The 61,545-nt window shown below is 46.5% G+C and overlaps 2 protein-coding genes across 4 annotated transcripts in view; one reads left to right on the top strand and one right to left on the bottom strand.

Moving 5' to 3' along the window:
- The window catches only part of LOC119383203 (DNA damage-binding protein 1), a gene marked incomplete at its 5' end in the record, with an annotated part of 46,556 nt that extends 34,230 nt beyond the window's left edge, over nt 1-12,326 (top strand). Inside the window, 3 exon segments of the mRNA XM_037651240.1 lie at nt 2,564-2,666; nt 4,192-4,315; nt 9,506-12,326. Of these exon segments, the coding sequence (XP_037507168.1) occupies nt 2,564-2,666; nt 4,192-4,315; nt 9,506-9,589 (311 nt within the window).
- Nucleotides 12,327-20,031: 7,705 nt separating this feature from the next.
- LOC119383201 (phosphatidylinositol 4-phosphate 3-kinase C2 domain-containing subunit alpha) lies at nt 20,032-56,060 on the bottom strand. 3 transcript variants are annotated; one of them, XR_007415093.1, is made up of 4 exons: nt 36,484-36,606; nt 25,972-26,144; nt 21,543-25,041; nt 20,032-21,372 (listed from the first exon to the last, which is right to left on the bottom strand). XR_007415093.1 is itself a non-coding variant. In XM_037651239.2 (3 exons), the coding sequence occupies exons 2-3, from the start codon at nt 26,101-26,103 to the stop codon at nt 21,652-21,654; spliced, it is 3,522 nt and encodes a 1,173-aa protein (XP_037507167.1). In that variant the 5' UTR covers nt 26,104-26,144; nt 55,674-56,060; the 3' UTR covers nt 21,395-21,651. The 3 variants fall into 3 exon arrangements, 2 of the variants coding, with proteins under 2 accessions (XP_037507167.1, XP_037507166.1); XM_037651239.2 differs by lacking the exons at nt 20,032-21,372; nt 36,484-36,606 and adding an exon at nt 55,674-56,060 and having other exon boundaries at nt 21,395-25,041; XM_037651238.2 differs by lacking the exon at nt 20,032-21,372 and having other exon boundaries at nt 21,395-25,041.
- Nucleotides 56,061-61,545: the final 5,485 nt, after the last annotated feature.

Genomic DNA, 61,545 nt, shown 5'->3' with positions numbered 1-61,545 from the left:
ATTTCGAATAATTTTCGAATATTTCTCAAAAATTTTTCGAAGAATCGAGTGAAGTGAAATTACAGAAAAGTTGCAGAGAATCCTAAGTATGTTCTTGTGAGATCGCAACATGAAAGTGTTTCTTTTCGCTAGGTTGATGAAGCGCTGGTGGGGTCAATTTCATAGTTGTCTTTCTTATCAAGAGGGGAGGCAATGTAGAGGCCGAATTGTATTTAGGTACATGATTTGGTGCAACCAAAGTGTTGCCGACAACACTTTACACGTGATAGGCAGAGATGCCATTTCCTCAGCCTCTCCTCCTCTTTCAACTGCTGTGGCGGACAAGGGTGTGCTCCCTTCAAGTCCGGAGTTCCAAATCTGCCTCGTAGACGTCGATATATAAGAACATCTAAAATTGGATGCTAAAAAGCTTCGGCGTCCGATTTTTCAGACTTCCTGCCCAAATTTCAGGACCAAAACAGCATTAATTGAGCCCCAACTCTGCCACATCTTTCATCCCATATTGGAACCAGCGTTTTCTTGAGTTAATACATTTGCGACCGTAGCGGAGCTTGAAAGGCAGCTTTGCCGCAATATTGGGTTGTGATGAGGTGAAGCATATTGAAAATCTAGAGACCCCTTCCAAACGGACGTTGACTGTCTCTCGACTAAGTTCGACCGTAACGGAGCTTGAAAGGCAGCTTTGCCGCAATACGAAAGTGTAATGAGGTGAAGCAAATTGAAAATCTGAAGGGGTCACTTTCAACGGACGTTGACTGTATTTGTCTTTGGGAAGTTCGAATAGTTCGAATAGTAAAACTTCAGTGCGAATCGAATCGAATAGCAAACACTATTCGAAAAATATTCGAAATTTCGAATATTCGCACACCCCTATTGAAAACCTTTCTTCGTGGCTGTTTGATGTACGTGTATCTTATCTGCTCAACTTCACTGCGCTTGTTGACAGTGCGGCCACGACCGATGAAGAGCGGCAGCACCTGCAGAAGTGGGGCAGTTCCACCTGGGGGAGTTTGTCAACGTCTTCCGGCACGGCTCACTCGTGATGCGCATCTGGCGAGACGTCCTCACCACGCAGGGCTCCGTGCTTTTTGGCACCATCCACGGTGCTATCGGTGAGTTGCTTTCCGTTCTTTGCCTGCCTTTTTACGTGTGTTTTATGCTGTGCCGTACTACTGTAAGAACTGGAAGCCTATAGGGACACGAACCTTTAAAGAACGGACAAGATTGGGAAGCTAATTGAAGATGCAAAGACAGATTGTTATCTGCAAATTACAATAGTGTTTTCGAATACAAAGCTACCGTATTTACTCGAATCTAACGCGCACCTTTTTCCTGTAAAACAAGTCCAAAATCGCATGCGCGTTAGAATCGAGTACCGAAAAACAGAAAACTGTTCATCATATTGCCATCGGCATTTCAAAATGCCGCCTCCTACGCGCCTGGCCATTTCTCCGTGTGCTGAGGAGATTGTCATCACCCGTTCTAGGGCTTTCGCATCGAAGCCATGGAAGTGCCGACTCTAAATACTCGACGAGTGCACCACGATGCCTATTAAAAGACTAGTTATTACATGTGCAGAGACGGACGGAATCGGGCTGCATCGCGGTCGTTCGGAGGTTCACGAAACGTGCAGTGCGAGACTGGCGCAAACAGACGCAGAAGATTTTTTTACGTAGCAAAGCTTCACGAAAAGGTTTCAGTGGCACCAAAGCAGGGCCGTTTTCCCGAAATCGAAGAGTGTTGACAGCGACAAGGAGCTGTCCGACAGCGAGAGGACTGATCCATTACGCGACTGAGACTCGTATCGCCGCCGTAGTGGTGACAGCTTTAGCGGCAAGGCCCGCTTTTTGACTTTGTGTTTTACTTTTTTGAAACTTTAGTTCTTTAAAACCCAAATACTTGTTCTTCTGAATGTGCGAAGTTTGACTCCTACGGACTTTTTTTTGTTCTTTTCTCTCACGCAAAATGGGTGCGCGTTACAATCGATGTATTACTTTCTTTTTTTTTTTGTCGCGGAAAACGGGTGCGCGTTATAATCGAGGGCGCGGTAGAATCGAGTAAATACGGTAATTCTGTGTCCTGGCAAGCAACAGCTAAAAGAACTCCTAGTTTTTAAGAATAGGAGTTCATTCCTTATTTGTTAAGTTGATTGACTGTTTTTCATTGCTGATGCCCACACGCCAAGCATTACACGGGACTGCGGACTAGCCAAGCCGCCTGCTGACTGCTTTTTTTCCCATTATCCTCCACCTGTGAATTTATACATGGTGGAAATAAAGATTTAATTTCATTTGACTTATAGCCAAAGGTGGCTTTGAGATATAAAACACCATAAGTCAGTCAACTTACTGTTGGTGCTTAGTGAGTGAGTGTCCTTTGTTTTTTGGACGTGTTCAGATTGGTTAGACTTTTCAGATATTTTTACTCTCTGAAGCAGGCTTGGGTTGTTTTATTATTGTAAAATACAGGATGTCAACTTGCAGCTCACATATACAAGCTTACGCTTCAGGTTGCCATTTGGTGCCTGCCTTCTGAAATGTGACTGCTTCCTTTTTGACTGCAGGTCTTGTGTCTCAGCTGCCTGCAGACTTCTACACTTTCCTTCTTGAGGTTCAAGAAAAGCTTACAAAAGTGATCAAGAGTGTGGGAAAAATCGATCATGCATTATATCCTTTTACATCTTTAAATTTAGTCTCCGGTGTTAGCTGGGAACAAGTTATTCTAATTGCAGCTGTGCTGCATTCAAGGTGATAACTAAGATATACAGTGAAACCTCGGTGATACGAATCTCACGGGACCACCAAAAATATTCGTATCATCCGAAATTCGTATCACCGAAAGCGTGGAAAATTAGCATGCGAAAAAAGAAAGCTGGCGTACATTTTCATTTATTGTTTTTCAGGGCCACAGCAACGTCAGGAAGAACCTTGAATGATTGTCAGTTAAGTTTTTAGGGGTCGGCAATCATACCAGCACCCGTAAATATACGGCGCATACGCGCGTATTTTTTTTAATGAACCAGGTGCGTTGTGACCCGCGACAGCTGTAGCCCCTTCGAAATTTTAGTATGCTTTCTTGCACGACACCGGAGTACTGCACCAAAAGTAACAAAAGAAACGCTTTGCGCGATGTATCAAGGCCACAGAATTACAGAACCACGGTCCTGTGTTATGATTTTGTTATTGTGGAGGTGTTCGGGATGTTTTTTTGGAGATTTACGGCCGTGCCCGCACAAGTGCGACCTCAACGGTCGCGCATGCTGACGTTGTGAGGCCTGACTCCTTCGCCAAGACCGTCCTCGTCTTCTTTCTGTCCTCGCCCACCCTTAGGAAAGTGTTTTTCTTACACCATGATTCTGACGATTTGGTGGTGCGGAGCGCATGCCCACGCTTGTGTTCCCGCGCTCGCACGTGCTTGGCGCGTCTTCCGAGACAGCGCGGAGAGCCCCCCTTCGTACCTCGGCGGTAGCGTACGTTCGTATCAAACGTCGCTGGGTGAAAATCGGTTCGCAACAACCGTACTCCATTACATTGCAGGCCAATGGGCCTTAGCCGGGACCAACGAAAAATTCGTATCACCCCGAAATTCGTATGAGCTGTGATCGTATCACCGAGGTTTCACTGTATTTGGTTTTTTTTTTGGCTGTGCAAAGGCTGAGGAATATGCTTGCAATCTTCTACTATAATTTCACTTGCCGCATTCAGCTGCTTCACGTGCCTTTGACATTTTTTTTTGTATAAAAAGAACGAAAACCCACATTCAGACTTTCCAGTGCTGTGCAGATACCGTGACAGGAACAAGTCCCAGATATGACTGTATATACAAATAATGTGCTTTGTTGCAATGAAACACTGCATAGCATCCCTTGGCAGATGCTGTTATTTCTTGGCTCCTACCACAACTCATTCTTTAGATCACTATGGTGACTAAAGGTATTTACCACAGTATTGCTATTCACTAATCCAGCAATGCAAGTTTTTCAAACAGATTTAGAATGTTATCAACTTGCATTAAAATAATGGTCCTGTCTCTCAGTTCTGTTGCTGCTTCAGATTGATTGACATTTAGATAGCAGGACTCCTGTTGAAGAGCTGTAATGCCTGCAAGGGAGTTCCTTGTGTCAGGGTTGATGGGGGATTTTCGTTTTCGTGCCATTGATGGGGGAAGCTTCCTTGACAGTTTTCTGTGCACCTGGCGCTCGTTTTCGACGGAGAGGAAGACTGAGCAGGCAGTAGGTTTCATAGATGGCGACCTCATCGAGAGCTTTCTCGACCTCAGTAGAGACAAGATGCAGGAGGTTGTTCAGGGGATCCAGGTGAGTATTTGTTGCAATGAGGAAAGTTCTGCCAGTGTTTTGTCACGTGTTCCCTTGTGCATACAGTAGAATCTCGTTAATTCAGCCCCAATTAATTCGGAATTTCGGATAATTTGTCATTCCCACACCCTCCCTTCAAAAATGTTCATAGCCCTATGGCAACAAACATTCGCTAATTCGACGCAAAATTGCACGCGCACTGGTTAATTCTGACTGGAGGCAAGCCAAAGATGGCAAAACTGAAACCGAAACTGTTGTCTCGGAGGTCATAATATTTATCGCATTGCATTTTCTTTGCCACACATGTGCAAACTTATGGTCTCCGAAATGGGCTCCGGCAGCAACAGCATAGCAATGGTGTGCTGTCGATGCCGATCGCGGAAGCCAAGGAAAATCACATTTGTTTTCGAAAACTTATGAAAGGGATGCAAGGTGGCGTTCTGGAGCACGCATCATCATCATCATCCTGTCTTCGACGGAGAACAGATAACAAATGGGATCTTCGGCTGGCGGCACTCGTGGCGTATTTTGCGCACTCGTGCAGTGCAGTACGTTCGTCTGGTCACCATGCGTGTGGTGCTGCACGTTCGGCTGGGCCGGCCACGACACGAGTGCACGCCACTGCACCACCGTGGAGATCGACAGTGGAGCGTGGTGCAATCCCGTCGTTCAGCGTGCGCTGACAGACGACGAAGCATCAGTGCAGGCGCAATTTACAGCTGGCGCTGCAGCAGAACACGGCCGGACTGCAGGTAAAACATGCGTGGGCTGTAAATCATCCGGCCATGCTCACACAAGGCAACTTTTGCTGTCGGGATTTCACCGGAGAGCGAAGACGATGCAGAAACTGCTAACCTTCATCGAGTTTGTGCAAAACTCACGCACCAAAAGCGTGTGGAGAACAGACAAGCACACGCTGGATGCACAGCGTCTCACAAGTGTCTCCAATCGTCTGGTTTTCCGTCATTTGCGCTCTTAATCCCAGTACAAATCCGCCATTGCAAAGTGTCGTCTGCTGAATTTCGACTGCTGTGCTCGTCTCGGTGACGGCGCTGCTGTCGCAGATTCGAGTTTAGTGGCTCACACGTTCGTCTGGCCCGTAGCGGGGCCTGAAACTCTGGCGGTGCTTGACATAACTTCCCTTCCAGCGCCACATGCCAGTGCGGCTCAGCCGAAGATGCCAAAAGAAACAAGGCCTCAGACGGATAGCATGCAGACCTGCAGGTGTCGGTTGTGTTTTTTTCCCCCTCTTCGGTGCATTGTGACATATCGCAGTGATGCTACCGCTGCGCCAATTGCGCCAGACTGCGCCAAAGTGCCCTGGCTGCTACAACCTGCTACATTTCCTCAAAATTTGGCGATTCTGCGCCAAGCCTGCGCCAAAGGGGTGTACTCTGAATTTCAGAAATGAAACTAACTACATGAGGTTCCCCCATTGAGAGCGACATCGCGCTGTACGCGGACGTTCTCCATGAGAGTGATGAAAATGGAGACAAAATACAGTATAACCTCGTTACAACGGATCTGTTTACAACAGACATTCGGATATTACATACCAATTTGCGGCGTTATGCCGACCTCCGTATTAGTTCCATTGATTGAGCTTCGTTTACAACGGATTCTGGTACAACGGACATTCGGATATAATTGACTAAAATTTCAGGCCAGCAAGGTGGTCAGGACTCCTTTAGAGCGGACTCTTCTACCACGGTCATTAACTTCCGACTTCAAACATCGCTTAGCATACTTTCGGGACGGGAGCAGCACACCGCGGATATCGACGTACCGATTTAAGAACGAAGGCCGCCGATCCCCGGTCTGTCAATGATCAGCTATGCCTAGCTGTAGCGGCAAAAAAAAAAAAATGGCGCGCAGCGTGCTTGGTGTTGCGTTTGGGACGCTGACATGCGAAATTGCGAGCCGCTGCCACCGCTTCTCCGCGCGGTCGCTGCGCGGCGAGCTTGGCCGGGGGGTCCGCTGCCGATGGGCAAAATGCCCATCCGCGGTTCTGAGGAGCCAGCGGGCAACGCAATTCGTTGCTTGAGACGAAGGACATTACGGCTTCTTCGCTTTCGCATGTCCGCTAGCGCGATGTTCTTGCCCGCAAAGTTCGGATTTGGCTCGTACATCGGCACCGTGAACGGAGTTAGGCCTAACCACGACATCTAGTAGAAAGCTCGGTTGCGATGTGCGTGGCCGCGGTGCCCGATGTTTCAAAGTACGTCATGCTCGATTGCGAGTACAAGGAGTTGTCCAGCGGTGGTCTTCGTCATGTGCTTCGAAGTGCTGATAAGAAGAACCTCGAACAGCGGGTCCAACGAGTCAACGCTATTAGTCGCACGTCTGCGATGTTCGCGACGAGTGCGGCGCGCTATCGTAATCTGATGATTGAGCTTCCGCTTGCAGCTGCCCAACTAAAGCGTTCCAAATTATCGTCGACCCGCAAACACAGAACGAGTGTGAACGCGTCACTAAGTAGCGCAATTTTCGACAGCCGCGACCTCGCGACGCACAAGCAGCAGACGACGATCCCGAAGCGAGCATTAATACGTTTTGGCTGCTTCTGCGGTAATACCGCCGAAGCAGCCAAAACGTGTTTTTCGTACGCTTGTGACTGAATGGAGGAGCCAGCTGAAACGGAGAACTTGAACGCGGAGAAATGCTCTTTACGACGAGCCCAAAATGGTGGCGCCCAGTTGCGCCGTTGCCGAGCTATAATTTTGAAAAACGCTTTTTTTATATTTCCGCAATTTTCGCCAAGTCGGCAGACGCAAAACAAATTTTTTATAGCACTTCTACGTAGTTTTCATTGAAGATATTTTGGGATCAGATAGAAATGGACTACAGAAACTGAAAATGCGATTTTCCAAAAATCGCATTTTTTTTTTGGTCCCCCGTTAAAAATAAGACCATGTTTGTGACTCGTAATTCTCTCCGGTTATAACAGACCCATTCAGTGTTTACATGAAAGTCTGTTGTAACAGTACTTGGATTTTACACACTCCCTTTACAACAGACCAAAATCCTCTTCACTATGAAGATCTGTTGTAATGAGGTTATACTGTATCAATATGGTGTTGTCAAGCGGACGAAGGAACTGCGTTATGTGTTTTTTTTTTTTTTTTTGTAATCAAAGCATCAACTGTAGGCAACATGGCGTAGCAGCAGTCAAGCGACATGCAGCCTGAAACGGCACATTGATGCTACCAGTCGTCATTGAGACGCTTCAGGTGGGCTGCAGCGGCCGAAAACGATCCAGCCGACTTTGGAATTCGGCATTCCATGGAACGTTTTGCAGTGTGACCACGTGACAAACGCAGAAACTCTGTTTGTGCTTGGCATGACTCTCAAGGGCATCCCATATTCGTGGGCCGACACAGCAAGTGCCTTGTTTCCCAAGTTATTTGGAGATTCCGAAACAGCGAAGCAGTTTAGTTGTAAGAGGTTCAAGGCATCCTACATAGTTAGTGATGGCCTCGGGCCGTATTTCAAGAAACTTGTGCTTGACGAGCTGAACAAGCCGGATGTGGTTTTATGTTAGCATTGACGAGACCCCTCTTCCTGAACAGAGGTGCCAACAACTTGATGTTGTAGTTATTTCTCCAACAAAATGCAGCGAGTTGTGGAACACCTACAGTCTTTCCTGCTGGGCTCTGCGACTTCGGAAATTTTGGCTAGTGAAGTGCGGAGAGCAATGATGGACCTGCCGCAGAAAAATGTCATTTGCTTTTCTACGGATGGCCCTAATGCAATGAAAAGCTTCAGAAAAAAGATGCAGGAAGCATACCCTGACATCATAGATGTAGGAGAGTGCTGCTTGCACAAAGTGCACAACTCATTTGCCCGCGGCTTGAGTGCTGTTGGCTCGGATGTCGACGCTGCTGTGGTCGATGTTTATTACTTTTTTAAGAATTCTTTGGCTCAGAATGAATTGTTGAAGGCAGAGCACCTGCTCCAAAAGCTAGTTTTGCTGCTCCAAAACGCAATTTCGCCTGCTCCAAAAGCTGCTCCAAAGTGGCCTAAGCCAGTAGCATCACTGCATATCGGCGTATCGGCAGTGTCGATAACAAAGAAACAAGGCCTCCGATGATATGTTGTTCCTTGGCCTGCTTCCCTCCGAAGTGAAGCTTGCAGATTACGTTACAATTGATGACGGCGTTGTCGTCGCCGGTCACTTGATTGAGGACTGCCCTCGATGAGACGTATGAGGTGTCCAACAAAAACCCGTGCGATGAACTACGTCCAGTGCGTCGTACCACAAAAGGAGCCGCAGACGCTCTCGTCATTCTAAAGGAGTTTTGTTACGATGTCCCCGGCAATACTCTTGTGCTAGAGGGTTTGTCGCATGCCCGCTAACTAGTCTTTGCCGCCCAGCTTTCCACAAAAAAAACAAACAAGCATCACGGACTACTTCTCAAAATAAAGGTATGCGATAAAGGAATTGAAAATGTGCGTTTTTGTTATGCATTTGTTAATTCGACATTTGGATAATTCGGACATTTTTTTCACTCCCTTGAGATCCGAATTAACAAGGTTTTACTGTATCTGGTGCTTGGTTGCTTCTTCTTTAGTACTACTGCGTGCCCCCAAGATTGTGAAACTGTTCGGAATATTGTTCCAGGAGTTCTAGCCACTACTGTTGTGTACTCCTAATACTAATATCGGAATCCTGGTTTAAGCATGAGGAGTGCTGTTAACAGCATTGTGAGGTAGTGCGTGACAGTTCCGCAAGGTCACGCCAAGTCTTTCAGGGTATTTTTCTCTTGTTTTTGTCACATTTAAGCAGTTTCAGCCAGTCGTCGTGTGTTCAGAACCGTGTCATTGAAAAGTTTCGTTACCAAATGCTGCTGCGTTTCACTTCAAATGGAAAGCCGCTAAAAAGCACTGCTACTGGCCTAGTATGAAGGAGTTCTACATATATTGTACGTTGTAATTATTTAGGACTGTGGGCGTTTGCATCTTGGTGCACATGTAACAGTGCTGCTGTCTTCTCTTGACAAAGACATCAAATTAAGAAGGATAGAGGTCCATTCAACTAGTCAATGAGGATGGAAATAACTGCATACTCTCTAAGTCATCTTCCTGGCTTCTGCTCTGTCTGTCCAACTGCATGAGAATGAATATTGGATAGCTGCTGTAAATAGATGTTGCCTTGTGACAGTGTAATGACAGCTTTTTCCTTGCTCACAGATGGACGATGGCAGTGGCATGAAGAGGGATGCTAGCGTGGACGACCTCATCAAAATCATTGAAGAACTGAGCCGTATTCATTGAGAGTGGTTGTGTGCGTGTGTGTTTTGCGGGGCTTTCCCCCCACGAACTGCGTCATTTGCCGTCACTAGCTGCCATAGTACTTCCGTCATCACTATTCATCGTTCTTAAAAAAACGCATCTTCCACCATTAGACCACGCCTTGCTTTTCTCTCCCTTGAAGGTGTCATTTTTGCCTGCTTTCAAGGTCCATTTTGTCCAAGCAGCTCAGTGCAGAGGAGTACCAGTCTGCGGTAGGAGCGTCTTGCGTCCACTTTGTTCACTCAAAATTGCATGCGCTGATTCACAGATACAAGTTCGTCCACTGTTAGCAGGCACACGTCGTTAGTATTTCACTAACGGTAGCATGTTCGATATCACACAAAAGCCACCAGACTGATTTTTTTATGATCAGTTCATTATATCTTTTATTACTTTGTAAGTTTGTCATACGTTTAAAATCAATCTGGTTATGTGTCGATTAGGTGTTTCCTCTGACTGTGGGCTTCTCTAGAGAAGTACCTTGTGGTACATGTCGGCTACAAAACAAATTGCCTGCAATCCCTGTACGGTCGTTCACGTTAGTCATGTGGTCTGATAAGCTTCGAACGTGGTAAGGGAATCGGTACCGGGGAATATCTGTGGAGGGAAGAGGGGCATTGACCGATTATGCTACACTGCCTGTGGAAGAGGAGGAGCAAATGTCATCATGCTACAGAGTCTTGAAAGATGCGTCAAAGTCGTGACAAAATGTGTAGTTGACGAGGGCATGCTGCTCTTTTTGATGGGCATTTCACTGAGAAAACTGGGAGCAGCTTCCGGTGCTGCAGAAATTCCAGTGGTATCGTCTTGGTTGTAGGAGTTTCTGCTCCCAAGTACACATCTAACGCAATTTTTAATCGCTGTGAACACGTCTTATGCTTTATGCCAGCACTTCACATGTGATTTCATGTATCTATTTTCACCTGGTCCACTTGGAGGCACGCCTTTGGGCAAAATGGTTTAATCGAAGACTGGTTGTCCTTTTATCAAGTGCTTTACGGCTGGAATTCATACTTTGGAAGTTTGGATTCAGCAGCCGGTCACTAGCGCACCTCCATCCTGCACACTGGAAGTCTTGCATAGAACACTGAACGGCAGAGTTTTGATAGGGCAGCTGACATCAACCATTGGATTGCCAAGATTGAAGTACTATTGCCTTTGTGTCGTTATTGCAGTAGCATTTGGCATGGATCTTGCCTCAAACCTAGCGTCCACACCAGGATGTCAGCCTTTTCTGCTGAGGAGCAGTACAGCACTCGAATGCTCCACCCAACAGTGTTGTGGTTGGTGCCGCGCTAGAAACATCCTCTCGCCCTGCTTTCCGTTTCGTCAGTACTGTTTCCTCTCGCTCACAATGATTAAAGGAAAAATTTGGTGCTCTTTGTAAATGCTAATTTTTTTTTAGTGAAGCATTACACAGTGCACCCAATATGTGTAACATTTTTTTAAGTTCTGGCAAGGTAGTTGCCTTACAGCAAGCTGTGTAGGTGAGTGTGTGAGCAAGATCTTGTCCTCACGTGTGGTGCTCCCAAATTGGAAATTGCTCACTATTGAAAATTAAATAATGCTTATTAAAATTCTCAGTGTTATATAGTTAAGCATGTTTAAACATTGTCACTATTCCTGCTTTCCTGAACTTCCCGGAATTAATAAGAGAGAAACGCTGAGGGGGATGAGCACACAGAGAAGCTCCATTGGCTTACATAAGTACTTCAGATTTACATCCCTTTTTTATATATATATGAAAAATTGGTTGGTGGTGTCAGTAAGCTGTATTTGTGGTTATTTCCCTCGTGAAATTATGCACTTTTTAGAAACACCCATAGTAGAGGTTTGCCCAGATTTACTGTCCTGCTCAGCTTTGACTTGCATCAACTTTTTAACTTAGTTCACACCCTTTTCAATGTCCAGAAAATCATTTGTGGGCTAACGTAAGGTTCATAGCAAAGGAGTTATGCTTGGCCCCTTTACCATCTTGCAAAGCATCTTGTACCAGTGATAAGCCTGTTGGATATACCAGCTGTAGGAAAATTTAATTGTGTGGAACTGGTAATCAGCATGAAGGTTACTTGTTTCGTGTAACTGCAGTATAGAAGATGCATCATTGCACACTGTATCGCCGCCATAGTTTTTCAGTTACATCACTGCCAAAGGAATGTATAAAGGTTTCATTTTGACATTGAGAACAAATGAGAGAACTGCGTTTCTGTAGCAGGTGGAACGAGCTGTGGTTACCATCGATTTAAGTTCTTTTTAACATTTTGCACTGTAATATTTTTTTCCCTTTTTTTTGCGATGCACTTGTTTCGTTTCTGTTAAATGTCCTATACTTTCACTTACTTGAATTGTGCACTATGTAATTTATGGCATCTTAGGCTTCACCTTGGCAAACTGTGCAAGGTGGTGTTGCAACATTGCATACAATCTTGGCTTATTAAATGACTATGCTTATGAGAGACCTATTCTCCAGTCAAAGCGGGGATCCATGACAATAAGTTGCGAGGAATTTGTTTGTGATGCGCACATGCGATGTGTGAAGGTGCAGATTGGCGCGGAGCTGCAGTTTTTCCCAATTTGTATACAAGAACACTTGTACAGATTTATTTTCCCACTTGTGCTTCTTATTCTTTCTGCTTGTGTTGTGTGCTCTTTCGCAGCTTGCACAGACTTGTGGAGAGTTAAAAGAATAAAGGTTTATATGTTGAAATAATTCAAACAAGAGTGTTTTTGTCCTGTTGCGGTCGCTTATTGTTCAGTAAGCCTTGCGTGCTGCAGCAGAACGGCAACCCGCAGGTGCATTATTGAGCCGCTCTTTTTGCAATGCTGTTGGTTCCTATTTGAAATGTTAGAAGCTGCTTCTAGTAAACGACCCTTTCATTTTTCATGGATATGCCAGCGTTTGCCTTAAAATCAACTGAATTATTGGTACCTGGAGGTCTAATATGTAATATCCCTCCTCAGTTTTAGTTTCACCGCTTCATCCTTTATTAGCATTTGATTGTGCACTCTGTTGTGCGATATAGCACTTGAAACTCGAAAGGTGTTGGAAATAATCTTCATATGGACTTTGCAGTTGTTTCACATATGCACGTACGTGGCTTCGTTTCACATGTGCCGCGTGCCACTCTCTGCTGCGACATTGTAAGCGCATTCTTGACGTCGAAGGAGGTGAAAGCGGCGAAACTTGCCCGAAATCCGATTTCTTCGCAACGCGACAGCGGACCGCTTTTCCGCATTACGGGAAGCCGTACGTTGGCTGCACTAAACCACGTGGTGTAAACATCCAGTTGCAAATACAAAATGGCGGCCAAGAAGTCAACAGTGATTACGTAGTTCACTGCAGCGGTGACTCTCTTAGGCGCAATCGCAAACTACCCGTGCTGTACAACAAAACTCGCAGCCTCTACAAGTACGTGTTCCTCAAGAGCCCGATTTGAATTGAGATTGTCGAGAAGCATTTGCCAGGAGATAATACGGAAAGCTTGGGCGCTTAATATTCCTCGATGCGTGCTACTATCTGTTGGTGTAGCACACTATATGCAATTCTGGAGTTAATGCGCTAAATAGCACGAAATGTCACTAGACTGCTTACAGGGATATACGTGATCACCCGTTCCCTTCGTAAAGCTTTTGAGAATTGTATTTGTTGCCACCAGAGAGAAAGCAACAGCTGGTGCCAGAAAATGAGTAACTATGCCAAGTGATCCCACCATTTCAGAGCTTAAACCAGTTGAATTGTGGTGGTGCAAAAAACAAACAAAAACAGCCGCATATGCCGCGCGCTTCCTGCAACACTGGACGATGTGTGTCAACAGACGCTGTTGTTCAAGTCTAAAGTCATAGTGCCGACTCTCTACTTGAGCCAATGTGAGAGGCGTAAAAAATGCGGCCTGTTCTCAGTTGCTTGAGTTCATCTTTGTATTTGTCGACGGGTTGTTGTAGCCTCAGTACATGGCTCCTCAGCTCTCTTTCTTTTCTCTTCCATTTGGCCTTTTCGGTAGTGATCAACATAGGCGTGCGCAGAGTTCACCATCAGGGGGGTCAAAGGTTCATCGCAGCGCACCCCCCCCCCACCCTGCTAAGTCAATGTACGGGGCAGATTTTGCGCCCCCCCCCCTCTTATTTGATTAGGGGGAGCGGCCTCCCCCCCCCCCCCCCCCCCCCTGTGCGCACGCCTATGGTGATCAAAGTATAGAGGCCGAATGGCCGTGGACCTGTACGCTTTTGTCGCAGCCTGCCCAGCCTTGTGCACGCAATCATTGTGACACTGTATACATGATTGATTGTCGGTTGTTTCGTCGGTAGCGCATGCGGTGTCCATGGGCTCCGATTCAGCTTCGGGGCCTAATGTCAGCGCTGCACATGGCGGCGATCGCGAGGCAGTCTTGCTACTGGTACATGCATTCGTTGACTGTTCGGATGCAGCATGGTCACATTTAGTGATACTTGTCATGCTTGGTTCAGTTTTTACCTTGGGCTGCAAACGTGAAGAGTAGTCTGCAAAAACTGACGCTACTGCATCTTTCTTAAAGGGACACTAAAGAGACACAATGAATTGGTTTAGATCGATAAATTGTGCTCTGACAAATCTAATGTCGTTAGTTTCGCCATCATAGGCTTATTAATAGAGGAGAAAATCAAGTTCGAAGTTTCATTTTTAAATTTCGCGCCGAAATCTCCCCGCGTGACGTCACAGATTTCAAATTGTATTTATCGTATTTTGGCGCGATTGGCTCAACAAAATTACCCCAGACTTGGTATGTTAAGTCTGTGGCACCCTCAGAGGGCAATGTACTTCATTTTTACCGATTAGGAACTACGTAGTCCCTAGTAGGCGCTGTCAAAACATGTGACGTCACGGCGAATGGTGCGGCACTTCAAGGTGGCGTCGCCACCCACATTTTCTTTTTGCGCATTTTCTCGCTTTAAGCGTCTTCTCGCAGCAAGCGTGGTTTTTTTTTTTTTTTTTTTTTGGTATCGTGAAATAGTACTTTACTAATATGAGAAAAATTGTTTTGCTCTTTAGTGTCCCTTAAGCCGCCGCTTCTTATATTCTATGAAATCCTCGGGTCGTAAATGATGGCTACATATTCTAGAGCAGTTTGAAGATGTATTAAAAGACCAGTTATCCCGCGTATAAATCACTGCAAGCCACCTCTCCCGAGCACCAGCGGCAGCTGGAATTTCATGGAGGCACACCCGAACGGTGTATTAAGGCGAGAGCCTTAAAGGCCAACTCCGGCGATTTTTCGTAGTCGATGAATCTCAATTAAATTCGCTGGGTACCTTCCTTTGCACGTTTCCGTCATTTATGCCAAATTACAGGCTTGAGACATGCGCAGGTTGTTTGCAAATGAATTTTAAAGATTGTCTGCAAACGCCCTCCTGTCTTCCCAACATTGGCAACATGGGCAACATTGCGTCTGTGACGTCAGTATTGGGAAGGCGGCGGAAGTGACGCAGACGAGGGCACCGCTAACTTCGGCGCTTCGGCCGCTACAGCGAGCGTCTGCTGTGCACAAGGCGACAGACAGCGTTGGTTTGGCCGGCGCTTCGCTGGTCGTCCCGGCTGTCACAGTTTTCATACTCCGCGCCGGCGTGACCGGCATGCCTTGCACGACTTCCGGTTCGTTCGTAACAACGCCTACGTCATACGTAGACAGTACACTCGGTTGGGTTTCGGTGTTGCGCTTTTTTGCTTATTTAAAATTATTTTCCAATTTGTCGAGTATTTCTGCTATCGGGCCCGTAACAGAAGCGTCTCAGGAACATAAAAGCACCATTACTTTGACATGGCCAAAAAATCGCCGGAGTTGGCCTTTAAATGCCTCATCCGTCGGAGGCGTCAACACGAGTGATGCAAAAAATCATCACGTGATGACGTCATCATATGACGTCACATAAAGTTTTGTGACTTCACATCACGTGACGTCGTCATATTACATCTTCGCTTGGTCAAAATGGGCCGATCACGGAGTCAGCGCATAACCATCTGAGGTCTAGAAAGCTTCCGGTGCCTCCGATCCTTGAGGCTGTAAGAAAACCACGTTAGGGGCGGAAAAATCTTAGGAGGAGGCTGTTGATGTTCAATACATTTACTGGGAAGAAAAAGAAGATGGCTTTCGCCTTTCAGTCGTCTTAGGCGAATGCATAAGGGGGCCTGTCAGATTTTTTTTCTTTATCAATAAAGGGAAATAAAAAAAAGGACAATCGTGATTTCTTTCCGTTCTATTTGCAGAGTGCAACATAACCAGGGTGTTGGATTGAAATGTTTTTCGTTTCGGTTTTAGTTTCGTTCCACCGCAAAAAGTTCCGTTCCGTTTCTGTTCCGGAACAAAAAAAAAAGTGTTCCGTAACGGTTCGTAACGTTTGTTTTTGTATCTAAAAATTTTAAGTTTACGTAATCATAAAAAACATTGGATTTGTGAGGTAGTTACTTGCCCTCCTCTTAAAGGGGTACTGACACAAAATTTCGCGGCCGAGATAGCCTGCTGGATCGATTCCCGTGTACGTGCGTGTACCATCTACAAAATATCGACAGCGAATAAAGCTTGGAAGGTATTTTATATGAATTTTGAAATTCGCGAGCGCGATCCAGCATTATAGGCCGCACCTAGTGCATTGACACCCTCGGAGGTGACCCGAGGTGACCCCCCTACTTCCCCTACGTAACCGTTGCAGCCGGTACAAGTTACGATGACGTCGTAGCTGCCATTTCTGTTTTGACGCTCCCCGACGAATCGCTCCTCGCCAGCGGGTCAAACCTGAAGTGATTCGCCACGTCGAAAATTCCTTCGATCTCCGCCGCAAGAAAATCGTCGCCATCAGACGACGATGAGCCCGACGACGACAGACCGCGCGGAAATGCGCCACTGTTCTGTGTGCTCACGTGACCGAGCGTTTCACTCGCTAGGTGGTGATAGTTGCACCCGGCGGCTTGCCGTTTTTGGAGCTCTGTCAAACCGAAACTGAGGCTGTGTCGGTAATGAGGAGCTTGTAATTAATTATCTGTCGCGCGCTGCAGCGAACGATGTGCCGTGTTATGATTAACAGGCCCCAAGCAACACACTGCAGCAAAAAAAACGCGGGGCGAAAATTTTTGTGTCAGGACTCCTTTAAGAAAGTGGGGGACAAGGGAATTGTCCCTTGTCCCACACTCTTTCGTAACACTAAGCAAAAAAGAGTTTAATTATCTCGCAGGTGCCTAATGTACTCGCGGTTGGAATTGCACGATTGCAATCTTTCCGATTGACAGTTTCTGCCCATTGTGTCGTGACGAAGGCTTGAAATTTCGCGTGCCGTTGTTTTCCCGCCAATTTTTCTTTATATTGCGTTGAAGCAATAAAGCCTTCAGTCGTTAGTCTGCGATCGTCCTGTGTGTTCCTTCGCTTGTGTTACGTGTCCTTCGCGCAGTTTTTCCCATTTACAAATGCGTGACCAAATATAGGCCAACGAACCACCCTTCTAAAATTCTCAGGAAACGGGCAAAGTGTCGTGCGGCGGCATGCAGCAGCGGCACAGAAGTGTGAACGTGTTCGCGCTCTTTTCGCTTCTAAAGTACGAATGTGCCTACAGGACCTATATTGTTGCTTGCGAAAAGCACCCCTTATGCGCTACGGACCCGTGCCTGGACACCATCCCGGCCACGAGCTCACCACAGCCGTGCAGGTGGTGGTAGGAACTTTATTCACGAATAATTTCTGCTCAGGCAATGCCTGGCAGGCCCGAGCACTAGGATGGCCCCTCACGAGGAGCGTGCAACTACTCGGCTTGCACAAAGACGTCGATCCACCACGCGGCACTTGCAGTGATGGAAGTGCTGCTCCAATTCCTCCAAACTGCTCCAAATGGGAAACGCTGCTCCATGCTGCTCCAAACTGTAATTTTTGTTAGGAACTGCCCCGAAATGGCGCTGGGAAACTGCAAACAACGAACTTTAACCACGTGACCATCCAGCGAGCCTAAACGAAGCCAAAAACAAGCTGTATACTAGCTATCATCCTAATATGCTAGTATGCTGTCATGTTGACAATGCCACAAGTACTGGCGCGATATATATCTGATTTAGCTGTATGTTTGTAGCTGACAAGTATGCCAGATTAGTTCGATATCGTACTGATTACTAACTGCTGCTGTGACAACTGTGATGTGCGACTGATTGCATTTATCACATTATCAGCCTCATTTATGCCACCAGAGCTGGCATTTGAAGTCTATAGCTCATTTAGCGTTTTTTTTTTTTTGTTGAAAATTTCAATGCAGGCTATATCTGAAAATAATAGATTGATTTGATCTCGTACCGATTATAAACTGCTGCTTCGGCGGCAGTTATATGTGATTGTGGTTACTTCTATAACTTTGTGCTCAACTCCTATCGCTTTTATATCGTTTCTGCCACAAGTACTGGTACTTCAAGTATATCTGTACTTTAAATATATACCATTCATCTGCTTAATTATTAGTTCCTTGCAATTTGCAGTGATTATTGTATGTACAATATGTTTAATGACAAATAATATTGATGGTTCAGAATATTTTGCCATCTGCTCCGAAAACGCCAATAGCTGCTCCAAAGTGGTATTTTTTTCTGCTCCGAAAACACTTACGGCTGCTCCAAAGCAGCATTTTTTTTTTCTGCTCCAGAATCTGCTCCAAAAACCAAAATGTCGCTTCCATCACTGCACTTGGCTAAAATGCGAAACAGGCTTTTGTCTGAAAACAGCATGCTTAATGAAAGGGTGAATGCAACAGAACTTCGAGTAATTGCGTACACCGTTTTGGTAATACTGTAACCATTGGCGTGCGCACGAATTTTCATTAGAAGGCGAAACTGTTTAGCAGTAACCCCCCTCCCAATCTCTCTATTCATGATGCCACCCCCGGCACATTTCGCGTTAAACTAAGAGTGAAGTGAACTGCTGTAAGATATTTATTCAGTAATCGCTATACACGCCGGTGCAGTGTAAACCACCAGGTGATTGCCTAGTTATTTTGTCCACAGCATAATGACCCCTCGCAAGGCCCCATTAGAAACCTTGGTAACACCTTTTAGTGGCTTCGTATTGGTGCTTGTACTACTTTTACAGTATTTCCTGAAATTTGGTGTGTTAAATCTATAGCCCCCTCAGAGGACAATGTACTTCATGTTTACCGATTAGTAACTACTTATGAACTAGTAGGCGCCGTCAAAATCTATGACATCATGGCGTTTGGTGCGGGAATTTCAAGGTGGCGTCGCCACGCACTTTTTTTTTTCGTGCGTTTTCTTGCTGGCGTTTTCTCGCGGTAAGAGTGTTTTCGGAAATTGCTATTTACTAATGCGCCAAAAATCGAATTTCCCTTTGGTATCCCTTTAACGCTATCGCGTAAATAACTGAAATCACATCGGTGCTTGTATGGAAGTTTCTTTCTTTTTTTTTTTTTTTCAAACCTGTATTTACAATCGATATACGAAGGCAGACAGGTAAATAGGAAACCAACGTCAACAAAGTTTAATGGCATGTAATGTCCGTGGGTTGTATTCATATGTCACTTTTTCGTGCACTGTTGTCATTTATATATTACATTAGAGAGACACTGAAAGCGAGAAAAATTACTACGTCATGGTAAGTTAATAGCAAAATAGTATACACATTGAATTTACATCATACAAACGTACATATTTTACATTTGTTCTTCGTCGAGCACATCAACAAAGTCCAGCCTGTTTATCTTTTCATGGTGATGATAAGGAAAGACACGTCGTGCATCCAGAGAGCACTCTTCTCATCTCGTTCCCAAAATGCCAGATCCCATTGGCTGTCGTAGTATGAGCCTCGCCGCACTTGGTTGATGGTTGCGCCGTCCTTTTACGACGCGGAGACGGCGCGCCGCGCAACGGCGATTGCACCACTTTCTTTCTACACAATGGAGCCCATAGTTCGGCGCCGTTTGGCACTTTCAATAGCCCTCTTGGCCAACTGAAGTGACCTCCAGTCCGTCTTCACGCGGCTTTGTACAACTGCGTTGACTGCGTTTCGACGCCGCATGGCGAAGCGGCACGTCGTTTCCGCGCTCGCTGATGTGGTTAGCACAAACGTCCCAGTTGTGATTCGTTTAGCTCCGGTGACCTTAATACTATGTTTTAAAGCGCGTCGTGTCGCTGGGCGGTGCCGGGAATGATATTTTTATCTGTTTGTATTATGGTATCTTTCGTTCCTCGAGTCTTTGTCGGTTGCAAGCATAGGCACAGGGGGGGGGGGGGGGGGTTCGGCAGCCCCCCCTAATCACCTAAGGGGGGCGCAAAATCTGCCCCGTACATTGACTTAGTAGGGTGGGGGAGGCGCTGCGACGAACCTTTGACCCCCTAATGGGGAACCCTGCACACGCCTATGGTTGCAAGAGTGGTGTTGCAGAAGAAGACTACGCCTGGCATGCATAGATTACGCCTGGCATTCACTTCTCTAATGGAGATAGATCGTCCAAACAACTGCTCTGCATTCTTTGTGTGGCGTGTGCGCTCTCTGGCGCTGCTAAAACGTAGGGGGCCGAATTCGCAAAACCTCTCTTTCATAAGTGCGTTATCCCATTGGTCAGCCGGCTTCGCTAATGATATGTCCCGCATCGTGATTGGCTGAAATATTCTCTCACGAAACTTTTTGGCGTAAGATGTTTTTGTGAATACGGGCCTATATTACGTTTTTTTTTCAGTGTCGGGAAATGAGAGTGAATTCGAAGAGCGCGATATAATGGCCAGGCCTTACGCAAAACTAGAACTCTATTTGTATCGCTGTACACTGTCACAGTCGCGACAAAAAAAAAAAAAAAAAAGAAGCACGAATGGTGAATGCCGCTGTGGGGAAATCGTGCGACACTGGGCGTCTTGTTCCCCAACGTGACATTAAAGAGTAGCCGACACCACAATCTGCCTGTTAAAACGGGAATTTCCGGCAAAAAGTAGCGGGTCCTAATGCCCATGTTTTTACTGCTAGTCACGACTTCGCTGCTCAGGTCATCGCGCTAATCTTTTTCTGTCGCGACTGTACATCATGTACGCACAGCATATCTTGGGTTCTCGCTACTCTCTTTCATAATTTTCACCGAGTAAACGTAAACTAACGAGACCTCGGCTTAATCATCTTAATTTACGATAGCGGTCAGTCCCAACGTAATTGTCTTCACTTTATGTACGCTGAAGGACGAAGACATCTCAAATGACTCGTTTTACGTCGACCGACGACATCATACGTGCCGTTAACACCTCTCGTACAAAATCAGATCTACTCGTACATCATCACGAATGTTTGCAACATTTCTAGAGAAAGTGCCTCCCGGCGAAGCAATGTGTACGGACTGTGTCTGTGAGTTCGTGCAATGCTTACGTGAAGCTACCAAATATTTCTCACTGTGACTTGGTTAATTCCGATCAACAAGTCCTGACTAGAGTAAACAGCTATTTACATAGTTCTTCCTTACGTCTAATCATATCGCTGAACCCTCTCATTTAGCACCATGCTTAACCATATCCATGACAACGTAACAGCTTTTGTGAGTAGCTGCAGCATGGAAGTCAAAAACAACATACCCATGTTTAACCTAAGTATACATTGCATTGTAGAGTAGACAACTGGTTGTGCACTTTGAACATCTGAAGGGTCTTTTGACTCCAGGGCTCACTTTCTGCAGCTCTACAATGTGCACACTCTCTGAACAAAAACTTCCGTCTTGCACTATATACATATGCAAGTTCGCAAAGGACACATGCGCGAGCACATGTATGTATGGACCTTGTTCTTGCACGGAGACGCACACACGCTGCTCTGAAGGGTCTTTTGACTCCAGTGCTCACTTTCTGCAGCTCTACTCTGTACACAGTCTCTGAACAGAAAATCCCGTCTTGTACTATACATATGCGAGTTCGCAAAGGACACATGCGCGAACATATGTATGTATGGACCTTGTTCTTGGACGGACACACACACACACTGCGTCATGGTACATGCTAATCCAGAACGCTGCAGCCTGGCCGAAACTTTCCAAGGCCTTCACGCACCCGCGCTCCTCGTTCACGTAGCTATCGTGATGGGCACCCTGTCTCTAAGTTCCAGGTCGCGTGGAAGCGGATGGAAGAAGCTGTACATGAGCCTGTAGTGGGCCACTTCGTCTGGCAGCGCCATGACCGAGTCGAGGAATTCCTGAATGTAGCGCTTGCGCCGCAGTGCCAGTGACTCGTCGCTTTCGGAGCTGAACACCGTGCCCCGCGACAGCGGGCAAAAGTCGTACTCTGCAAACTTCTTGCTCATCTTGCTGTACAGCTCGAGGAACTGTTTGTACGTGCGCACCACCGACTGCGTCGGCGGGAACTCGCGCGTCACCGCGACCACGTACACGTAGTATCGCTCGGGGTGGTAGCGGAGTCGAATCCCTTCGACGCGAAGCCGCACGATGCGCCCTTCGGCGGCGACGCTGAAGTCGCGTGGGTTGAACGACAATTTCAGCGCGCACTCGCCTTTCGTGGGCGCCCCGAGCACCGCCAGGTTGTGGATGAAGAAGTTGAAGCTGGTCGCTATGGTCATGACGCTCTCGCGGATGCGCTTCTCGAAGTGCCTCGCCGCCTGTTCGTCGGTCGCGTCGAGCGACATGGATCGGTGCAGGTAGGCGAGTGCGTCGCGGTCGACGTCGACCATGCCGGAGTACTTCATGATGCTGAAGAGCGCCAGCAGGAGGTTCGAGTTTCGACGTATCACGTTATAAGCGTCGCAACAGAGACGCACGAAGTGGGCCTCGCCTGCGTTCCGGCGTATGACGTACACCATGTCCGGCGTGAGCGCGACCGGAGCTCGGTCCCTCTTGATTCCTCCTAGCGTCTCGGCGCGCCCCAGAACCTTGGAGAAGTCGATGTGCAGCATGTGACCCGTGGTGGAGACGAGGATGTTGTCGTTATGCCGGTCACCCACACCGAGAACGTACGTGGCCACGCAGCAACCAGCGCAAGACTTGATGAAGTTGTCTACCGCCACCTGGTACTGGGCGCGAGATGGGTTGTGCTTCCAGAACCAATCGGTAAGGGTGCGGTTGTTGAAGGCCCCCGTGACACCGGAGTGCGCCGTCTGGATGGCCCGGAGCGTGGAGACGTCGCGCACAGCTTCTACAAAGCCACGATTTTCGCCCGTCGCGATGCACTTGAAAGTGAGCATCTTCAAGTCCATGCCGCTTTCCAGCCACAGCTTGTCCATCAGCCGGATGACGCTGAGCATGAGCATGTCCTGACGTAAGTCGTCACCCGCCTTGTAGATGACCTCGATCTTTTCTGCCGCTTCTTCGGATGACCTGAAGACGAGCTTGAAGGGCAGGGTCTTTGAGGGAAATATGCAGCACGTGTCGATGTCGATGGACTCGACGCTTATCGCGGGGTCTAGAGGTAGCCGCAACTTGAGGGTCTTCAAGGATTCGTTTAGCCTGGTCAGGTCTCGGCGCATCACTTCCACCTTCTGGCTGTCGCTGGCGTCTTTGATATTACGCGCCGTCTCTGCGAGCATGTCGTCGATTAGGACTTGCGTGAGTAAGCTGGCCGAGACCTTCTCTCCGGCGATAAAAAACAGTGCCTTGCGCATGACCAGCGCCCTGTGCCGCATAAGTGGCTCGTTTATCATCCCCGTGAGCCACCAGAACAGCTGGTGCGCGAGCCGGACGCTCTGTCGCGCCCTTTGCAGCAAGAAGACAGCCAGAAACGAATCGTCCCAGGTTTGGAACCTCAGGGACTCGACCAGCTGAGCCAAGTAGAGAGACAGTTCGTCACTGCCGACGCTTTGCAAGGAGCGTACGGCGTACTTGCGCACCAGGCTGTCAGGGAATGTTGCGGAGAGAAGCGTGAGCGCTTCCTCTGGACTAAGCGGACACCACGCTCGCACGAGCATGTACGTCTCGTCGATGTTCGCGGCGTTCCAACAGGCAGGGTGCCTCAGTAAGTGTGGGAGCAGGCTCGGAAAATCGCACAAGTAGTGACGGTAGTGCCACACCATGTCGCGAACGCTTTGGGGCAGTGACTGAGACACGTCATTCACCGTCAGGTCGAGCAGAGTCCTTTGAATACTCGCACTGAGACTTTGGAAGGGTTTCTTTATTGCTTCCTGAGGCTCACGCGAGATGGATTTTGAAAGTGCGGCCGGATTTCTGACGTAGGGCAAACTGACGTGCAGGTAACCTTTGTCCCGCTCGCTGGCGCACGCTGGTCCGCGCGGCGACACCGTATCGGTCGACCACAGACCCAGGAGGAACTCGCCGCCATTGAAGTGTTCCCTGTCAGCGAAGACGTTCAACGCGGTCCATCCGAGCACCTGGTCCACGCCTTCTCGGTGGCCTATTAGAGTCATGTACAGTTTCGTCTCGCGGGGCAGTGAACGAATCGTCGCGTTCTTAAAGACCACCCGCTCGTCGAAGTTGACGCACTGGAATATCTTTTGGGTCACGCATACCTTGCGCGTCGCCTGATGACTTAGAAGGCGTTCGCCGTACGTGAGCGCGCAGTCTACCGTGAAGGTATCGTACTCGTGGAGCCACCACTTTTGTAGCTGCGTCGCCATTTCGATCCGCGGCCCGAACAGCTCGTTGCTGTCGGCCGCGTAGTCGTGACTCGCTCTTCGGTACAACCGATCGTCGAGGAAGTCCACCGCGAACTCGACCAGGCGCCTCTCCGAGTGCATGTCCAAAAACCTCACCAACGCCATTTCGATGTCCTCGACGAAGCGGCCGACCAGGAACGCCTTTTTCTGGGCGTCCGCCGCGTCTCTGTTGTCGTATACAATTTCGCGTAAGAAGTTTATTAAGTTCGCTGTTGACCTGTGCACTTCACCGGTTTCCGTCTCTCCCAGCAGCACGCACAGATCCACCACGGCCTTCCTGACTTCATCAGCGGAAGTCAGGAGGCCCCCTTCACCGTTCCCCGCTGCGCACGTCGACGACTTCTCGGCGTCGGCGATCAAGCGTGCTGCCGCGTTCTCGAAATTGATGACTCGTTCCTTGACGTCTTCGTAGCCGATCAAGTTTCCGGACGACGATTCGGTGCCGCCACCGCCGACGTCCAAGTCGCACTCATCGCAAGTCACGAGCGTCCACGGTCGCTGCACGGCGTCCAGGCTGATCAACGTCAGCCACGCTGTTTTGCCGAGTCGGCGACATGCGCAGATGTATTCGTAGTCGCTAAGAACAGTTTCGTTGGAGAGGTACTCGTCCAAGCCCGTCACTTTGAAAACGAACGAGCCTTTAGAGTCTCCCAGGAAAGGTTTCAGGCTGTCCACGAGGTAGCCGACGCGAGTAGCGGCGGGACACGTGAACGACACTGGCTTGTGAAGATCCTCCGCAAATATCTTGAGCTTCACGTCGAACGTTTCGTCCGAGTTGTTCTGTAACGTCGGGCTGATGAGCAGACCGGCGTACGGGCTGTCGTCTGGCTCCTCCTGGGAATAACGCAAGCATGGTTTACTGGCACGCCATTACAAAATATCATGAACATATGAAGATGGGAAGCGTGTGATAATCTGTGTGGTGGTTAAAAACCGTTAACCATTTAGAGTATTGTATATACTCTACTATGGTACAGGCTGTTCCTATAAGCGGTCACTGATACATATTTTGTTAAATGGAACTTTGACGTCATAACGCCTCAAGAAACGAATACATCGATAGCAGAGTGTGGATGTAGGCCAGCTGGTGATTCATACCTAGCAAAGGTAACCGCAGCACCACACGGGACACAGAAAGAGACAACGACCGACGACAATAACGTACCACTTCGTGTTATCTCTTTCTGTGTCACGTGTGGTTTTGCGGTTACCTTTGCTAAACATCGGTAGTGTAAAAAAAAATGCTGGGGAACAAGTAACATTTCCCATGACACAATGGGGATTGTTTATAAAATTTAGTATTCTAGAAGGAAAGCTAGAACACGGAAACTTTCAGTGTCAGATCATAGAGCACGTTATTTTTTAAGTTCAGAGATGTCTGCCGTCGTGTCTTTAGCCACGCCTATATATACTTGAGCTTGTCAAACGAGCCAGTGCTGCGATCGTAGAATACATATAACGAAAGAACATTCAAAGCCTGACGCTGATTGCAAAATTCCCGGCATCTGTGGTACACTTTGTAGAAGTACAACATGGCCGTTTCTCATTTTCTTATTGAACTGTGTTCGTTAAACCTAATTGATTATTTTTCATTTAGTATTACTTCGTTTTCAGGGACGCACACGCCCTGTCGTTTGATCAATTTTCCCGAACGGCATTTAATGGCCGCAACAATCCCAAATGATTATAGGTTCAGTGCCCGAAGCTAGCTTGCATATAGTTACAAACTTCCCAACAACTGTAATGCTGTCTTCGTTAACTCACCTGTGCGACGAGCTTCTCGAGCTTTTCGAGCAGCTTCCGGCTGTGGTGGTTCGGCCGCTTCCGGATGAGCCGGCCCGGAATGAACCGGAAGCGGTGCGAAGGAGCGGCCGGCACTTCCGGGTTTAGGCTCATGATGGCGCGAAACCTCGGCACCAACTTGAACCGCCGGCGAGCTGCGCAGAGGAAACGAGCACAAGAAAAGTTCCGTGAGTCTTCCTATTTACAGCGAAGCCGCATAGAACTATAGGCCATTCGTAACTCCGCGAACAGTTAGTTACTCGGCAATCACCTACTCAACAGAAAACTATCGTCATCATGAACGGCGTTTACATTCTGTGTTTTATTTTTTATTTTCTTTTCTTTTTTTAATAGTTACCATGGTCACCCAGACTTATCCCAAACGACAGCTGGTGAACTGGGCGAATTGTTTGACGTGACTGCGACCCCGAGAGTAATAAGGAATGTGAACATACCGTAACTCCGCGAAGAGTTACCTATAGTCAACAATTACTATAGTCAACAGAAAACCTCTAGCAGAGATGTGCCACAGAAATTGGGCAAACATCACTACTCACGACTAGTCCACTAAACATAAAGACGTCACTAAATAAATTATTAATTATTTTAAAAATTAAATAAACAAATATGCAATAAATAAATAAATAACCAGCGCGCTGCGATTCTGGACCACGCAAATCGAGGTGGAATTGCTTTAAAGCAGCGTACGCCGAATTCAAAAATGCAAGTAAATAAATAAATAAATCCGTGTGCTACACAGCTTCTCTAGTCATCCACATACACAGAGTTGAATAACCATTTATTTATTTATTTATTTATTTATTTATTTATTTATTTATTTATTTATTTATTTATTTATTTTTACACGAAGGAAAAGCTGCCCTGTCTTACTGTTACTATAGATTTTAACGCATGTATCTGAATGAAAACAGCCGCACGAGCTTTTTGTTTTATTATTCTTCTCTGCACTTTGCCACAAATGTGGCAAACGTCAATACACATGTCTGAATACGTGTAGGTACGAGTCATTAGAAGTCCGGTATCTTCCGAGTCATTATGCAATGTTTAATTATTTTCCGTTGTTCTCGTTTCTTCAAGCGAGTCTAAAAATGGACGTATACCGTACCCGCATTTGTGATCGTTCTGTCGGTCACGTCACTCGACACTTCTGGCTTCTCGCTGAGCATTAGAGAAGGCGGTTTATATCTTCATCGGATAATTCACGGAAACAAAATGTTAGCCTCTGCATGCTCTCCTGCATAACAAGCAATCTGCAGGCGAGGGGTCTCAAACTCAGCTGAGCTAGCGGGCCGCAGTCAAGAAATTTAATCCCTCAAGGGCCGTGACAGCGAAGGTCGGAAAGGGGGGAGGGCTAAGCCTTTCCCATATCTCATATATGGGTCGTTATTCAAGAGAATTCGGCGTCAGAGGATTCGAACAACACATCGATACCGATCTGCAGAATGGCTAAAATCTGGACGCCGTTTCTGTTACACAATGTTTGTGTTCCACGCGTCGGGTGCCCCCCCCCCCCCCCCCAAAAAAAAAACAAAAAAAAAGAACGAGTCACGTCTGCATTGCATGCCCGAGCAAAGTGTTATTTATCTCAACAGGCGAGAAAATAATGCGAGTGCAATTTAGCAAAGTCCCAAAAAGTTCAGTCACATAAGTCATACGATAATATGGGGCAAGACGGTCATTTGCCGGCGCAGGTCGCGTGTTTGACACCCTTGGTGCAGGCAATGCCGAGTCGTATAGCTAAGCATTTTCTGTAGCGCGGTTGACCTCGAATGATGCGGTGAACATCACAGAAGCGAATATTTCAAGTTTAAAACAAGTCTCTCTAGTATTTCTGGCACTTATATTGTTAAAACAAACGCCTCATTTTTGACAAAACGGCACAAGCGAAGTTTCATCTGTATTAAGTGGCCCCGGGCGCATGCCAATGTTTCTACAGCGCCATGTCTCACGATTCTACATTAACTTGGTGCCCATAGGTCGGCAAACTGACTCATGAGTCGACTCACTCACTCAGGTCGAGCCGTGAGTCTGAGTCCGAGTGAGTTCGGTAAAGGAAAATTTCGGTGGGTCTGAGTCCGAGTGAGCTCTCAGGGCAAAATATATTCCTCGAGTGAGTCTGAGTTCCTTTTTTTTTTTGCCGAGCTATGTTGGTGCCCATTGGAGTACTTGTACAACGCTGTCCCGCTTTTGCAGTGCTGTAAGTATATGATGCACTAAAATATCGCTCTCTACGCAATAGCTGATGATGTGAGGAATAGGGATGACCTGATTGTCTTTTTGAACGCATAGGTTTAACTGCAGAACGAAGTGCGTGATGCTCTGTTGTAGTATACGGAATGCTGCGAGTCAATTTGTATGTTCCTTGTTTCTTGTAAGCCGCTTGAGAGAGAGAGAGAGAGAAATGTAATTCGGAAAGGCAGGGAGAAGGAGGATGCTGTAAGACACGGACATGCCTACGCAGCAGCGTTCATGTCGTGACCGGGAGCGCCTTCTATACGTGCATCGATCCACGTTTTTCTTTCACTGCCTTTAACCCGAGTGCTCCGGAGGACGCCATAAAGCCAGTTTATTGCCCGAGCATACAGCTAGTGCCGACACGCGTCAATGGGCGGAAGACGACGGCGAAAGGTCTGGGAAGTCGCTCTGGACCGGGGCTTAGCCAAAAATGTTTCTCTTTGGCGGGAGGAGGGGGGGGGTCAGCCCTCTTTTCATCCACACACACACACACACACACACACACACACACACACACACACACACACACACACACACACACACACACACACACACACACACACACACACACACACACACACACACACACACACACACACACACACACACACACACACACACACACACACACACACACACACACACACACACACACACACACACACACACACACACACACACACACACACGCGGTGATAGAGTTTGTGTATTTGGTGAAAACAATGATCTGCTCTGCGCACCCTATCTTATCGAAATAGTTGTGGTGGCGACTGCCGCGTTCGGCGTGCTTGTATCAACCATAAGCGTCCCTGGAACGCCATATATCTGTCGCCAATAGGAAAAAAAGAAACAGTGTTTGCCAGATAACACGAGTTTATGCTTTGACAATATGGCTTTTCTTCTCACGCACTTGGACAACAAATAGTGCAATGTGTGTTTACTGTTCCTTTCAAGCGTTATACAAGGGGTCACACTATCGGTCCAGATCTGTCTTTGACCCATACCTCCTTCTGCTGCATGTTTCAACACGTTTAGATTTTTTCATAGAGGTCGATTGATTAAGTGGTTGCTTGAAACATACGAAAAAAAAAAGTCGTGCATGGATCGCGTTATGCATACTACAAACAAATAATGCTGCGATACAAGCAGCAATTTACTGCAGGAAACTGGTCTTGAAACGCTTCACAAAACGAACGTTGTTTCTTTGAACTTTCCTATGATAACTAAAGCCACAAGCTCGCAAACTTACACACACGCTGAAAAGAACAACTGCATAAAATAGGTTTATCGTATGGAAAATAATGGAAATATAATTAGCGCAATAAATTTACGACTTTAGTGACTACGACAACGAAGTAGTACCCGTTCCCCGCGAATGCACAACTTCGTATTTTCAGTATGTGCGTTCTCTTTATAGAGTCGCACATCGGTTTCGGCACAATGCAACAGAAACTATGGAACTTGGGTTATCGCAAGCGTTGCTTCGGTAACTTTATTCTTTTTTTTTGTATGTGGCTCACGCTTGTGATAACAAGGAAGAAGCACCGCACCGACCGTTTAGAAGAGAGAGAAAGGAAACATTAGAAAAAATAGAAATATTTGCATCATCTCCACCGACCCCAGCATATTCAATGGAATTCACTAGATATTTTCAGTTACTTACATTCAATAATGAAAACGCGCGAAAAGAAAATAATACACGTTTACAAGTATGCTACATTATATATTCGAACGAAACTAAGTTATCTGTAAGAGAGATATCGAAAGTCGAAGCGAGTGGCGTACTTTTTGAAGATTACTGGAGAACGTCCTTGATTTATTGATGCAAACTGAGCGTGTAGGCGTGGAAGGTGTGTGTGCTTGTCGGGCACATTTCTTCAATTGTTAGCTAGGGCTAGTCGATTTTAAAAACTGTAGCAACGCCCACGTCGCCTTGCTGTCCTGTGACGCTTACAGGGCCACTGTCCAAGGATCTTTTCCTTCGAAAAGTGTCTTCAAAATCAGCAATCCTTTTTGTCGGTGGATCTAAAAGACAGGCAAACGGGCAGCACGGAGATAAGGGGTGGGTGGTTACCACTGCGTTGTTATTGCGGGCATCGACAATAAAAAATGACTGGGTCCCTTATTCATTCACCTAAGACGACTCGAAGGCGAAAGCCATCTTCTCGTAATTAATAATTGTTAGGGCCTAACGTCCAAAAACCACGGTATGATTATATATGAGGGACGCCGTAGTGGAGGGCCCCCGAAATTTCGACCACCTGGGGTGCTTTAACGTGCACCTAAATCTAAGTACACGGGCTTCAAGCATGTTCGCCGCCACCGAAAATGCGGCCGCCGCGGCCGGGATTTGATGCCGCGATCTTCGTGTCAGCAGTCGATCACCATAACCACTAGACCGCCGTAGCGGGTACCTTCGTTTTCTTTTTATTCGATGTATTGATCGTGCCTCGCCACCCACCGAAAGCTTTTCGCACCTAACGTGGTGTCGCACTGCCTCCGGGATCTAAGGCTTCCGCATTAAAATTATCATCATCAGCCTGTCTACGTCCACTGCAGGGCAAAGGCCTCTCCCATGTTCCGCCAATAAACCCGGTCCTGTGTTTTCTGCTGCCACGTTATACCTACAAAATTCTTAATCTCATCTACCCACCTAATTTTCTGTCCCCCCTCACGCGTTTGCCATCTCTTGGAATCCAGTCAGTTACCCTTAATGACCACCGGTTATCCTGCCGACGTGCTACGTGCCCGGCCCATATCCATTTCTTCTTCTTGATTTCAACTATGATGTCCTTAACCCCCGTTTGTTCCCTGACCCACTCTGCTCTCTTCCTGTCTCTTAAGGTTACACCTATCATTTTCCTTTCCATCGCTCGCTGCGTCGTCCTCAATTTAAGTTGAACCCTCTTTGTAAGTCTCCAGGTTTCTGCTCCGTAGGTATACGTACCGGTAAGATGCAGCTGTTATATACCTTCCTCTTGAGGGATAGTGGTAGACTACCATTCATGATTTGATAATGCTTGCCGAATGAGCCCCATCCCATCCTTATTCTTCTAGTTATTTCACTCTCATGGTTCGGCTCCGCGGTTACTACCTGTCCTAAGTAGACGTACTCTTTTACAACTTCCAGTGTCTCGCCATCTATCGCAAAGCGCTGTTCTCTGCCAAGATTTTTCCGTACATTACTTTAGTTTTATGCATATTAATTTTCAGACCTACTCTTCTACATTCCGGATCCAGTTCAGTAATCATGAGCTGTAATTCGTCTCCCGCGTTACTCATCAATGCAATGTCATCAGCGAATCGCAGGTTACTGAGATACTCTCCATTAACTCTTATCCCTAATTCTTCCCAATGTGGGGCCCTGAAAACCTCCTGCAAACATGCGGTGAATAGCATTGGAGAGATCGTGTCTCCCTGCCGTACGCCCTTCTTTATTAGGATTCTGTCGCTTTCTTTATGGAGGACTATAGTGGCTGTGGATCCGCTGTAGATTTCTTCCATTATGTTTATAGGACGAGATGAATAACACGCGTTCACTGAGCAAATGACAGCCATTGACTGACAGACGCCACACCATCCGAAAGTTGCCGGTAAACAACGAAGAATGTACGTACGTATATCAATGCGTCCAAGAACGCCACGGCAGTCACACCCACAGCCAGGGCTTAAAGTCAGGGGGTGCCCGGGGGGGCCCGGCCCCCTCTCCATTTCTCAAGGAGGGGCCCGGCCCCCCCTGGCAGTACGACGGTGGCACTGCGGCACCCATTTGTCAAGGGCTGGAGTGGAACTTTTTGGCAGTAGTGCTTTGTGCGGGGAAATTATACTCTGCAATTTTCCGAATAATGATTTAATCGCGAATGTTTGGTTCACGGGGTGTCAGAAAAACAGAAGAAAACAGGTATCGTCATACTGCTGGACGCAATTCACTGAGACACTGAACAGCACAGGCAACGCATCCTGGAACCTGCCTCGCCCTCGATCGCCTGATGTTCCAGAACCTAATCCGGCTACCTCTTTCAGAGAAATTACCGCTATGTACAAATTGAACAATCTCCGCTTCCCACCCCCGGCATCGACGAGCGCTGGCTCCTTCGTCTGTACACCAGTACAGTATTGTGCCCGGCGATACTCAAACATTTCAATCCGGCATTCTCTGGGGAGTGCCCGCACTGTGACCATCCGTTCACGGATCCTTTCAACATGGTGTGGGCATGCCCGTCAAACCCGGTGGTCCCGCCACTTCCCTTCCCTTCCCCCCCTACCCGAGAGAGCTGGGAGGCTGCCCTGCTCGGTTGCTCGACCCTAGAGGACCAGCGTGCCCTAGTGGCCCGAGCGCGTGCTGCAGCAGAAACCACGGGGGTGCCGGACTAGGGACTCCTCCTAGATTTTGTAAGGGGCCGGCCCTTAAAGCCGTCCCCAACTCTCTCCTGACAACCAAGGGAATAAAGTTTACCACCACCACCACGGGCCACCACCCTGTTCGACAGAACGTAATTGTCACAGCATACTGTTCCACGAGGCACTTGAGTGTGAAGCTACCTGCTCATGAATCAGTAATTGTTCACCTTGATATGTTTAGTTTGCCACTCAATTTTCATTCTTTTAGTTGTGCATCACACGTCTGCAGTAATTGCAAAGACGCGTGTATTTTGCATACTTTAATAGGCAAGTGGTCATGAAAATAAAATGTAGCATTGTCGTGCCTGAGGTTCTGAATCCCGTGAGTCAAGTAATGTTACTTTGAGCTCACATATACTTAAGAGTTATTTTTGAAAGATTGCTCCGGAAATAATTTCATTTAATGCTTGATTGAATTGACACGTTGAATAAATGACTGAAATACATTCGGAATAATATATGTATTTGTATAGCATTAATAAGCATTTGTTCAGTTCTAGAGACAGTTGGCTTCACTGCATTGTGATCATCGCAAACACCTCTCTTAACGCTTAATCTATAGCATATATATATATATATATATGTATATATATGTATATATATATATATATATATATATATATATATATATATATATATATATATATATATATATATATATATATATATATATATATATATATTATAATAAAAACACTGGGCTGGGAGCGTCCGAGCAGGGCAGGCAGCGTTTCAGCAAGACCACAGGCTGGGCAGCTCCAGCTCGTGCCTCGAGCAGAGCTGGTGATGTGGCTGCAGCGCTGGGCGTTCCTCTTCGCTACAATATACATGTATACAGTCAAATCTCGTTGATAAGATTCTGCATAATAAGTTTCTCAGCCTAATACGTTTTTATTTTTATTCCCAGCTGACATCCCTTGGAAATATTGCATTTGCATGCGTTTAATACGATCACATTTTTGCCCAAAATTGGATAATACGACCGCGAAAGTAGATCTTGACCGATATGGCTAGAAATCTTGCGTTTATTCTTCGGTATGCCAGCTCACACCGCGTTCCCACAACCCACGACGTGCGCATCGGTTTTGCGGCGAAAAGATCGCTGCTGGGTAACCTTTTCTTCGATATATATATATATATATATATATATATATATATATATATATATATATATATATATATATATATATATATATATATATATATATATATATATATATATATATTGCCGCTTTATGAGGGCCCCCCCTCCAATGAAGGGAGACTTTAAGCCCTGCCCACAGCACTTGAAGCTCGAGATACGGACAGGTCGCTGGACCCAATTGTGCAGACGCACTCGTAAACCTTACAGTGGACCCCATAGGCGTGCGCACAGGGGGGGGGGGGGGGGGGGGCAGAGGGGGCGCCCCCCCCCCTAATCACCTACGAGGGGGGCGCAAAATCTGCCCCGTACATTGACCCTTCTAGTCACCGAAGAAGGGGGGGGGGCGCAAAATCTGCTCCATACATTGCCTTAGTAGGGTCGGGGGGGGGGCGCTGCGATGAGCCTTTGCCCCCCCCTAATGGGCAACCCTGCGCACGCCTATGGTGGACCCGGACTGTGGCTTGTTTTAGTTGAAGTTGACGTTTATTTCAAGCAAAACTACAGTTGCTTAGGGGACCGGTGACAAGGCAAAAAAAAAAAAAAAAGAACTCACAAGGCGCCCGCTCCCTGTAAACCCAAAAATCTCATCAAAATGACACAAGGCTCAGTGTTACAATTGGCGCAGTCTTAACAGCGCTGTAGATGGATAAAAATAAGCATAGATGGGAGTTATTACATGTAAAGCACTTATGTGTATAAGAGCAACCAAATAGACAGGATAAGCCCAGGCATTGACACCAAGAAATTATTATACGTGACGAACAATAGGCAAAAAATTTAGAGAACATAACCAAACGTAGTTTGTTTTAAATAAACTTGTTCTCTCTCTCTCCCCTTCAGAGTGATTGTTCTTTAATTATTTTAGCCTTTCTCTCTTTGATTAAGCTTCATGTTCCTCTATTCAAGATTTTGTTGAACTATATATATATATATATATATATATATATATATATATATATATATATATATATATATATATATATATATATATATATATATATATATATATATATATATATATATATATAAACGTTTTACTAGAAACCTCGAATGCACCCGTTCGCCACATCTCTGTAAAAAAAAAAACTGTCAACGAACGGAAATCGCCAGGTTGCTATTGCATCCGCTGTCCTGAAGTTAAACGGTTGTTGATTTTGACTCTTTCCCGTTGCTCGGGTCAGTGTTTCCGTTTCATTTCGGGGAACCACCGAGTAGTTTCTGCCGCTGGCCGCTTGACTTTCCCAGAAATTCGACCGTCACTGAGTTTGGTTACTCGACGTGGGTGTCACATTTGTTGGGTTGCTGCTCTATACGTACATCCGCAAGTCTGTGTCACGAAAAAAAAGAAAACAATGAAAAAATCTATGGGCGTTAGGGTTGAAGCACGCCTTACCTAAACCAGGTGTCATTGAATGCTGTGGTTAAGTTGTAAGTGAGGCATGCCGGCTGCGCGCTTTCGCCCGCACAAATGTCTCAGTGTTAAATTTATTAAAGAAACGAAATAAAATGAAAAGTAATAAAGAAGCAAAATATCTTAATGCGCTCCCTTTCACAATACAGTTCGCTCTGTTAACGGCAATATCGAAACAACACAGCCAAGCCAGTACAAGGCACGGTTATAATGACGTCGGAACGAAGAAGACCCCTTAATGTCTTGTTATCTGTTCTTATACTAACAGTATTAGCGTAAGAACGTTTTATTGTAACGCAGTCTCAGGTCTCTGGGAAGGTCCTGCTTTGATCATGCATGCTTTTCCTGCAAATGAACGCCACCCTTCATATATTAAACATCTCCTGCTGAAATCCCGTGCACAAAAAGCAGTTTTGAGGAAGCGTATATATAATTTGTAACTGTAGAAAAGGTTAGCAACACCAACGTAGCTACAGTGTTGCTAACCGATCTTGTCTGTGCTGAAGAGTCCAGCGAGATCATCAACTACTCAAGAGGACAGCGTCGTAAAGCCGTATATGCGAGTGCGATGTGATTATTGCGATATCGCGAAGTGCTGAGTGAACTATATAGGCGATCGCCCCTTCATGATCGTCATTTGCACCTTTGTTGGCTGCTTCGAGTTGATCCAGCACCTAGCACACAAGCACAAAGCAATCCTGAAGGACTCCACTGCCTCGTAACAAAGCGAATTATGTGGCCCACGGTTTCGTCTTGTTATGATCGCTGACACTAGCTGCTAAATATACAGGTAAGGCGCGTTCAAGCTATAAATCCTCAGTGGGGATACAGATATGACCAACAGCGCAGCAAAGCTTTACGAAAATGCTTGTACCGGAGCAATTCACGATGCGCGTGCCGGCCTTGCTCTTTGCATGCTTATGCTATTAGTCACAAAAACAGTACAGCTCTACTAAAGCTGGCGTATATGCCATTCAGGGACAGCATTCTTAAAGCGGGCTGCGTGTGAAAAGCGGTTAGCTATTAGCTGACATTTTGTCCGCTTCATAACGCAGCGTCTAATTCAATCAATAGCCAAGCCGCGTCCAATCACTACAGCTCGCGCTCTAGTTCAATACGAACAGCTCATATGCGCCACAAGCGGCACTATAGCTCCAACACCACTGCGTGTTATTACGAGTGTACACAAAACTCTCCGCGCAAGGGGCTTAGCGTTAATCCATCTAAGCGTGCAAATTACCGGCCCGCCACGTAATAAAACGAAAGCGCGAACGAAGCTTACCGTTACGTCGTGTCATGCCTGTCGGTTCGTCGACACTGCAGCCTCTAATGCGAGCACTTATTGCTCTCCTGCGCGTTCACGCGGTATGTCGCGAAAGGTGCGCTGCGAAGCGAGCAGCCGTTTGTCCGCATATACGCGCACATATACGGATGCCCTCCGCGGTCGTGGTGTACAATCATCGCCTCGCCGCTACTATGCAGACGCGCAGGACGGCAGCAACGATCGAGGAGGGACCGCGTGCCGACGACAATGTGCGCTGATAAGGAAGCGGTTGCCGTTATCGCGGGTCTGTGGATTTTCTTACCCCTCTCGGCGATAAAGCTAGCTGCACCGCCGCGTAATTTGTAGAGCTGTCGAGGAAGAGGGAGGGGACACAGCGTGGAAGCAAAGGGGTGAAGGGGGTGTTTGATTCCTGAAATAAATGCGTCGAATAGGCGTACTCTACGCAAACACTCGCCGCCAGCTTTTGCTGCTAATTCCTTGTTGAGTGTTACGCGGTGCAGAGGAAACTGAAGACTTAAAGAGTAGACGTCATAGTTATCGTTCTCCAATGATGAGTTGCACGTAACGGCGGTATCTTCATTCCCTTATACGTTTCATTGTCTTTCATTGCGAGTACGTGGAGAATTGCAGACAAACGTGATGTCAGCCTCCTCGATTTACACACCGTTTCAAGTAAGAAAGAATTTCATTTCGCCATTACGCTTTGTCACAAACGAGCCCGTTATAAAGCGCGCGCGCGGCCGCTTTCAAACAGCAGTAGGGTAGAACGGCGCGAGCCGCTCGCCCAAGAAGCGCGAACGACGAAAAAACAAGTATCAAAACACGCCGACGCGCCGCATCCTCTTCACCCACTCGAGCCAGACACAGACGACCCGATCAAACGCCCGGCAAAGCCAGGATGTTTCTAGAAGGAAGGGGGGACGCATCACCGAGCGACGCCGCCGCAAGTAGAACCGGCGAGAGAAATCTCGAACTATCCTTAGCCTTGGCCATAGGCGTGCGCACAGGGGGGCAGGGGGGGCGGCCGCCCCCCCTAACCATCTAAGAGGGGGGGGCGCAAAATCCGACCTGTACATTGACCCTTCTAGTCACCTAAGAGGGAGGGGGGCGCAAAATATTCCCCATACATTGACTTAGTAGGGTGCGGGGGGCGCTGCGATGAACCTTTGGCCCTCCTAATGGGGAACCCTGCGCACGCCTGTGGCCTTGGCTGTACTGCACGCCGAAGAACCCTCCCGACGATTCTAGAAACCGGGGGAGAAGGGATAACAGCGTGAAAAACGACGACCAGACAGTCAGTGAAGAAGTGAAGGAGTGAGTGAGTCAGTCGGCCCGGTGATTGTGAAGTAAGCTGAGTGTGGCTCCGTTAGCCAAAGAAGACGTGCTTATGATGGTGTGCGGTCAGTCGATCGTCAATTTGGAAGAATTGGATGACGACGCCGTGTGAGCCGTGACAAGTTACGACGACGGTTGAGCTGCGACGATCAACGCTGGAGCTGGCGTGAGTGTTTCCTAGAAGAGAAGCATTCGATTACCGTCCAAGAATTGTGGACTGGATACGCCGTTTACGTTCGGGACTTTAACTGTCCTTGAGTAGTTGCAATGTATGCGATTGCATTTGTAGCGTGTGATCTGTTTGTTCAGCTCCCGTTGTGTAAACACCATCTGAATTATACTGTGAAGTTGTAACTGGTACCAGCCGAGTGTGCACGTGTTTGTGATATTTGTATTGCCTTAACTGAGAATATATTTCGTTTTCGTTTGTGTTATCGACGCTCGGCTCTGACTCGGTCTTTGGACCACAACCGGCGTTCGCTGGCGCACCATAGGACCAACTCTAAATTGTCCGCGCTATCGTGGTGCGTTTCGGAGGGCCGATACGTCCGCCCTTGGATTCCGCCCGGCGATTGCCAACCCGATTAACGGGATCAGTGACACGCTTTCTGTTTACGACATCTGTTGGTCTTATATGGTTTTACCTCACTAAAATGCAGTTTGTAGGAATTCCCGCTCCTATAGCTCACGCTTTTCAAAAGTATTCAGAAAGGACGGATTATATTAAAGGCACGCATGATCTTGAGTGCAGTGACAGCCACCACCCCTAGCTCGTCCTCCACCCACCCTCCTAATTTTTAACAGCGGGATTAAAAACCAGCATCATCATGAACTACGCGCGCTCTCTTCGTGCTCTTCTGCTTCGCTCCCCGAACACGTGTTCCCGGAGTGCATTCTCGCTCTGCGTCGATTTGTCCGGCGTGGGATGCAATAACTCGGATGCGCGAGAGAACGAGCGCAGAGAGAGAGGAAGAAAGAGATAGAAAGAAAGCCAAAGAGACAAATACACCAGTAGAGAGAGAGAAAGGGAAGAGAAAAAACATACAAAGACATAAAAACAAACAAAAAACATAAAAAAACAGAGAGCAAGACAGAAAGACAAGAAAAAGAAAGAGAGAAACAAAGAAAGAGAGAGGAAGCGAGGGAGAGAAAGGGAAGAAAGAAAAAAAGGCAGAGCTAGATAGAGAGATAAATAAAAAGAACCAGAGAAAAAAAGAAAAAAAAAAACAGAGACAAATAGGAAGAAAGAGAGGAAGGAAGAAAGAGAACAATGAAGAGAAACAAGGAAGGGCGTCCAGTTCCGCTGTTGCTTCCAGCCTTGCGTCACTAGTGCAAGCTGCGCTGTTTTTTTTTAAATAAAATGAAAGACACCATCCGTAAGTACAGGTAAGAAGGGCAAAACGTTGGGCTATATGTGGTCTTGCATATCTGGTGTGGTATGCGATATAAAAAGAAAAAGGAAACACAAAGATGTCCTCGTTTCCTTATCTGTCTTTGTGTGTGTTTCCAATATCAGGCGATCACAAGAAAAGACACGAGCGCAATCAATCCATCGATTGGTCAGTTTACATCATGCATGTGCGGCTACGAGGACAGCTGAGAACCGGACATTGAAAACACCGGCCACGACATAATGTCACGTCGCTGACGAAACCATAAACGCCGCCCATGTCCCCCTGGGACATGCTGACACTTCAGTGCTGGCAGTATATTTTGTAAGCAGTGCATCTAGCTGTCGATACGGTACCGCCTGAATGCTGGTTAATTAAGCTGTAGTAGCGCAAAACAAAACGAAGAGAAACAAGTGTTAGCGTCAGGATGACTGGGCCGTAAAATGAAATACAATAGAAAACGCAAAGCACGGTTAAAATGAAAAAAGAAGTTTACATTTAATTATCAAAAACTTATTTACAATCCAGAACTCATAACACAAAGTCTCATACGCATATTCGCTCAAATCGCACCGCTAACAACGCACAACCGCTCTAATTTCACCGCTAACCAGTGTTGTACGGAACGGCATTCCAAGGAACGACGTTCCAGGAACTAGTTCCTTTTTGGAGGAACGGAGGAACGCCGCCGTTCCATCGAGGATCGGTGGAACTGTAACGGTAACTCGTTACGTTTATGTATACAGGAACGGCATAGGGAACGGCCTTCCTTTTGTAAACGTTCCTCGGCATTGAACAGGCGCCCGCACATCATGTAGAACGGGGTGGATGGGCGACCGCGTGAGGCGCAAGAATCTACCGACCTGTCACTTGACATGCTGCATCTTGGTTTTCACTTTAAGGCGCCCGCCTGGGGCGCAGGGAAGCACGCGATGTCAAGACCGACCACGCGCGGGAGGAACAGCGGATTTCTTTTTCTTTTTGTCTGAGCCAGTTTTACAGCAATCACGGGCCGTTCTTGAGTGTATACACTCACCTTGGAGAACTTCTACTTGGCATTCGAGAATCATCGAACCTCATGGTAAGGCTGCCGCCAGGAAAGGGCACGCATTTTTTTTTTACCTCGGCGACATTTTGTTCTGCCAACTCGAAAGTAGCTTTTGTGTGTGTTTGTGTGTGTGTGAGGGGAGGGGGGGGCTGCGTATTCGGGCGGTTCTGCTGCGCGTCCCCATGGCCCTGTCGGCATAGGGAAAAGTGGGGTAGCCGACTTACCGTAGTCGAGGCGCCTACGCGTGGTTTCGCGGAGTTTTCGAACGGCGTGAATCATCGTCGCTAATCTGGTGTTTGACGCGCATGGGACAAACGCCAGAGGCCGCAGAAAATAAGTGAAGCACCTACGGGTAACTTTTATCATAGTTCAGTTCGACAGCCGCCGCACCGATAACGTCTGTCATGCAATAAACGATACGCGTACATCCAGCGCTACATTCTTGATGCGTCCGCTGAGCCTGCCCTCGTCCCTACGACCATGGTTGTCCTGTCCCTATCTGTGTACAAGCACTTGATGGAATGGCTCTTCAACATTGCCAACGAAGTACTGACGAGAAAACAGGTTTCTCAGTCGGATACCAACACGCTGAGTGCGAACAAGGGATTTACTAAGTTGCGAATATGTATCATGGACATTATTTTCTTCTCACACTGTGGTATTGAGTCAGCACCCATTAAACGACTATGTGTTATTCTTTTCGATGTGGTTTCCTGTGCAAGAAACTTATTTATATTGGTGCATGTGTGGGAATTTCTGTTTGAATATCTGAAGCGCAGTATTATGACGGCGCATTTAAAGACTGAGGTGGATAGTGCCCCAGGTGTTGAACTTGTAATAGATGAGCACGAAAGTTGCAGTTAGACATGTCTGTAGCATGGCCGGTGATGGCCGGTGATCTCTAAAAAATTCGTCTAGGAGCGTTTCTTTAGATTCATTTCATCTACATATAACCTACTGCCGGCGATGTCAAATTAGTAAAATATATGTAGCTCGATTTTAGCTTTAAATTGCTCCCCTTATTTCGCCTCGGGGTTATATCCGGAACTATATTTTGATTAAAAATTTAAATGTAACGCCAAAGTAACGACCAGGGGCGTAGCCAGGGGGGGGGGGGGTCAAACCCACCCCCCCGAAATTTTTCAGTTTTGCTTGCGTATATATACACGCGCACATACAAACGCACGAACGAACATACATACAGTATGGTTGAACCCCCCCCCCCCCCGAAAAAAATTTCTGGTTACGCCCCTGGTAACGACACGTTCCAATTTTCGAAAAGTAACTGGAACGCGTTCCTTTCGCATTGAAGGAACTTGTAACGGGAACTCGTTCCAAGATTGGGAAGGAACGAGGAACGAGCCTTCGTTCCTGTTTTAGAGGAACGTGTACAACACTGCCGCTAACAACGCACAACCGCTCAAATCGCACGCCTTCCCGCGCTTTCCTTTTTTTTTTTTTTTGCTCTCGTTTTTACGGCTACAGGTCCGAGCACACAAACGCGCACGTTGACACAAACACGCACACATACACACACACACGCGCGCACAAATGGTTCCACGAAGTCAGATGGTCGTGGTCTGGGCAGCTGGCGAGGGCCCAATTCCACGCATTCGAGGAAACTTGGTGTCGAATGCCGAGCCGGGCACAAAGGCGCAAAGAGTCGCGTTTCACCCCCTGTGCCAGCGACACTGGTGTTGTCTCGAGCAATTCAAAGCCGTGCTCATCCTCTTGCGTTCGAAACAGCATAGCGCAGTAAAGCGGGGCTGCCTCCTTTATTCTGCCCCGGCGGCCCGCGGCGAAGGGAGGCTCGCCGATCTCAGCAGCCCATAAACTAGAGTTACTGTATATGCTAACTTTACCCAAAGGTAGCATATACAGTAACTCTACCATAAACAAGCAGGAGGCGCCTTCTAGCGGCTAACGAACACTCGCATGACAGAACACGCAAAGAAGGAACAAAAAGAAACTCAAAGATGTGGAGCAGTCGCGTACACAAGTAACACAGTACCGGGCATCACGTAGCGCCCGCGCTGAACAGCCGGGTGAGTGTACCGTTTGCGGAATTGGCGGCCTTCGTGCGCATGCACCGAGCGCGCGCAGGGACCACGCTGGTCACTATTGCTGCTGTTGTTGTCCTCCCCTCATGGCACATACCCAATGGAGGGGATCGGCCTAGTAGTTGGTGAATTCATCCTACATTTTCTGCATGGTGTAACTCCCTACGACGCTCAAGTGCCACAAGTTTCTTTTATTGCGATAGCAATTATATGGACAGCCTCGGCTGATTTTTGCCATCGGTGGCCGCCGTCATTCATCGTATATATATATATATATATATATATATATATATATATATACGGTGAATGAATATATATATATATATATATATATATATATATATATATATGTATAAAAACCACAAAGAAAAGTAATTCAGAAAAACTTTCCGACGCGCGGACTCGAACGTGCGACCTCTCGCTTGCCAGCGCGCGGCGTTAGACGTTAGGCCACGAACAGCAACGTCTTACAGCCTGCTAACGGCGAGCTATTTATATACACCACCTACTTCAGCATGCTTTCTTAGTGAACACATAGATGGCGCGACGTATGCGCGTGGCGCGCTTTAAACATCGTCGCCCCGCTCCTGCCGCTCCTGCGAACGCCGTTGCTGTTCGCCCTACAGGGCGTGGTCGCCTTCGTGCGCTTATCTCTAGGAAAGAAGGGGCGGCCTCTAGGGTGGAGCGGGGGGCACGAAGGTTACTGCGCTCGCTGCAGCGGCCGCGTTTGCGAAAGGAGTGCGCTGTTCAAACAGAAATAAGTAACGATTGTGACAATTAGTTCGCGTTCGTCTTGTGTGTACCTGTTCGTTCGTTTCGTGCGTCCTGCTTTATGTTTGAGCAGTGCGCTCAAGTGTCGAGCTGTGACGAATTAGTTTGCGCTCGTCCTGTATGCGTTCTTTTCGTGCGTCCTTTGGGTTCGAGCGACGCGCTGGCAATTTCGAGCTGCTTTCCGTTCTTCGCGTTACATTCCAATTTATTGCTATCGCGTTCATTGCTTCGCCGTTGCGGCGCAACTGTGACTTTTTTTTTGCGTTACTCAAATGAAGGGCAAGCAATTCTTGTCGCTAAAAATGGCGACTGCAGCGCCTTTCTGCGCAGTGATAATAAAAATAAATAACGATAATAATATCGCCCGACTAAGAACAAACCTGGCAGCTTGAGAAAGTTAAACACTACAAGAGAGCTAACAAGAGCATTTGATAATAATAATGTCTGGTGTTTTATGTGCCCAAGAGAGCTAACAAGAGCATTTGATAATAATAATGTCTGGTGCTTTATGTGCCAGAACCACGATATGATTATGTCAGACGCCGTAGTGCAGGGCTCCGGAAATTTCGACCATTTGGTGTTCTTTAACGTGCACTGACATCGCATAGTACACGGGCCTCTAGCATTCCGCCTCCATCGAAATGCGGCCGCCGCGGCCGGGATCGAACCCGCGACCTTCAGGTCAGCAGCTGAGCTCTGTAACCAGAAGAGCATTTGTTGTCGCAGTGCTCCATGTTGACCTCACGGAGTCGTGCTCCAACTGTCTACATGTAGTAAAGCACTCAGATAAGATATTTGTGTTATTATCGAAGGGAGAAAGAGGAAAAAAAAAACGCCATGAGAAAAAAGTCACAGTCAGGCGCGCTTTTAATGTTCCAAGGCCACGGACACGGGGGCCGTATGCTAGACGCGTGGCTCTTCCCAGCGCACGAAGCTAAAAAAAAAAAAAGACTGCACTCCCTAAGGGATAGATTTACAGTGGATTGAATAGACCGGAGTTTTCGGTACCTATAGCTATACAACGGGTAAAATACTAGTTAAGGGCTACTTTCATGCAAGCCGCGCCGCTTATTATGGGCACGTTCTGAGAGGGTCAACCAGTTTGCTGCCCATAACTACAAGCCTCTATGATCTGAAACTTGTGCACAGAAATAAGTTACCTTAATGTCATCACCATTTCTCCTCGTGTTTTTTTTTTTAGTAGTACAGCCGTCGCCGCCGCTAAGTGACGTGCTTCTTGATTTTGTTTCCTCTATAGTTTATTTGAGTAAGTCGCCACTGAGAAATTGGATGCAGAATGTCCGTGAGTGAGGTACTTCATTTCTATGTTTCAGAAAAAAAGAAATGCAGTTTCGTTTCAATTTTAAGTCAAGAGACAATGCGTCAGATGGCATGAAATAGTTTCTTAATTTTTCGAGAGAGCGAGTGAAAGCTTAACCGCTCGGTCACGTGGCAGCAAAGGACGAGCACACCGCGTGAGCTGAAAGGTTTATTGCTCCGCATTCACTACGAAAGCGCGACATTATAACAATTGTTGGGGTTTTATATATATACGTCCCAAAACCACGACATGATTACTGCTGACACCGCAGTGGAGGGCTCCGGAAAATTTTTACTTCCTGGGGTTCTTTAACGTGCACCTGAATCTAAACGCACTGGCCTCTAGCATTTCGCCTCCGTCGAAGTGCGACCTCCGCGGCCGTGATTCGATCTTGCGACATTCGGGTCAGCAGTCAAGCAGCATAACCACTAGACAACGACATTCACTGCGACATTCACACGCAGTAGTAAATGTCGTCAAAGGCAAAAATGAGACGAGGTCATATGCCATCGCAGAAATATATCCAGTAAACAAAATGGCCGGGAGTGCACCATGAGCGTGGCATCTAAATCATACCCTACATGACATGCATGTCATGATTTTCGTGTTACCATCTGTTATTTATGTTGGTCACACAGTCACGTCACGCGATACCAATTTTGGTGTATATCAAGCTAGCGAAACGGCCGGCAGCGCACCATGAGCGTGGCACGTAAGTCATACTGTGCGTGACATGCGTGTCATGATTTTCATGTTACCACCTGTTATTTGTGTTCGTCACACAGTCACGTCGCGCGATACCAATTTTGGTGTATATCAAGCTAGCGAAACGGCCGCCAGCGCTCCATGAGTGTGGCACTTAAGTAATGTTGTGCACGACATGCGTGTCATGATTTTCATGTTACCACCTGTTATTTGTGTTCGCCACACAATCACGTCGCGCGATACCAATTTTGTTGTATATCAATCTGGCGGAACGGCCGCCATCGCACCATGAGCGTGGCACGTAAGTCGTACTGTGCATGACATGCGTGTCATGATTTTCATGTTACCACCTTATTTGTGTTCGTCACAGTCACGTCGCGTGATACCAGTTTTGGTGTATAGACCGTTGCAACGGGCGAGGAGGACCGGACTGGCAACCAGCACTTTCCTCCTTTCTGGCTTGTGCGCGACGGCGCGGAGTGTGTGGGCTGGTGCTTGGATGAGTGGCGTTTTCGAACAATTTTTGCGTGTTTTAGGTCGACCTGCAGATTTTGTTTTCTTTTATTGCGATGTCAGCCAGCGAAAGGTCAACAGAAAACCACTGTGCCGTTTTTGGTTGTTCTAACGACTAGAAAAAAAAGGAAACTGGGTGATTCCACGTAAGATCGAACAAACGATGGCTGGTCGACCTCTCAAATTTATTTGAAAATTTTATATATTATTGCCTGATGAGTGGAAAGAAGAGATCCCCAATTTGTTTTGCCGCCAAAAATTTTTTCGAACCACAGGAAATCAATAATGACGAAGAGGTGGAGTGGAGCGCTCATCCACTCTGCTGTTTTGGCCAAATTTCGTTATGAATTGCACAAAATATATTAAAGTTAGGTAGCTGAAATTTATTTACCTAAATATATGCATGTTTTTGCTTCTGCTCAGGTATTTTTAGTTTTTATGTGTAGTGTAGATGTTTTTATAAAAAACCTCAAATATGGCCCAATCGGCAAAATTTTCTTTACTTTGAAGGTCTTTATCTCAAAAAAGCCTTGTAGCAGAGCGACAAAAATTCTGCATTACGTTCTTCGCATGCTTATCTACCAAACTGCCAAATCTTGTATTTATATAACTTTTCAGTAAAGAGGTAAGATCGGGCTAACTTCAAGAAAACACCGAACAATGAAAACTTCTGACGACAATTAAAAAAAAACCCCATTTTTTAAATTTCTTAAACTTCGTCCACTTATTCTCCTCCACATAAGCTTTCACAATCATTAAAAACATGTTGCATAATGTCGTTGCACTAATAGTTACGGCCCCTCCAATGAGACCTTTTGGCAAGGATGGGCAATTCCGACTTCTTGCCCAGCAAGTCTATAAAATGCAGGCAGGATTGAATTTTTAATAGTATACGTTGTTGGGCTACTTGGTTCATAATCTTCAAAATTGGCTAGCGCGAAAACCGACAAGGACTAAGAAGGAACACTGATGAACACTAGCGCCTGTCCTGTACATCAGTGTTCCTTCTTAGTCCTTGTCGATTTTCGCGCTAGCCAATTTTGAAAAAGGATTGAATTTCTTTTTATTAAAAGGCCAGCAGGTACCTAAAAAGGTGTCGCCGGCACTGAAGACGTTAATTTTGATAATATTTGGTCACTGCAGCGGCCACGAGCGCGGGGCTATCGACCAGGCGCGCGCGCACCCGAGATGCTCGTTGTAAGAGACGGCGCAGTGAGAGCTCGTTTTCGCGTCCTCAGACCGATTGAGTTCGAAACAGCAACACCTCTCGGGTGACTTGAACGCACGTGCACCGGTAGTCGCAGTGATCTGGTTAATTGCGTCGATTTCATTTTCAGGGGGCATAAGAATGTCATCGTCAAACTGTGCGTTCCGTGAAGATCTTTCATTGCAGTGGTAGCAAAAGCACGCGTAGCACAAGTAGTCCGTCTCACTGACAGTCACTGATCTTTCGGGCGTTAAACGTTCCTTCAAAGCATTTATGTCTAGGTCGGTAACTCTGCGAAATTTTGGCTTCTTTGCAATAATTAAAGGAGTACTGACACGATTTTGAGACATCGCAAAAGGGGCATTTTTTGCTTCGTTGGTATGCAGTGTCCACGCTGTCCACACACTGGAGTCGGAGAACACGTATAAAATATTTTAATTTGACTTTGAAGTTTTCGTCGCTGAGCATATGCAAGCCAGCCACACTGCAAGGACATTATCCCGACAAGTCAAGACAGCTCCTCCGAGTTCGCGAGTTCTGCGTCCTGCATGCAGCCTAAATCGTAGAAATCACTGTCAGGGTCACTGGACGACAATTCACTCATCGTTGTCTATTGCACCACGAGCAGATGACGGATTTCCCGCTAGTACGTCGCGAATTTCTGTATCTCCGTGACGTCACACTGCTATGAAACGACACTGAGAAGCCACCCCCTCGATATCGAAACCGTAAGTGTCTTTTTAAGGTGGCGCTAATTAAAATATATAGGATGCATCCCCACGCACGACAATAGTCGTTTTAGGTATCTCGACACCAGTATTTTTATTTAGAGCAACAGTCCGAATTTTTTTAAAATTCGTGTCAGTACTCCTTTAAGCTTCTTGTGCTTCGAAAGGTAGTCTCCACAATAGACTCTTCAGAGCTATACTTTCTCGTCATGAGACGCACAGGAGGAGTAGAGTAAGAGCAAAGCACAAGAACTATCCGCGCCGAATGAAGTGTGAACAGCGCACCGAACGCGCGGCCAGTTCACGCCGTCTGCTGCCGACATCTAATATAGACAAGCGCATCCGGTTACCGATAGTTTTGCTTTTCTTTCCTTTGACAATTCATATTTTGCTTTGCCACTGGAGCGCCACGCTCATGCTTTCCACTGATCGCAACTGGCGCAGCGCAGTTTCTGTGGCAGCAGCGTGCGTGAAGCGAGCGCTCATATAGCTCCCTTATAGAGTTTTCATCTTGCTTCCATCTCCGCCGTGTTATCAGCGCCTAGCTGAGATGCGAACAGAGGACGGATAGAGTAGCGAAGCTCCAGTGCACGTGCGTTCAAGTCACCCGAGAGGTGTTGCTGTTTCGAACTCAATCGGTCTGAGGGCGCGAGAACGGGCTCTCACTGCGCCGTCTCTTACAACGAGCATCTCGGGTGCGCGCGCGCCTACTCGGTAGCTCCGATCTCGTGGCCGCTGCAGTGACCAAATAATTTCAAAATTTACGTCTTCAGTACCAGCGACACCTTTTTAGGTACCTGCTGACCTTTTAATAAAAAGAAATTCAATCCTGCCTGCATTTTATACACTTGCTGGGCAAGAAGTCGGAATTGCCCATCCTTGCCAAAGGGTCTCATTGGAGGGGCCGTAACTATTAGTGCAACGACATTATGCAACATGTTTTTAATGATTGTCAAAGCTGATGTGGAGGAGAATAAGTGGACAAAGTTTAAGAAATTTAAAAAATGGGTTTTTTTTTAATTGTCATCAGAAGTTTTCATTGTTCGGTGTTTTCTTGAAGTTAGCCCGATCATATCTCTTTACTGAAAAGTTATATAAATACAAGATTTGGCAGTTTGGTAGATAAGCATGCGAAGAACGTAATGCAGAATTTTTGTCGCTCTGCTACAAGGCTTTTTTGAGATAAAGACCTTCAAAGTAAAGAAAATTTTGCCAATTGGGCCATTTTTGAGGTTTTTTATAAAAACATCTACACTACACATAAAAACTAAAAATACCTGAGCAGAAGCAAAAACACGCATATATTTAGGCAAATAAATTTCAGCTACCTAACTTTAATATATTTTGTGCAATTCATAACGAAAGTTGGCCAAAACAGCAGAGCGGATGAGCGCTCCACTCCACCTCTTCGTCATTATTGATTTCCTGTGGTTCGAAAAAATTTTTGGCGGCAAAACAAATTGGGGATCTCTTCTTTCCACTCATCAGGCAACAAAATATAAAATTTTCAAATAAATTTGAGAGGTCGACCAGCCATCGTTTGTTCGATCTTACGTGGAATCACCCAACTGCTGTTTGAATAAGTATGCGACGTGGATCAACAAACGCGGAGTGTTTGCGTTTGTGCGCACTCTTCAAGGTACATCGTTTGTGTTATGATACAGGTCCTAAATCGGCAAGTGCCGCAATATATCCGGAATTCCCAGTGTTCCACGTAGTCAAACGTCAATCGAATATGGCCAGATGTGCGAACAAACATAAGTGGTCAAGTACGGTCCTGTCCGCTAAAGTGCAAAACATCTAAGTACCCCTCGAGTAGCCACCTGAGTTGTTTCGCTTCGTTTTATTATTATATTTTAATATGATGTGTTTGATCTAACAATTAGCTTCGTAGCTCGGCTCAACACGGTGATCTCTGCAGTTGATGTATACCGGTATTAGCACAGACGAGAAATCCCTCACTTCGCAGCGGGGTAACCGGCATCATGCATTTAATTATTGCTCCGTACCAGCCTTTGTAAAACTTGAACATTCAATGAACACTACAAAAAAAAAGGCGTTTGTGGTGTCCTGACTTCTTTATTGTGTCCGTGTTTGCACGCCCTGTCTTTTTAGAATGAATACTTACCAACTAGCTCAGCTCTCTGTTATTCTAAAAAAAAGGACCTGGCGAGATCTTTGTCGTGAGGTTGCAACTTCCGTAAGACAGCAGGGTGTATCGCATACGATTAGGGATATGAAAGCCAAATAGTAAAAAAATACAAGAAAGATTCTGTCTTTTCGTATGTAGAACAACTTCCTCAGGAAGACAAATTTTTCGTGGTCAAGGACCGTGTCCGACAAGTGGCGCAATAACATACAGCATAGTTAATTCTCTTCTAAGCGCGATACAAGAACCACGTTGTTACGCTTGTCTAGTGTTTATTGAATTGCCAGTTTTGCTGCTTAGCTTTGCGAACGACAGCAAGCATTTCGCAAGAACAGTACAACTGGTATACGAAGTTATAAAAAAGACAAAAAAAACGCGAACCCCATCCGATGCCGATCAAAGGCTCGAGCCCGGGCGCGCTTCGTGCCTCACCGGCAAAAAAAAGCTATCTAACCATCTTCATCTTATCGCCGCCAAAATCCAATCAAATATCACGACTCTTAAAAGAAAAAAGAAAAAGAAGCGCGCCGACATGTGAACATCAGCATCGTTTTTATGTACCAGCACCTCCCTGTAAACAGCTCTAACTTCGTCCACACCGGTGGGCAATAAACGAGCGAGTAATAAGCGGCCACTTAAAAGTTTAGAAACAAGATAGGCAACTGTTTGTGAGTAACAAACAGATGCCGCGCCATGAAAAGCAGACTGTGTGTTCGCTCACGACCGCATGTACGAGCGGTAGTGGGTGCGACAGCATGAACACACTTTGAATGAAAAAAAAAACTAAAAGATTACAGTCCAAGAAAAAAATTCATTGTGTACCCTAAGAGTGGCGTAACTTGCTTGCCCTGCTAGAACGAGTCCAAATATCTGCGTGGTTTTCCAACAGACAGTGCCGCCGTATATTAACATCATCGACTCTCAACGGATGAAACCTTTTCAGGACGTCTCACAGGCCCATTTCCTACGTAGACCGAATCTCTCGGTACAAAATTCAGCGCGCCAGAACGAAAAAAACCGACTGCAGCTGCAGCCGCACGCATACCTTCCATACAAACGCGGAGCGTCGCACATGCCAGTGGCTTGCCAGACCAGAGACGGCGCCACCCGCTAGGCAATATGGCGGCGCCCACGAAAAAAAGGTCTATATCAAGCTAGCGAAACGGCCGCCAGCGCTCCATGAGTGTGGCACTTAAGTAATGTTGTCCACGACATGCGTGTCATGATTTTCATGTTACCACCTGTTATTTGTGTTCGCCACACAGTCACGTCACGCGATACCAATTTTGGTGTATATCAAGCTTGCGAAACGGCCGCCAGTGCGCCATGAGTGTCGCACTTAAGTAATGTTGTCCACGACATGCGTGTCGTGATTTTCATGTTACCACCTGTTATTTGTGTTCGCCACACAGTCACGTCGCGTGATACCAATTTTGGTGTATATCAAGCTAGCGAAACGGCCGCGAGCGCACCATGAGCGTGGAATGTAAATCATGCTGTACATGATATGCCTGTCATGATTTGCACGTTAAGACCTGTCACTTGTGTTCGTCATACACTATTGTCCCGCCATACCAATTTTGGTATATCAAACTAACGAAACGGCCGCAAGAGCACCAAAACAGTGGCATGTAAATCATGTCGTTCATGAGATGGATATCATGCTTTTCATGTTATGACCTGTCATTTATGTTCGTCATAAAGTCACGTTACGCCATAGCAATTTTGGTGTATATCCTATTGACGAAACGGCCAGGAGAGCCCAAAGTCGTAGGCGGATAGATAGATAGATAGATAGATAGATAGATAGATAGATAGATAGATAGATAGATAGATAGATAGATAGATAGATAGATAGATAGATAGATAGATAGATAGATAGATAGATAGATAGATAGATAGATAGATAGATAGATAGATAGATAGATAGATAGATAGATAGATAGATAGATAGATAGATAGATAGATAGATAGATAGATAGATAGATAGATAGATAGATAGATAGATAGATAGATAGATAGATAGATAGATAGATAGATAGATAGATAGATAGATAGATAGATAGATAGATAGATAGATAGATAGATAGATAGATAGATAGATAGATAGATAGATAGATAGATACGCTCAAACTCGCAGAAATTCGCTAAGAAATGCTTCGCATTTAAAAACCAAACGACGTCGATCGTAATGTTACGAGGCCTCAGATAATTATATTGACCAAATGTTCAATGTCAGAGAGCGTAGTTCACGAAAGAGGACACACGATCTTCTATATACACGGAGTTGCGTAAATAAAGAGCGGCGAACGCGAAAAGAATGAATGGGACGCGCTGGAAGGAGGAACGCTAAACAAGACGGCACGCACGCACCAATCACTTGCGCAAGAAACAGCATGCGCCGCCAGAAATTTCGCTGGTTTACACGACGTCGACAGTTGCCTGCTGCGTTTGTATAAACAGGCTTTCGTCTTGCAAGTTCAACGTCAGGGCGTCTAATAAAGGAAAAGATGCGGGGCGGGTGCTTTTATTTATGATTTCCTAACGTTTAGGACGAAAAGTGCATTTAGTTTTGCGATTTCTGTTCAGGCTATACTGGCATCCGCTATTTCGTCAAGACGCAAAGAGAGAGAGAGAGAGAACGTTAGCGAACGAATGAGACGCGCCGTACGTTACGCATTTGCATTTAGATGGATTTGCTGTGCATATGCTGTGACTTCTGAACAATTTCATCGTTTTTTTTCTTTTCTGGCTCGCGTAAATATGGCTGTGAGTTTTCGTTTGTTCGTTTGTTTGCGAACACATGCGTGCGGACGTGCCGTCTGTGGCTTCCATGCGTATACGACGCACAGAGGCACCCGCCCACGCCCTGAATATAGAGACGACGATCGTGTCCGTTTTCGTTTTGTGTCGGGAAACTGCGCACGCAAACGACTTCGCATCCTGCCGCCGCGGGCTTCTGTATACATTTCTGCATTGACGGTGTAGTACAAACGAAACGTGATCGCAGTTCCCGCGAACGTTGCAGGTATATATATAAACAGGCGGTATTGCACGTGACGTCACGCCGCTCTCTTCTTATCGGCTCTTTCACACCGAACGTTTCAGTATCAACCGTGGCATAGCTTATCAGCGAAGATGTCGCTCGAGGGCGCGGTTTAGATTCCGGGAAGAGGCTGCCGCTGTTTAATGGTGACGAAATGCAAAAAACACTCATGTACTTATATAGATTTATGTGCACACTGAAGAACCCAAGGTGGACAAAATTCACTCGATATCCCCTACTCCCGACATCCCCCACTCGTTTTGACACGTAAAACACGGACAGAGTTGCTTTTAAGGTTTCAGCGCAGGGCTCACGTATTCCGGGATGCGCTTCACTTACCTATGTGTTCAGTTTGGCCTGCATATAGAAATCTCGGTTGGAACGAAATCATGGTTATTACGTACAGTTCACTCATTGTACCACCTACAGGTGGTACAATGGTTACTGTACTCAGCTGCTGACCCGACGGTCGCGGGTTCGAACCCGGGCGCGGCGGTCACATTTCGATAGAGGCGAAATGCCAGAGACCCGTGTACTGTGCGATGTCAGTGCACGTTAAAGAACACCAGATGGTCGAAATTTCCGCAGCCCTCCACTGCGGCGTGTCTCGTAACCATGCCGTGGTTTTGGGACGCAAAAAAAAAAAAAAAACGGGCATTATTATTACGAACAGTTCATTATTTCGCACATTTACAGCAAGCGCCTGGAGGTTATCCCGCTCACAAGCAAAAGCCCGCGTGGACATTTTTGGTCGAAATAAAGCGCGGTGCCTGCAGCAGCAGCACCATTACGTGGATATCAAGAAGCCCACTGAAGGTGGTGGGGTTTGGACACCTAATAGTTTGCGCAGAACGGGTATTTGAAAAAAAACCTTGAACGAGTGGAGGGAACGAATCGAGTAATGGAGAAGGAATATCTGTGAGGCTGTTTCCGAGTTTAAACTCGGTTGGCAAGCAGGTCATTTTGGTTCATTTCGCGCGCATAACTTCTGTACAGTTCACCGGTGTGATGCTGCTGAAAGAAGCCGCAATATCAGGCACAGCAAACGTACGAAAAAGTGAAGCCCACCTCCTACTCGCCACTGCTTATTCCCGGCATTCAGAATAACGCGCGACACGCACGAATACAGTTCGGTGAGAATCGTTGGCATAGACACGGTTGGCAAGATGCTTCTTACGTTCACCTCATCGCCTGATTTTTATAAAAGGGAGGGAGATATGAAATCGTCGAAATCCTCAATGATTATTTCGAGGGTTAGTTCAAGATAACGAAATTTCGCTATAGTGAAGACGCACGCTTAGAACCGAAGCGTATAGAAAATAGTTCCACGTGAGTTTGCCGTTTGTGTGCGCTTGCATAATTTTTTGTGTAATCCTTGCCTTTAAAAAAGCGAGAAGTCTCATGTAGATGTTGATTTCATTGGTTCGAAATGCACGCTAGTGCGAAGCTGATTTTGAGGAGAAGGCAGCTGGTCTCGTTACAACTCCGTGGTTATGCGCACTGTGCTCTCTTACTGCTCATTCATGACCTTTTTGCGTCGATAGAGTACGACACTTAAAAGAGGAAAAGATGAAAGAGAACATGCGCTGCCATATCTGAGATTTTGTTTTTTTTTTTGCTTTAAAGGTTACGCAACGTGGTTTATTTAGCAGTCTATAAGTGGGATTCATTAATAACTAATCTCTCCAATGGAAACTGTAACATCTAGTAGGATTTCAAAAAAATGGCGAAGCTTGCGCTAGGTCGCGCAAGGCTTGAAACTTTGAAACTGGGCGATTCTGAAGTCTAATCTGGTTGCTTCTATAAGTCGTTGCTAGTCTTTAGCTAGTTTAGTCACGACACGGATGTCCAAACTCCAGAACCAAGCGTTCGCACCTCTAATAGATCTGGGCGCGCGTAGGGCATCCATCGCTTCGGGCTCCTCTCGCAGCCATAGAGTTTCCTAAAATTAACTAGAGGGGATTCTGGCGCTGCGATCGTTCAGCTACCATGGGAATGATGGGTAGTACACAAATTTGCCTAGTCTTCGTGCTTGCGGCTTCAAACGTATACTTGTGCCTTTGTTTATTGCTGTGTTTTGGCGTTCGTTTCGGATAAAAGAATGGACCGTTGTGAACTTCGTGACCAGGTTTGATTTGGTGAGCCTAAAAAAGTTAAAGTGGTGAGGTGGAACTGCTGACTTTTGCTGAACTTCGTTTTGCGACAAAGCGGATGCAGGCGACGCGCAGCCAAAAGGAGCCGAAAGAACGAAGTTTAGACAAATTTGTGTACTACCCATCGTTCCCATTCTGGCTGAAGCGTCATGCGTTGCAGCTCCCATAGACACTAGTAAGTATTCCCTCTAGTAAGTTCCCTCTAGTAAGTATTGTAGGAAACTCTATGCTCGCAGCCGCCATCGCCTTCGCACTAGTCGCGCCAAGCCTGAAGGGAGAGCGCAGCTGGGCGGCCTTCTGTGTTTCTCATTATTGTCTTCTTTCTTTCTCTTTCTCTTTGTTTCTTGTATCCCTATTTTGTATCCGTTTAGGTGAGTAATGGGATTTGCCCAATTTCTGTGGCACATACCCGTTGATGATGATAGTTTTCATGATATAGGCCGCACAAATAACGGCCAGCGTAAGCAGCTTCGCTGTTCAAATTTAAGACCATATATGATCCGCCCCACCTTGGCCGATCCCCTCTGAGTGGGTGTAGCCGCTAATCTACCCAGGAGCGTAATCGTCATCGTCACCATCTCTCTCGCGGAGGCCAGCTCAACAGCAGTGCACGGGGAAGGTGGAATTGGGGAACAAAATCATAGAAGCGAAAAGCAAAGAGTTGGAGCGGAGGTGAAAACCGACCAGAAAGCCAGCCACATGTTAACTGCCTCACGCGAGCGCAAAGCGCGTGCTGCTATCAGCAATAAAACAAGCTTACCTCGTTTAACAGTGTTTCGACGCCGTTTCCGCCGGTGTGTATGAGCATGAAGCCGCGCTCCGGATCGGTCGCGCCTTTCACATTCCGATGTCGACCACTCGTTGAGGCCTTCCGGTCAGCGCGGCAACTGTGCCTGCAGATAAGCGAGGTATCCAGGCGTAATCACGTATATCGTGGAGGTATGCGTAACGGCGATGTTCCTCTTCGCAGTCCTCGTGGAGTTCAGCAGAGTGACTGCTTCTAGTTACGTTTAGTAACAATAACGCGCACAGCAACAGGTGTCTAACGCAAAAAGAAAATACGAGAAGGTATTAACAGCTTGCGTTGCGTCCGAAGTTTCGTCAAGAGTGAGCAAAAGTTTCGTATATCGTTCAGCCCGCTCAGTACAGCCGGCGTTCCTTCTTGGTAGCACGTATTCAGGAGCTCGCTGCAGTATATAGGATAAACGGTGGGTAAGTACCGGGCGAGGATAAACACAGACAAGTCTTCAGCGGGTGACTAAGAAAACACGCACGAACGTCGCTGCGTTTGCTTCGATAAACACCGAGCGCGTGAACGCAGCCGCACAACACTCGGTACTTCGTCGTTAACCGAAACTATCCGGCATCAGCTTAAAGACCGCACTCTTTGCAGAAAAGTTGACGTCGAAGTCACTGGCTGCGAAATCCAGCATTCAGATGTATCTCGGTGACGTTGAGAATGCCTGCGTCATCACTCTGGCATTCCAAATACAGTAAGGCGATTCTATCAGTGTGCTCGAAGTCCTCGTTTATTCAAGTCGACCAGACACCAGATTCGGAAGCCGAAACATTCCGTCGTCCACGTGGACAGGACTGAATGGTGATGTTTCCGCGAGCACATATCCAAAGCGGTTTAACTGGGACAGCCGCTTCGACGGTCTGGAAAACGGCATCAATCGAAATTTCGGCAACGCATATCCTCTTGCAACGTCTCTATCCCGTTCACTGCAAGTGGTCAGCACTGTCTCTGCAGTCTGGTCTCTGAACACGCGGCGGGCACACTCGAGTTCCCTGAGAATGGCACAAAGTTCTTGTGGAAAGACACAGCTGATTCTCGAATTCGAGTAACGAGGTACAGCAGCACAGCTGGGCAAGGCGGGCGCTTCGGAGCACGAACGTGGCGATGGGCGCAGGCGGTGCGCAAGGTAAACACGCCGCACCGACGACTTGCAACAGCGGGTCCCGACGGAGGCTGCTTCCCGCGCGTTCGGCGGCCCTGGAGCTTATCCGCGTCTGAGTGCGTGCGGCGCGCCGTCACGCACGCGCCCGGTGGCGCACAGCGCGACTCGGGAGGAAACGGAAACGGAAGCAACGACACCGATCTGCGGAGAGGCGGGCACCAAGAAAACAGGGAAGGGGGAGAAAGCAACGGTAAGCTGATACGTGGCGAGAAAGCGACGTCTTCGCAGATAGGCCCAGCGTCTTCGCGCGTGCTTGAGAGAGAAGGAAAGAGAGAGAGAGCGGTGGTGCATGCCTGCTGGTATGTGGGAACTCCTTTTATTTCATTTTCGCCCAATACGCCTTCGATCGATAGAATTCATTCACTTAACTTTAGATAAAGGGAAGAAGGCACCGTGTTGAACCTAATTATTTTAACGGGTTGTAATGTAAACGTATTGTGCCGGTTTTAGTGTTGGCCAGGAAAATTAAGATTAAGAAAGAGGAGTGAGGACAAAACGAAGAAATCGCAGCGAAAGACAAAACGAGGAGCGACAACACTATTTCAGAGATAGAAACGAACGTCCCAAAACCACGATAGGATTATGGAGGACGCCGTAGAGGAGGGCTTCGGAAATTCTGGTGTCCATTAACGTGCACCTAATATGCTGTCAGTACAGGCAAGAGTAATTTCGGATTTCCGGGAGAAGCCTTCGTGCAGCAATCGGTATGGATTAGGATTGTTATGATCGTAAACACAGGGAGCAATGCGCAATATGAGGCAAAGACATGTTGCGGATACAGGAAAGATTTTGTTGGGGGCTATTTCCACAGAGTGGCTACGTTAGGAGTTGGCAAAACTATAAATTCGTGCACAATACCGAGGGCATCATTGCGAGGCTACATATTGAATATTGACAATGGTATTCATAGTCAGATTTGTGGCTACACGGAGACACGGAAAGCATACACGTGAAAGGCACAAACATCTCTAATAAAGCGGCAACAAAGTGCTTCGGCATCATTAGACATTTCTCGGGTGATTATTCAACCGAAAGAACTTCGATGAATAATACTACTGGAGGGTGATTCCACGTAAGATCGAACAAACGATGGCTGGTCGACCTCTCAAATTTATTTCAAAATTTTATATATTATTGCCTGATGAGTGGAAAGAAGAGATCCGCAATTTGTTTTGCCGCCAAAAATTTTTTCGAACCACAGGAAATTAATAATGACGAAGAGGTGGAGTGGAGCGCTCATCCGCTCTGCTGTTTTGGCCAACTTTCGTTATGAATTGCACAAAATATATTAAAATTAGGCAGCTGAAATTTATTTACCTAAATATATGCATGTTTTTGCTTCTGCTCAGGTATTTTTAGTTTTTATGTGTAGTGTAGATGTTTTTATAAAAACCTCAAAAATGGCCCAATCGGCAAAATTTTCTTTACTTTGAAGGTCTTTATCTCAAAAATCCTTGTAGCAGAGGTACGAAAATTCCGCATTACGTTCTTCGTATGCGTATCTACCAAACTGCCAAATCTTGTATTTATATAACTTTTCAGTAAAGAGATATGATCGGGCTAAGTTCAAGAAAACACCGAACAATGAAAACTTCTGACGACAATTTAAAAAAAAACCCATTTTTTAAATTTCTTAAACTTTGTCCACTTATTCTCCTCCACATCAGCTTTCAAATCATTAAAACATGTTGCATAATGTCGTTGCACTAATAGTTACGGCCCCTCCAATGAGACCGTTAGGCAAGGATGGGCAATTCCGACTTCTTGCACAGCAAGTGTATCAAATGCAGGCAGGATTGAATTTCTTTTTATTAAAATGTTAGCAGGTGCCTAAAAAGGTGTCGCCGGCACTGAAGACGTTAATTTTGAAATTATTTGGTCACTGCAGCGGCCACGAGCGCGGAGCTACCGAGTAGGCGCGCGCGCACCCGAGATGCTCGTTGTAAGAGACGGCGCAGTGAGAGCTCGTTCTCGCGTCCTCAGACCGATTGAGTTCGAAACAGCAACACCTCTCGGGTGACTTGAACGCATGTGCACTGGAGCTTCGCTATTCTATCCGCCCTCTGTTCGCATCTCAGCTAGGCGCTGATAACACGGCGGAGGTGTAAGCAAGATGAAAACTCTATAAGGGAGCTATGAGCGCTCGCTTCACGCACGCTGCTGCCACAGACACTGCGCTGCGCCAGTTGCGATCAGTGGAAAGCATGAACGTGGCGCTCCAGTGGCAAAGCAAAATATGGATTGTCAAAGAAAAGAAAAGCAAAACTATCGGTAACCGGATGCGCTTGTCTATATTAGATGTCGGCAGCAGACGGCGTGAACTGGCCGCGCGTTTGGTGCGCTGTTCACACTTCATTCGGCGCGGATAGTTCTTGTGCTTTGCTCTTACTCTACTCCTCCTGTGCGTCTCATGACGAGAAAGTATAGCTCTGAATGAGTCTATTGTGGAGACTACCTTTCGAAGCACAAGAAGCTTAAAGGAGTACTGACACGAATTTAAAAAAAATTCGGATTGTTGCTATAAATAAAAATACTGGTGTCGAGAAACGTAAAACGACTATTGTGGTGCCCGGGAATGCATCCTATCTATTTTAATTAGCGCCACCTTAAAAAGACACTTTCGGTTTCGATATCGAGGGGGTGGCTTCTCAGTGTCGTTTCATAGCAGTGTGACGTCACGGAGATACAGAAATTCGCGACGTACTCGCGGGAAATCCGTCATCTGCTCGTGGTGCAATAGACAACGATGAGTGAATCGTCGTCCAGTGACCCTGACAGTGATTTCTACGATTTAGGCTGCATGCAGGACGCAGAACTCGCGAACTCGGAGGAAGTGTCTTGACTTGTCGGGATAATGTCCTTGCAGTGTGGCTGGCTTGCAAATGCTCAGCGACGAAAACTTCAAAGTTAAATTAAAATATTTTATACGTGTTCTCCGACTCCAGTGTGTGGACAGCGTGGACACTGCATACCAACGAAGCAAAAAATGTCTCTTTTGCGATGTCTCAAAATCGTGTCAGTACTCCTTTAATTATTGCAAAGAAGCTAAAATTTTGCAGAGTTACCGACCTAGACATAAATGCTTTGAAGGAACGTTTAACGCCCGAAAGATCAGTGACTGTCAGTGAGACGGACTACTTGTGCTACGCGTGCTTTGCTACCACTGCAATGAAGATCTTCACGGAACGCACAGTTTAACGATGACATTCTTATGCCCCTGAAAAAGAAATCGACGCAATTAACCAGATCACTGCGACTACCGGTGCACGTGCGTTCATGTCACCCGAGAGGTGTTGCTGTTTCGAACTCAATCGGTCTCAGGACGCGAAAACGAGCTCTCACTGCGCCGTCTCTTACAACGAGCATCTCGGGTGCGCGCGCTCCTGCTCGGTAGCCCCGCGCTCGTGGCCGCTGCAGTGACCAAATATTTTCAAAATTAACGTCTTCAGTGCCGGCGACACCTTTTTAGGTACCTGCTGGCCTTTTAATAAAACGAAATCAATCCTGCCTGCATTTTATACACTTGCTGGGCAAGAAGAGTCGGAATTGCCCATCCTTGCCTAAGGGTCTCATTGGAGGGGCCGTAACTATTAGTGCAACGACATTATGCAACATGTTTTTAATGATTGTGAAAGCTGATGTGGAGGAGAATAAGTGGACAAAGTATAAGAAATTTTAAAAATGGTTTTTTTTTAATTGTCGTCAGAAGTTTCCATTGTTCGGTGTTTTCTTGAACTTAGCCCCGATCATATCTCTTTACTGAAAAGTTATATAAATACAAGATTTGGCAGTTTGGTAGATAAGCATGCGAAGAACGTAATACAGAATTTTTGTCGCTCTGCTACGAGGCCTTTTTTGAGATAAAGACCTTCAAAGTAAAGAAAATTTTGCCGATTGGGCCATTTTTGAGGTTTTTTATAATAACATCTACACTACACATAAAAACTAAAATACCTGAGCAGAAGCAAAAACATGCGTATATTTAGGTAAATAAATTTCAGCTACCTAACTTTAATATATTTTGTGCAATTCATAACGAAAGTTGGCCAAAACAGCAGAGCGGATGAGCGCTCCACTCCACCTCTTCGTCATTATTGATTTCCTGTGGTTCGAAAAATTTTTCGCGGCAAACAAATTGCGGATCTCTTCTTTCCACTCATCAGGCAATAATATATAAATTTTGAAATAAATTTGAGAGGTCGACCAGCCATCGTTTGTTCGATCTTACGTGGAATCACACTGGAATAGTTGTGTGAGTCATTACATACAATACGCACCGTCGCCATTAACGTCTGCTGTACCGCGATTACATGACCTCGTAATACAACGGCGAATCATCACCGAACTGCTTCTTTCTTTCTTTCTTTAGTTTTTGTCTTTCTTTCTTTTCTTCTTTTTCTTTCTTTCTTTCTTTCTTCTTTCTTCTTTCTTCTTTCTTTTTTCTTTCTGTCTTTATTTCTTTTTTTCTTTCTTTCTTTTTTCTTTCTTTTTTTTTTTTCTTTTTTCTCTTCTTTTTAGCCCCTTTTCTTTTCTTTCTTTTCTTTCTTTTTTCTTTTAAGAGAAACATCTGGCGTCTCGTAAGCAGCTGGAATCTTTGCGTTTTGCTTTAGAAACATCTGGGTTCTTTTCGTTGGTTTATTTCGTCAATCAACGGCGTTTGAACAAAATTTT

Source organism: Rhipicephalus sanguineus, chromosome 2 (genome assembly GCF_013339695.2).
Source record: "Rhipicephalus sanguineus isolate Rsan-2018 chromosome 2, BIME_Rsan_1.4, whole genome shotgun sequence".
NCBI lineage: Eukaryota > Metazoa > Arthropoda > Arachnida > Ixodida > Ixodidae > Rhipicephalus > Rhipicephalus sanguineus.
Note: the sequence above shows the minus strand (reverse complement) of the source record. Positions and strands in the feature narration are given on the sequence as shown.

Excerpts from the sequence above, each read along its gene's own strand:
- LOC119383201 (XM_037651238.2), bottom strand. Across the intron at positions 25,042-25,971 it reads TCGAGAAGCTCGTCGCACAG|GAGGAGCCAGACGACAGCCC; the intron begins GTGAGTTAACGA and ends CGTTATTCCCAG.